General features: G+C 36.9%; 3 protein-coding genes across 4 annotated transcripts in view; all 3 read right to left on the reverse strand.

Annotated features, from left to right (window-relative positions):
* Positions 1-5,412, reverse strand: part of LOC143546517 (putative protein phosphatase 2C 27) — a 5,761-nt gene extending 349 nt beyond the window's left edge. The window contains exons 1-4 of the mRNA XM_077038175.1: positions 5,244-5,412; positions 2,743-2,934; positions 2,412-2,623; positions 1-250 (exon numbers count right to left, since the gene is read on the reverse strand). The exon at positions 1-250 is cut by the window's left edge and continues 349 nt beyond it. Of these exons, the coding sequence (XP_076894290.1) occupies positions 1-250; positions 2,412-2,623; positions 2,743-2,934; positions 5,244-5,372 (783 nt within the window). The 5' untranslated portion in view covers positions 5,373-5,412. The remainder of the gene's footprint in view (positions 251-2,411; positions 2,624-2,742; positions 2,935-5,243) is intronic.
* Positions 5,413-48,116: 42,704 nt separating this feature from the next.
* LOC143546510 (uncharacterized) lies at positions 48,117-49,976 on the reverse strand. 2 transcript variants are annotated; one of them, XR_013137599.1, is made up of 6 exons: positions 49,861-49,976; positions 49,373-49,431; positions 49,234-49,291; positions 48,657-48,721; positions 48,270-48,551; positions 48,207-48,221 (listed from the first exon to the last, which is right to left on the reverse strand). XR_013137599.1 is itself a non-coding variant. In XM_077038171.1 (5 exons), the coding sequence occupies exons 1-5, from the start codon at positions 49,919-49,921 to the stop codon at positions 48,354-48,356; spliced, it is 441 nt and encodes a 146-aa protein (XP_076894286.1). In that variant the 5' UTR covers positions 49,922-49,976; the 3' UTR covers positions 48,117-48,353. The 2 variants fall into 2 exon arrangements, 1 of the variants encoding a protein (XP_076894286.1); XM_077038171.1 differs by having other exon boundaries at positions 48,117-48,551.
* Positions 49,977-66,109: 16,133 nt separating this feature from the next.
* Positions 66,110-68,178, reverse strand: LOC143546528 (uncharacterized). The gene is made up of 2 exons (XM_077038183.1): positions 67,819-68,178; positions 66,110-66,253 (listed from the first exon to the last, which is right to left on the reverse strand). Exons 1-2 carry the CDS (start codon positions 68,176-68,178, stop codon positions 66,110-66,112), a joined length of 504 nt encoding a protein of 167 aa, XP_076894298.1.
* Positions 68,179-72,089: the final 3,911 nt, after the last annotated feature.

A 72,089-nucleotide genomic window follows, 5' to 3' on the forward strand; every position in this document is an offset into this window, starting at 1 on the left:
CTCCGGTTCGGAAATTAATGGACCGGTGTGGTCGTCGGTGTCTTTGAGCCCTTTGATGTGCCAGTTGCCTATGGCTCGTGTGACCGCTAGTTGACCGTTTAAATAGCCGTCTTCTACGAATCCGCCTAAGGATTCGATGCGGAGTCTTTCTTTGTCGTAACATGGTCTATGGTCTTTTGACATCTCGAAAGCTAGCCCATGTCGGGAAAGAACCGCTCGACAGTCCCCGGCATTTGCCACGAGTAAAGATCTGTTTCATATAAATAAAAGCTTAAACCTCAAAAGTTCAAATTTTGAAATAATAATTAGCATGTTTAATAAACAAGTTGTGTTAGGTTTGACCTATTTAACTAAACAGGTCTGTCAAGGTTGACATGTTTAACCCATTTAATTAAGTAGGTTGACCCGCTAACCCATTTTTTACAACCCAATTATCGCGTTTACAACTTTATTACTACCATCCAACCCGTTTTGACACGTTTAGATGCGGTCAACCCACCAACTTGTTTAATTAGCAATGTTGACCTATTAGCATGCTTAACCAATTTTTACAACCCACCAACATGTACAACTAGTTTACTACCCGTCGACGTGTTAGACATGTTTAGATAAATGGGTTAAGCACGTAATGCTCGGTTTACACAACTCTAAGTGTGCAGGGTTAAGGTTGATGTTTTCGACACCAAAAAAAAAATATGGGTCGCATTCATTTCGAACAATTTAACCCATAACCCATCAACCCAACATAATTGACACGCCTACATGTTACCATGCCATAATAATAGCGTGGCAGAAATTAAGTTTGACCAAATTGACTTTTTCTAACATTTCATTCAGAAAACTGGTTAGTCATTTACCTCGTAACAAGGTTCAATATTACCTTGAATTAAACTTAAAATAAATTCAACCATTTTTCTTGTGACAAAGTTAGTATCAAAAAGTAAAAAGACGGCTTTTTATGCAGCTTTCTATACCCAAAACTATTTAGGGGAAAGTTAGCGTACAAACTAAAAAAGCGTGCTAACTGTGCAAATCAAGAGTGTAATTATATATACGGGTAGTGTAATTATGTAATTACATCATAGTGTAATTACAAAATATGTTGTAATTACACTACACTATAATAATTACACTTATGTTATATATATTGAAGAAACGTGGATCGGCTCACTGGTAGACGATCAACTTTCCTCGGGTATGAGTATGCTATTTCACCGATGGTTCTCCGGAGTATGAATTCTTCCACCTACAAAACGAGCAGCACCGTGAACTTACCCCTCAGAAAGGGACAGAGGGGTCCTCTTTGGGGTAACCCTCCGGTGTGAGGATAAGAGATTGTAGAAGATAATAATAATCTGAGAGTGAGTAAGGAATTGGAATGTATTTTCTTGCTTACCTCCCCTTGTGGAGGTGGTGTGGTATTTATAGCGCTAGGGTTTCCAATGATTGGGCTCAGATCCCATTAGGGCCTTTTTGGCCTCCTCCTATTGCTTCGCGCCACGTGTCCTTAGGACACCTGGTGCTTTTTCATTGATTATTCTCTGACCAAGGTATTTCACCTGACCCATGTGCAATCACGTGGTAGCACATGGGTTTTGTTGAGTTGTCCACCTTTCATTGGCAGCTGTCAACATCAGCATATTCTTTATTCCTTAAAGGATACCTTCTGGAAGGTTGTTTGATGAGCACAATTAGGGTTGTCCTTATCCTAATCAGGATAAGGACGAGGTTGATTATGTGCATGTGTGATATGCGCCTATCCTGAGGATGCGCGAGGTCTTCTCGTTATTCTCACGCGCAGATGTGATATGCGCAAGCATATGTAATATGCGTGAGCATATGTGATATGCGCCACGCGCAGATGCGCCACACGCAGATGTGATATGCGTGAGCATATATGATGCGTGAGCATGTGATATGCGCCACGTGCAGATGTGATATACGTGAGCATATATGGTGCGTGAGCATGTGATACGCGTGAGCATATGTGATGCGTGAGCATATGTGATATGCGTGAGCATATGTGATGCGTGAGCAAATGTGATATGCGTGAGCATATGTGATATGCGCCATGCGCATAGGTTTTGGCTTTGTGCCTTCATGATATCTTGATTTCAAGCCTCTTGTCTATATCTTGTGGGTTGACCCGCCCCGCTCGATGTTAAGGCGGGTGCATACCTCTTCATATATAATTATACTACTTGATTCGCACACTTTAATTACACTACGCTATAATAATTATTACACGACTTGATTCGCACAGTTAGCACGTTAATTTAATTTGTATTTGATCCAAACCCAACTGTTTATTTACCAAATTTTCATCTATTACAAAGCATCTTGAAATATTGATCAACAATAATTCATGGAAAAAATAAAAAGAAAATAACAAGTAAAATGACTAAACTAACCTCCCAAATATCATAGCAGTAAGGGCCGTTGTACCGGAGGAAAGACCAGATTCAACATCACATGATCGTGCAAACGCGGCATCTGTCTCCATAAACGACCTCGTCACCACTGTCTCAAGTTCCATTGGAAAATTCGCATCATCAACAATAATTCTCGGCAAATTGTCACGAACAAACTTTGATGCGCCCTTTCCTCCATGCCCATCAAACACCTATTTTCCTCAAAAGTGGAAACGTATTACAACATTAAAACATAATAAAAAACAGGGGAAGTAAGCGTTCCCTGTTTTTAAATTATCGAAATCAAGTAAGAAATCAAGTAAGAACGTACCCCGTAAAATGAGACAGGTTCTTCACCAAGATATTTATTATTGAAAGTTCTCGCTAGGTCGGGAATGCATATGTGAGTGTCCTCCATGTAGGGTCGGTGTCCGATATCGGACCACTCTCCCGAACGAAGCGTTGGGGTGAAATTATTATATTTCTCTTCAGAAACAACCGTGTCTTTACAAACGCTTTCCATCTGATGAAAATGTAATAATATTAATGGTTTGGTTCAGATTTTTGTGACGCCCTGCTTGCGGTGCGCACATATAATGTATATATGTGTGAACCCTTGGGTGGGCAAAAGTAAAATTGCACTAATTTTGACGTTATTTTACTAATCACGTGAAAATAACGTTAAAAGTGGCGGAAGGTTAATCAGGCATCATGTGGTGGCGTTGATAGCCGAAAGACAAGGGCACATGCACCAATCAGCCGGTGTCCCGATGATTGAGTGTTATATGTCTTATGTCCAAGGCTTGATTCAAAACTACTATCGAGCCGGGGGTCTCACCGGAAGCAGCCTCTCTATCCCTATGGGATAGAGGTAAGGCTGTCTACATCTTACCCTCCTCAGACCCTACCATAGCATTGCTATTGGTGGGATATACTGAGTACGATGATGATGATGATGATGATGATGATGTTGTTCAGATTTTTGTGTCAAAAAATATATTTTTATGGAGATTATAGGGTACAGAGTTGGCATAAAATGGACATAACTTTTCATCTATTTGGAATTATGGGTCCAGTTAGGCCCGTAAACGAACATGAACATGCTCTGTTCATGTTTGTTCAGCTCATTTACATATCAGTCTAGTTTTAATAACTTTTTAGATCCAAAATATTGTTCTTTATGTTAATTTTAACTGACTTTTAGCTCAGTTACGTTTGTTAATTTATTTCCAGTTATGGTCTTCAGTTACGTTCGTGAAATGTTCATTTATATTGTTAACGAAGGAACATAAACGAACACGAATATGCTCATTTTCTTAACAAACGAGCACAAACACGAATATTTTCTTAACGAACGAGCACGACCAATGTTTGTTAAATTAAAGTAAAACAGACGAACATGATCATGCTTCGTTCGTGTTTGGCGGTTCCTTTACAACCCTAGGTCTGGTAAATTATGGACTATTAAATCAGAAGCCATGATTTTCATTTTCAAAAGTTTCCCCTAATTTTCTTGATTTTAACTGAATCCATTTCTTAAAAAAAATCATTTTCAAAAGTTTCCGCTAATTTTCTTGATTTTGACTGAATCCGTTTCTTAAAAAATTAAAAAAAATTAAAAAATTAAAAAACACACACACACACACAAATGCCGATTTACTAATTCGAGTGGTGATTTAGCTGTTTAATCTGACTTTATTCATATCAATTTCAGTTCAACTTCTAAGATTTTGTCCAGTTATTTTCTCTCTAGATAAAACTACAAGAAACCGAAAAGCGAAAACCAAAAACAGTGTTTATGCACTTCAAGAATTATGCTACATGATCTACAGTCTTTCCTAAGGTTCTAATTATTGCAATTCTTAGTGCTACAACCATTAAACCACCAAGCACACTTCAATCCAATATCCCAAATTGAACCAAACATAGACTAAAATTTTCATGGGAATTTGTAATTCTTTTTCCAAATTAGCCCAATCCTATCAAAACCAATCATCTGAAATTTTGACATAATTTGGTCAAAAAAAGGAATTTTCTAAAAGTTTCATCCAATCAAATCAGCTTATGCTTTCTTCAATTTTTTTTTTTGAACGACCGACAAAAATATATTAAAGTAAACGAGTTAGCAAGAAGCTAAATTTCTACAATATTTCTAAAATCAAGATTCAAACTTCCAATTTCCAAATCAAACCTATATCAAGTTTCAATTTTTTCAAGAAAAAAATCAAACCTACAACCTAGTTTCAAGATCAGCATAAACTATAATAAAAAGATTAACAAAACCCCAAAATTAAACAAAACCCAGCTCAAATAATCATAATACAAAAGAAAACAAACCCATGAACAAAAATCACAACTTTTTAACAATATTCACTTACTTCAAAATTGTTAATAATCTTAGACTAACCAATTTCCTGTTAATTTGTAATTATTTTTCCAAATTAAACCAATTATATTCATAACAACCACTAGAAATTTTGACATAATTTGGTCCAAAAAGTGAATTTTTCTAAAAAAAAAATTCTTCCAATCTAATCTACTTAAATCTTTCTATAATAATCATAAAATCAATATTCATACTCCCAAACCAAACCCAGATCAAGATTCATTTTTTTTTTTAAAAAAAAAAAAAAAAAAGAACACCACTTTTAAGATCAGCAAAATCTAATCTATCATTCTATCCTCTAAAGATTAACAAAAACCCAAAAGTAAACAAGACCCAGCTCAAATAATCAATAATACACCCCCCCCCCCCCCCCCCAAAAAAAAAAAAAAAAAAAAAAAAACCACTTACAAAAATCACAACTTTATAACAAAATATTAAACACTTACCGGAAAAGAATTGGAAACAGTGATCTGATTAGCCCCAAATTGAGCAGTATTATTATTATTATTATGATCTGTTGAAATCGCCAAATCATTTATCTCTTCACAACCATTTTCCACATCTTGCACACACATATTTTCTCTCTCACACTGAAAACACACACAACAAAAATGGAATCAGAAAATGGGAAATTGGATTAATTGAGAATTAGATGTTGTGAGAGAGATATTATTATGGGTTTAATGAGAGAATCAAAGAAACATGAATTGATTTGATGAAAAGGTGAAGATTCGAAGAATATTATTATTGTTATGGATTATTATGCTTTCTTTGATGGCGGTGATGGGTTGCCAATTTTATTTATATATATATATATATAGTGTGAATGTTATTATTATTATTTTTTTATTTTTTTTTTTGGTTTGATTTTTTGATGACGTATGGGTATTTTTTGTGTGTTTCTGTTTTTATTAAGATTGTGAAATTTCCAGATTATTCTTGGAAAATATCAGGGAAAAGAGTCTCCAAAAGGATGGTATAACTTAAAACTGGTTTAGGTTGAAACTGGTTCGGTTTAGTCAATAAAAGTCAAAATTAGTGTGGAATCGGTTTCGGTTCGGATTGAAACCGGTTTCTTGACTAGGTTACTAACGGTTTCGGTTCCGGTTTTGATCAGTTTCGGTTCGGGTCTCAACCGGTCTAACAGTTCAAGTACAGTTTATATAGTTGAATCGCAGTCAAAATATGGTTTTTGGGGATGGAATGGTTTCGGTTTGGTTAATCACTTTCAAACCAGTTCGGTTTTCGGGTCGGTTCAGTTAACCGGTTTATTTGCCCACCTCTAGTCTCGAAATCATTAACATGTCATATGGGTCTTACGTTAAAGAAGAAAAATGGTCGGACGGGATCATATGACAGACGAAAACTAGTCACACGGGTCGTATGATGCATTTGGCGGACATGAATTGAATGACGTCGCAACAAATAAAGTCATATTTACATTTAGGTTTGTGTTTTTGTAGTGATACCACTCTTTAAATGGATTTCTGATAATGAAAACAGAGTCTGTTGGCCAATTACAAAAGCATGTCCAAAACAAGGAATTTCAAACGCCAACAAATACTCTTTTTCTGTTGCATCAAATTAGTTCCTAACACTCACATAGGGCTGTTTAAAAAGCTTGCGGCTTGAAGCTCGCTTGAAACTCGTTCGAAAAAAGCTCGGAGAAAGCTCGATCGAAATCGGTTCGATTGTAATCGAGTCAAGCTGTCGAGGCTGAACTAGCCCCGGCTCGACTCGAGTTCGCTCGATAGGCTCAAACTATTTTATTTTAATTTATTATATATATATATATATATATACACACATGCATTTAATTATCTAACCCAATTATTTAACACCTGGACTTTCTTTCTTAGCCCAATACAATTAAATAAAACAACCACAAATCCACAACCCTATCGCCAATTCACCATCGTTACATGCGATCTGCTCCTTCAAACTTCAACCCTAATCTCACATTCTCACGCTGCTCTGTAACATCGAACAGCCCACAACCGCTCTGTCACCACTCAATTAGCATAAACACACTGCTCTGCTTATTCCCAATTAGCGCTGCATGCTGCTCTGCTTATTCCGCCACTCCGTCACCGCTCACCAATACGCCGCTCTGCTTATTCCACCGCCATGCCGTTAATATTATCGGTAAACTCGAGCCAAATATTTAGTTTAACTTGAAGATTGCATATAATTGTTAATATTATTGGTAAACTCAAGCCAAATTGAGCCGAGCCGGCCGATTTAAAACCGAGCTGAGCTTGAGCTCACATTTTTAGCTCGATTGAATATCGAGCTCGAGCTAGCCTTGGCTCGGGCTCGGCTCGGCTCGTGAACATGCCTACACCCACATGTATTCCTTTCTCCTTTAACGGCACTCTTCAAACAGTGGTTTTAATGTTATTTAAGATGATGTATGTGTGTGCATATATTAATAACTAGGTTAGAGCCCGTGTTCCACACGGAGTGAAAAATATAATAAAAATAAAAAATTATTATATATAATACGTAAATTCAATTGTTTCATATAATAATTTTTATTTATGACTTTTTTTATTAAGTTTTTGATATATTATGCACTATAATTTTAAGTTGAAAACCAAATCTTGATGTTTGATTTATTTCAAATAAAACATTCATACCGATATTGTTATATTAAATATTGCGTGTATAAAAATTATATTTATAACAAAATGTTGTCACAGATTTAAAAACTAAATTTACAAATACTAAGGTTTTGTTGTAAAAGAAAATATATTATATTCTAAAATAAAGATAAAAACGATGAACAATCTTAAATGGTTGTGTTAAAGAGATATGAAAAGACAATGTAATATTATGAATTATGAAAATGTTAGCAATTAAATATAATTTTGGTTTTACACTTGAAAAGAAATCACATTTATATATGTTAAGTCAAGAAACCAAACACAATTACCATTTTAGTGGAGTTGGTAAGCACATTTAGGTTGAAACGTGAGGTCTTAGGTTCGAAACCCGTATCACACAATAATATATTTTTCAAAATTTTATAAAGCCTACAGGTCATGGGTCATAATATAATAGGAAATAGTGACATGACATCTACTTGAAATCCTATGTTGAGTGCATAATCAAATGTCATGTGAACAACTTGTGTTGTTTTAATAGTATAGTTAGATTGCGTGAGTGGAGTGGGCCTACCGCCATCTATTCGGTGGTGTTCGGATTTTCAGATTTTCGAATGAGCACAAATGGGCTTCTTCAACGTTGAGTCTAGATTATATTTGTCCTCATTTTTTTCAAAGTTATGGATGGTGCGTGTTGAAGGTGCTCTAATGTATACTTGTGACCAGAGGTGCACAAACCGGTTTAAAACTCAAAACCGGTTTGGGTTAAAACCGGTTCGGTTTGGTCAATAAAAGTCAAAACCGGTTTATGGTCGGTTTCGATTCGGGTTGAAACCGGTTTCTTACCATGGTACGATCGGTTTTGGTTCGGGTTTTGATAGGTTTCGGTTCGGTTTTTTACCGTTTTTTGCCTGGTTTTGGCAGGTTTCAGTTCGGTTAACCGGTTTTGGTGAAGAAAATCACAAACCGGTTCCAAACCTATGGTTTCAATCGGTTCCAAACCGGTTTCTACATAATCGGTTTCAAACCGGTTCGGTTTCGGTTTAGTTTTCGGTTCAAGTCGATTAATCGGTTTATTTGCCCACCTCTACTTGCGACCCTTTCCAATTTTATTTGTGTTACCAAAAGGCAACAAGCTACTAGTTCAAATATTCCATAAGCTACTAGTTCAAACTACTTTCAATTAATGAGTCATACTTTAATTTGTAAATAATAAATAAATAAGGTGTATTTGAAATAGCCTTTTTAAACTGATATTAGAAAAGGTTTCTTTTATAGAAAAAGATTTATTTAGACAAATATTCCATATTGCTTACCTATATAATGGTTTTGGTCCTTAGCATTACATTTAAACCACTAGTTTGACAAATACAACACATTTGGTCTCTACAGTAATACTGTGTTAAAAGTTATTTTTGTTGGAAGTAATTTCAGACTCTAAGTCACAATACAATAAACTTGAAGGACCATTAATGACAAGTCGTTAGTAGTTGGTTATGTTTTTTGTATTAGCTCAATTTATATTTCTCATTAAACTCAAAGCCATTAGAATAAAGCAGCAGACAAACAGGCAACAAGGTACGCCGCGATCCCCTTTTATAATTATGTTTCCTAATTGTATTGTAATTAAAATAGATAATATATTTGCTAGCAAGTTAGGCTAGTCTATATAAATCGAGTTATGATTAGACATTATAGAGTGTGAGATACAACCGAGTTAGGGTTCATCTAGAGGCACACATGTGAGATGCAACCAAGTTAGGGTTCATCTATAGACACACAAGATGCAACCAAGTTAGGGTTCATTAAGAGTCAAACTGAGTTAGAGTTTGAGAGTTATAATCAGCATTTTATATTCTGATTAATTTGAGATAAACGAGAGTCAGTCGTTTAGTTCATGTTTCTTTATCGATCGGGACTTTAATCTTAAGGGTGCTTGGGATTGCTTATTTTCCCCTCCTTTTAACTTTTTAACTTTTGTAAAAAGGAGAAAATGTGTTTGAATAAGTGAAAAAGACTTTAGGTTTTAACTTTTCATTTAGTGTAAAAAAAACTGATTTTGAGAAGTCAGGAATTTGTGACTTTTGGGTTAAAAATGCATATGTACCCACATAAGCTAATCCAAACACTTTTTAAAAAAAACTCCTTTTCAAAAGTCATAAGTTATAAGAGTCCTTTTAACCAAAAGTCCTTTGACTAAATAAGCAATCCCAAACACACCCTAAATCTTTTAAATGATGTAAATACCCTTAGGCTAAAGGATATTAAAAATGCATATATCTTTGGGAATTGGAGAAAGATCAAAAGGGTATGGGAGACTGATCTGGCCAGTTTATTGCTCGAATTTTAATCATTGTTTAGGTTCAATCTTCACCATTGTCATCATTAATTGTAATTTCTCCAGTGATCGATGGGTAAACGTGTTTCGCTAACGATTAATTGGTTAAACTCACTCATATCATTATAATTTCATCAAGTAGATGATTGGTTTATCATTTTCTTCTACGAGATCCTACTCTCGTCGGTCAAAATCAAGAAGAAAAATCAAAAGGTTTCTTGAGAATCTTGAAGAATTCCAGAAGGTTCGTCTAATGCATTGATTTGTTGGTTGGCTTGTTGGTTCGATTAGTTTCTCACCTGTGATTTTGATGGTAAATGGGACTTCATGATTTTGTAGTTTCTTACGATAATAGGGGGTGTTTGGGATTCCTTATTTACATGCAAAAGGACTTTTCCTCGAAAGTTAATAACTCATAAATCCTAACTTATTAACTTATAACTCACAATCCTGACTTATCAAACATCTTATTAACTTTTTAAAAATGTTAAATAAGTTATAAAGTAGTCTACATAAGCAAACACCCTCCGGGATGCTTTGTTAGATGGGCTTTCTAATCCTTTTCTTTTTTCTAAAACATAAATATAATTCGTTATACTTAAAAATGTGAAATATATTTAATGTAAAATAGATTTTTATTCCTATTTCAATTCTAAAGGATTTTATTAGCCAAACGACCCAAAGGGTAATCAAGTAAGTATATAAAGTTTTATGCACAAATTGAAATAACTCGTATGATAATTTAAAATGAGGGATATAGACATGACATATTTGAGACGGATATTGGCTATATTAGTATCATACCATATAACACCTTGTCTCATACTTGATTTATACTCGTTGGATACCCTAAGTACTCATTATTTGTCCGACATCCGATACAATTGTTTTGTCAAAACTTATCCATTGGGATTCTTGTTGGTAAGTTAGAAACTTAAAAACTAAAGTATGGATCAGTAAACCAACAAGTTAAAAACGCCATACATGCAACAGATGTTAGTCACTCGATTAACGTAGTAGTTACAAGTCCACCTGTATGTTGTTAAATGATTAAGTTAAGATAAAGTGAAAACAAAGAATTGATATCATGATTTTGTGAAATATAGATTTGTGCATGAGACATTATATGAGTTAAATATTTATGTTAGCTAACGAATAAAGACATTCGTATGTACAATATTTAAAGAAGTTGGAAGGTTGGACACGGACACACTTCAACTCTGATATAATTTAATCGGGAGAAATATCCTTGGCATATATGAATATTTATAAAAGATCAGAAGATAATGACGTTTATATATTATAGTGGACACCATAATTCTTGATTTCTTACATACAGAGAATAGAAGAACTTACCTTTTAGCAAAAAAAATTCTGTGAGATATCTTTTTAATAAAATAATTTGACGTGCATACTCTTTTTTGTATATACACTTTATGATTTCAAATGAAAACCAAAATTTAAAAGGCAAAAATGTAGGAAACCAATCAAATTTGAATAATGCGGTAGCGGCGCAGCTTGTTGCCCGCTTGCCTTCTGTTTCGATGTAATCCAATAAACAATTAATACGGCAATTATTGTTTTTAGATTTTTTTAGTTTAAAAAAAATCTATGTCATCAGACCATAAAATAATCTTAAAAAAGTAACACCAAATGATCCATCTTTATTGCTAAAAACCTAAAAAGTAACCGAAATTTAATTTGAAAGCTTAGAGCTCTCCCAAGTAATATTAAACGACTAAGCTACATACCATCTCAATTTCTAAATTTGCACTTTTATTTATTATAAGATCTGAAACCTTAAATCTTTTATATATATATATATATATATATGCTTTTTTTAAAACGTCGACTTTTGATTTAGGTTACCGCATTATTCAAATTTTAAGAACCCTGATGCCCCGCTCTGGCCAGATTATGACATTATGCTATCTTAATCGGGCCCATGCTGGCTTCATAGTTTGGCTTGGGCGTTCCCTCGGAAAACCATACCGCCGATTGCCACTTGACAGTCGTTGTGCTGCCACAAGAGTAGAAGTCTCTAGGGTAACACACAGTGGGGTGAAAACCCGAATAGGCTTAGACTTTGAACTGACAACCTTTGCAAAAGGCCTAACTCAAATCTTTCATTGTCATTTGTCAATATTCATCCAAAAATGACACAGGTAGAATTCGAACTTAAGTCTCCACTGAATAATCCAAACCTTTTATAACAAGGCCACAAATTAAGGATATATATGGTTTTTAAATCAGTGTACTATATTTTAATAATAATAATAATCGTATACCTAATTAACATTTATTGTGTTATTCATTCTGTTTTTTTTTTATTTCTAATTATAACTTATTATTAAACAATCCTAACTGAGAGCTCATTCCCAACTAAACTTATGTAATTAACAAATATATCTAAAATCTCCATCTCAAGCATCACGTGTCATAACTCATAACCCCTCTCGTAAACAAATGCGACACGTGTTAACCATACCAACAAGAAGGTTAAGTTAAGACAAAATAGTTTGTAGTGGCATAACCCCTCTTACAATCATTACTCAATAATTATTTTATAAATTAATATATTTTCAGTTTTTTAATAAAAATAAAAGAAATGGTATTAGAACACAATAAAATCAAGAAAATTTAAAAATAAATCTTAAATAAATACATATATACTACTCGTCTGCATTTACATCTTCGCCTTTTCTTCAAATTCGTTTTCATCTAACGACGCATCCTTGTCTTCATCTTCGTCCTCCCACCCCTAACTAGGGACGAGAGGGTTCCAGTACCGAAATGTTCAGTGCGGTACCGGCACCGGTACGGCAACGGTATGGTACCGTATTGAAGACAAAATTCGGAAAATACCGGTACCGAAAACTTCAAACTTGGTACCTATTCTGTAACATTCCAAAACTTTCAGACCAATTTTGCAAACTAGAAAGATGAAGGACCAAAAAGAGTAAACTGAATCTGGCCACCATTGCGCTACGCGACGAGCTAAGAATTACAAACCCATCGCGATACGCGACAGACTCTCACAAACCCAATAAATTTGGGAGCATCGCGTTACGCGACGGCCACACCCATTGGGTCATCGTGATACGCTATGACCCTGTTAAGTAATCAGTGACACGTGTCGAACCACATGTCCACACATGGCATAAAGAAACATGCCACGTGTGAATTCCTGGAGAAATAAAGGCGTCGCACCACGTGATGGTATAAACTTTAAGCCGTCCTTGTACGGGACGGATTCCAGAATCTGCTTATAAAATGGGGAGCACGGCTCTTTGCAAACTCATTCCCAAAACACCTGCAAACTCATTCCCAAAACACCCTATAAACACATACATAAACTCGAACGTTGTGCTGATGAACCGAGTCCCAAAGTTCCGACGGTTTAATCCCTAACACACGACGTAGAGAAAAAGTGTTGTCTAATCAACCTTAGCCGTTAAACTCCTAGTACCCGCAATAAGGTAGGGGTTCCGCTTTAAGTTGTTTTATTGTGGCTTAAACCCTAGTAAGGGTATAGCTTAAACCTTGAATAAATATAAGCATACATAGCTTTTCACACATAAAGGTTATAGTCAAAATAATGTTTCTTTGTAATTAAGAAACATAATGTTTTATAGACAAGGGATATAGTCAAATTGTCGTTTCTTCTTGAAGAAAAACCTAACATAAACGTTTCTTCATGAAGAAGAAATGTAGCACATAATTGGTAAATAAACATAAATACTAAAGGTCAAGAATGTTTTATCCAAACAAATGATTTATCAAGGTTAAAGCTATGCAAAACAGACTAAAGGTCTGAAGCTAGATCTTGGATCTAGATGTTTATACAATGTGGTTCTCATACCATTGGTACGAGGTAACTCACAAGCATAGATTAGTGAACATCATAACAAAGGTGAATATGTTCAAACTTTTTATAACCCTTTCGAGTCATTAACAACTTGCATTGGACCAAGTATCCCTAAAACTTTATAAGCAAAAGTAATTGCTGGCCCTCAGGCTATCGTATATAATTGTCTGGATCTTTACATATGTGGGCAGTCGGTGGGCACACCGCACCATGCTTGGTCGTTCCTCCGCTATGACGGGCCGGGTCCAAGTTATACCCGCGTGGGGAATGGTCTTGTGTATATTGGTAGTTTCTAATAGGGGGTGCATGGATCGGTTTGGGCAGGTTTTAAGCCAAACCCGTAACCATAACTGATATGTTGATTAATGAATAACCATAACAATAACCGGCCCGTTATGGCTATTCCAGCTAACCGGTTTTGAAGGTTATAGCGAGTCGATTATGGGTCAATTAACCGTAACCAAAACAATGCACGTGTGTTTAAATTTTGGTACCAAATATTACAAAAAAATGACATAACTTAATCCAAAAATATATATAATCCATATTATTAACTAGTATTGTGACCCTCGCGTTGCGGCGAGGTAAACCATGAAAAAATAAGGAGCATATTGATAGAAAACAAAGCAATACAGTTTTAGAGACATAATGCCCCAAGCGTTAGATTAATCAACATTCAAACATATTTTGACACAAACGTTACATGCTATGTTCGTATATAAGTATTTTTTTTTTAACATTACTCTCTGTTTATCATTTTACAAAAGGTTGTACCGTGTTGCAGCGAAGTCGTTAAACTATGCCAAAAGCAACCTTGAAAACGTCAAATCGTACATACGCTAATACGCGTTAAGCACGGTAACTCGTGCATGACGTGTAAAAAAAATCTGCATTGTATTGCAATTGTTTATAAAAGTAAAACTATTATCTAGTTGGTTAGTAATCTAAAGAAATATTTAATTTTAACATAAAACAAAAACCTCTCTTTCTCTCTCTCTTTCTCTCGATCGACGGCGAATCTACTCTTTGATTCACAAATTTAAAAGGATGATAATACAAAAATGGCTAATGAACCAATGCCAAATAAAGACGTGCTAGCGTCTTAGAGTAAATGCATGGAGTCATGGACCCACAACAAAATATGGCATCAGCACAATTTAACAACCACTTGACAATTAATATATATATATATAATATCAAATATTCAAAATAAAGTGTATTATAAAATTCAACAATAAAATTTAAGTTAACTTGATAGCAAACATTTTAACCAAAAACATGAAAATGATATAAAGCGACAATATGTTTGGTGGGAGTTATTGTTGGTTAAATAAATGGGTCGGTTTGGTTATGACGGGTTTGAAATTATCTTGAACCAAAACAAACCCGCATTTGGCGGTTTTTAAAAATTTGTTAAACCGACCCACCGGTTATGTCGGTTATCGGTTAAAATCGGTTAGGTTATGTCGGTTATACTTCGGTTACCGGTTATGGCGGTTAAGTTGCTCACCTTAGTTTCTAAGTACTCGAACTCCGAGTTAAGCTTGAGTTTATAATAGTAATTCAAAATTTCAGAACTTGGTATCATAGCCATCGATCTTAGCGAATTAGGTATTTAAACGTACATGAGCTTTGATCAGGCATAAGTTAGGTTGGTTTGCTTTTTAATATTATATTATATATGACAGATTTGGTCCTTGGGCTTTATCTTAAATGCAATAATGGATCGGAATACATGAAATTTAACTTATAAATAATTACATCACACACTAATAAAATAACATGCACAAATACTAAATAAATACTCCACTTTATTAATGAACAAATATCCGAATTACAAAACTAATCAGGTAAACTGATTCAAATATAAATACGAATTTTTTATGAATGTCACATTAAGAATTCTCAAAAGCAAGAAATCAAAGAAAACCAAATCTCGGAAGAAAAGCGAAATGGTAGCATTGACTCGTTAGTTAACGGAAATGATGATATACTTAGACTTGGAAATAGAATCTTTGTACCAATTATAAGAGATTTGCTTGAGAAAATAATGAACGAAGCTCACAAGTCAAAGTATATGATGAACCTGGTAGTGATAAGATTTACCAAAATCTTAAGCCAACTACTTGTGGAATGGAATGAAAAGAGACATAGCCAAATAGTTGCTAAGTGTTTGACTTGTTTCCAAGTTAAAGCCGAACACCAAAAGCCGTCAAGGTTATTGCAACAACCAGAGCTTCCACTTGGAAATGGGAAATGATAACCATGGATTTCATCACGAAGCTTCCAAAGACTTCACATCAGAATGATACTATATGGGTTATCATTGGCAGATTAACAAAGTCTGCACATTTCCTACCCATCAAGAAAACATTCTCTATGGATAGATTGGAACAAATATACGTGTATAATATCATAAAATTACATGGTGTTCCATTATCTATAATATCTGATCGAGACAATAGATTTACGTGTCATTTTAAAAAAAATTTCCAAAATGCTTTAGGTACGCAATTGAATCTTAGCACTGCTTATCATCCACAAACTGATGGGTAGAGCGAATGAACAATTCAAAACTTAGAGGATATGCTCCGAGCATGACCTAGGAGGCAGTTGGGATGACCATCTCCTTCCAATGAAATTTTCGTACAATAACACTTATCGCACAAGTATTTAGGTCTCACCGATTTGAAGCATTATACGGACGTAAGTGTAAAACGCCCTGATGCTGGTCTGAAATGGAAGATAATAAAATGTTTGGACCAAAAATAGTTAAGATAATGACAAATAAAGTATTACAAATTCATGAGTGACTCAAAGCCCCTAGAGATAGACAGAAAAGATATGCAGACGTTCGACGTAAGCCATAAGAATTTCAAATAAGCGATAAAGCATTGTTGAAAGTATCGTTTTGGAAAGGTGTTGTATGATTCAGAAAGAAAGTAAAACTAAGTCCTCGTTTGGTTGGACCATTTAAAATTATAGAATGAATCGGTACAGTAGCCTATTGATGTATAGAAAAATATACATCTTTTAGGCATCACATAATCTTCAAAATATCATTATTTATTATAATATTTAGCATAAATAGTTATATTATTTTCAACTTTTAGGTTTATTCCGGCCTCAAAAAAAGAAAACGAGTGGATACACGAAGAAAAATAAAGAAAAATGAAGAAATTGTTTATCAGATGGCAAAGCACGGCCCCATGCCTCACTGATCATGCCCCCATGGTCACCTTTCCAGAAAAAGACAAAATCTGATGAATAAAACATAGGGCCGTACTTGACCAAACACGCCCTCATGGTCACCTTTCAAGTAAAGACAAAATCTGGTGAACAAAACATGGGGACGTGTCTCACCTAGCACGCCCATGTGGTCACCTTTCTCACATAAGACAAAAATAAGAAATATGCGCTCAAAACACTCCCCCGTGCCCCACCAAACACGTCCCTGTGCTCAGACCTCGCATGCACTATCTGACACGCATTAATTACACATAAACAGCTAAACACGGGGCTGTGCCTGGCCTCCTAGACAGCTTATAAATAGTTTGCATGTCTTATTTCTTGGGGTGTGCTTGGAATGGGTTTTGGATGGGATTATCACTTAAAAACACTCATTTTATACTCAAATTGAAGATCAATAAAGGAGTTTTAAGGCTTGAAAGCATCCATCATCTTAGAAGGAAGATACATCACTAATTTGGCTAGATTGTTCTAGTTTAATCATGTATTTAACATCTTCATCTTCTTTGATGTTTGTCATCATGCTCACTATGAGCTAAACTTTTATTTACCATTTAAATCTATGATGATACTTAACTCAATTTGATGATTGTATTGAATAAGTGATTTAGTTTTGGTGAAGTAATGATTATTTTGCAATTATATATATTTTGATAAAACATGTTTTGTCACCTTAAACTACTAATTCAAGATTTATGATTAATATCTTTAAAACAAAATTTTATACTCATTTATGATTTACTCATGTTCTTGGAGAGTGGAGACTAGAAATGGTAAAAAGAAAATCTTGATATTTTATCCAAAACATGTTTTCTTGTATTGGACTTTGAAAAGATAAAATACATGTTATAATTAATTTATCTAGTGTTAGTAATTCTAAAATAAGACTGTAAAGCACGATTGATTAGGTTGTCATGCTAGTTAAAGAAGTCATATGTTAAAGGAATGTGTATTATAATCTACTTAAATCAACTAAAGAGGATTATGTGAATAAACTATGGCTCCCTAAAAGTTGTTAGGATTAGTGTTTGTGAAAACGAAGTTAATCCTAATCTTATACTTCACTAACAAAATACCTCAATCAATTTCGATGATTGAGGGAGTTTTAATGGTCAATTTGATCCCGACCCGTTTAAGGGCATAAAAGTAAAATCTTAAGATTATTTGATTTCTCTATCTTCTGGTCAAAACTAGCTTACATGTCAGAAGACGTTTTGTTTGCCATGAAATTTTGAGTGTACTGGCCAGAACCCAATTCCCGACTCAAAGTTCGGATTCTGAGCAGTACCAGCTCGCTTAAATATTAAAAACCTCATATCTTAAGTTTCACATGTCCTTTTAATCCGACTCCAGTTATGTTATTCTCAGTTTTAATTCTACTTTATTGTCTCCAAGTTTTAGATTCATTCGTGTCAGCTCAGTCAACATGTTAAAGTTCAAGTTTCAGTTTTGCATTCTTCTTATCATTAAACTCATCTAATTAGCAACGTGAGTAATCATTCCCCTTTTTTACTGTTTTAAAAATGTTTTGGAACTTTATGCGTACTTATTATATTTTCATATTATATACTATTCATAACTAGCAAATCATGATTATTGCGTTGTTGATCAATTAAATCTTTACATTCTTATTTTCTACTTGTCTAGTTGATTTACTCTACCTCATTCGGAGAGGTCCATCATAATCTCATTCTAGCATGATACCGTCATAGTAGCCAAAGCCTGATTCGTTAGGCAATGACCAACTGACACCAATTACTTCCTCATTGTTTAATTGTTGATACTTACAATATTGGTTTGCAATTTTTTTCTCATATATTATATTTAGTGTTAAATTTGGTGATTACTTACTCAACCTTGTGTTGACAAATATATATATTTTGTATGTATATTGCAAGTTATCTTATGGTTTGAAGTGAAGGTTGAAGGTCACTTAGGACGGACTTTAGGCTATTTAAATAAAGAGACAATTTGTTTGGATATTTTGGTTATTTGTTTTATGATTTATTTGTATTTGGTAAAACGATGTGTACTTGGTCTGAAATTTAATAAATAATTTAGATATTGTCATAATAATTTTGTATGATAGTGTCTTGTGAGATTTGAGCAATCAGCTCGTGCCCCGACATTTTCGCCTTAGATTGGGGCGTGACAAGCAATCAGTATGCACACCGCACTACGCTTGATCGTTCCTCCGCCATGACAGGATGGGCCTAACTTATACCCGCGTGGGGAATGGACTTGGGTATATTGGTAGTTTCTAAGTACTCAAACGATGCAGTGTTTGCTGAGCAGTTTTGATGTGAGCTTGAGTTTATAATAGTAATTTGGAATTTCAGAACTTGATTATTTCCCTTGCCATGATGGGTCGGGTCACAAGATACTCGTTGGGAATAATTAAGTATATAAAATGTTTTATTGTCAACGTGTTCACTAGTATATGTTGCTGACATACTTTATAAACTGTTTTACAAATCACGAGGAGTAGAGATAGAGGATGGCGATGTTTGTAATTAGATGATTTGATGGCTCATATGATGTTTTAATAATGTAAAACGATATAAATTGATGTGTTTCTAAACACTTTTGTATCATCAACGCGTGTTTAATTTCCGAATTCTAAATATAATATAATATTATTTTATTAAATCAAAAACTTCCGCTACACCTATACTCTAAAATATTTACAAAACAGGTACCAATGTTGGTCACACACTTAGACCCATGAAGCCGGGTGTGACCGATTCGATACAAATGATACCAAATCGGCACCGATTTTGATACCAGTACTGGTAGCGAATCGATCAGTGCCCGTTTTGCTCATTCCTACCCCTAGCCATCCCTAACAATCTCTCTTCTACATGTCTGTGCCACACCATTTTGTCCATAGCCATACAATACCCTCACCGGGTGTAAATGTGCCTCTGCGTGAGGTATCTACCATGTATCATGCACGCTATTCATAAATGCTTAATTTTTGTACTATTGGATTAAATATATTATGCAATATAAGTATAAATATTAATTAGTATAATATTATCTTTAAGAGACTCACAAACCTCATGGGTTTCTTGGAGCCACGCTATGAGAGTTTAACGTGGATGCAACCAGATAAATATCGTACCACTACATGTTGCACTCAGTGACGGATCCAGAAATTTTTTTCAGGTGGTGCACAACTTTTAGATGATTCAATTTCATAGAGTCGGGTATAGAAAATTCCGGGTCGGTTTGAGGTTCGGGTCGATTCGATGGTTCGGACAAAGTTCATTACATAATAAAAATACGATAAAATAATAAATTACGGGTCGGTTTGAGATTCGGGTCGGCCATAAACCATATTTACACAATCAACCTTACCTAAAAAAAACATACACCACCAACAATAACACTCGCCTTTCTAACTATTTTAACACCCAACACCAACAACCATGATTTGAAACATATTATTGACCACAAACCATTAAAACTAAATTTAACAAATAACCTAACAATTAAGTAGTTAACAATCAAGAACAATTAACATTTAACAAATGAATGTAAATTTACCTTCAAAGTGGGAGGATTCGAGCAATCGAGCTTCGAGGAAGAGTTGAAGGCAGGAGGATAGGAAGTCAGGAAGGCAGGAGGTCGGAGAACGGCTGAACGGCCGACGGGGACGAGGGGTCAGGGGAGATAACAGGCGTCGTTACTTTTTGTTAGTGTCTGTGTGTTTTATTTTTTTAAATAATAAAAAACCCTAAATGGGTTGTCCAATTCCTCAATGCACCAAAGTTAAGCCTCAATGCACCAAAGTTTTGAACGAGAGCAGTCATCCAATTCCTATGAGCATATAGTTCAAGTACAATGAAATATGGTTGTTAGCATCAGTGATATTGTATAATAATCAAGTTCAAAACCTCTAGATTATGTTGAAATATGATTCACCCTTGACATAAATGTCAAAAACTTACCATTTACCCATCAGAGACATTAACGGTTGGTGCAAATATTAGTTAAATGGGTTGTGCAACAGTTAATTAAAAAAAGTGCAAAAAATTATTTGGAAATTCGGAATCGAACCTGTGACCTTCAGGTTACAAAATCAACTCCTTACCAGCTAGACTAGAGTTTCAAATGTTTATAAGGTGGTTCCTTCCTAATTTATAAGGTAGCTCCTCTAATATTTTTCATATACAAATACACTATTATTTCGAAACTCGGGTGGTTCCGGGAACCACCCATTTATGCTATAAATCCGCCCCTGGTTGCACTAAGAGTCGAGAGATATAGGCTTAAAACAACGAAGATTTAACTGCATTTATAATAAATAACTTTTACAATTACTCATAAATCATAATGATAGTGTTATATTGGAACATGATTAGTGATTATTGAAACATGATTGCTATTTATTGATTCGATCCTTATTAGTTATTACTAGTTATTGAACATGATTAGTTCTTATAGAATAGAGTATGAAAATCAGTGATAATGGCAACCTTTTAATTCATTAACTTAAGAAAACAAAAAAGTGTACGAAAAATAAAGTGAAAAACGCTAGAAGGAGGGCTTGAACCTCCGACCTTGTACTTAACAGCCACACGCTCTAACCAACTGAGCTATTCCAGCTTTAGTTACTGTTTCTGTTTTACCTTATTTAAATCCATAAAAACAAAGTTTTTCTATTTTTCTTTTTTTAAATTAATAACATGCCAAAAGTGTTTTTTTTTACTGAATGTTTTAAAACATAATATACATATATTTTTAAATATGACGTGACATAAAATTTAATATGTACTCGTGGAAATAGAATTTTAATACATATAAAAAATCAACTTTTATATAAAAAACATACACAGCAAATAACTTTTAGTGACCGACACAAATGCCATAAAAAGTTCCAAATAAAACACTGACTTTCAAGAGACCAGGATTGGAGATACATTTGCAACGCCATCACATATTGATAATTTTGGGGGTGCGTGTGGACTCCACACTTAAAATCACACATTTTTCTCATATTCCTCTTTTCTTTTGCCTATATTTTTGTACTAGGTTAAATACCTATGTATACACGGGTTGAGTAAACTATATTAACAAAAGAACAAAACAATGTGAAATACTTATACTAATTTGGTATTAGATGAATGAATATGAAAATATATTACAACGTTGAATAAAATAAAAAAATTCATAAAATAAATTTTTCATAAAATAAAAAGAAAAAGAAAATGAAAATTAGATGGTAAATTTTCATTAATCTCTAAAAATTTCTTCATATACAACATTTTTATTTACTCTCTTCATCGAATGTTAGAAGATTGACTCAATTTCCAGTTTTAATCTAGAAAGTATGACATAAATCTCTAAAATCTGTCCTTGTATATAATGTTTAAAATTTATTTAATCAAACTTTTCTTACTAATAACACACGATTATTACTAAAAACATAAATTATTTAGTATTAACATTAATTTGATATAGGGATTTATATTTTTAAGAATAATAGTGTTTAAAAAAAGATTGTTACAAGTCAAAAAAATACTTAAATAAACAATACACAAATTTAAAATAAAAACATTATATTATAATAAAGCAATATAAATTGAAAATGTTTAAAATAAAGATAAGCAACACACCTGATTTTAACAGTTTAAAACAATATTAATACTCAAAAATTGAAAAGATACTTTAAAACATAAAAAACATTATCTTAAATATAAAAAACAACTTCACTTTTTCAAAGCAACAAAGCATCCCAAAAAACATGAAACCATTATATGTTTGGGATAGTAGTGACCGTCAGATATTTTGGCTTCACTCTTTCAAAACAACACAACATCCCAAACAAACATTAAACCATTATAGGTTTTGGATAGTAGCGGACGTCAGATATTTTGGTCACATTCACATGTATTTTTCCTGAAAGGTATTTATCTAGATTTGATGCACATGAACATGTAGCATCGCATGACCGATAATGAAAATTACCGTTGTTGGATGGATGTCTACATTTAAACATTTGTTTTTAATGTGAAATAAACCAAGTTTAATAAAAAAAAACATAGGATAGTAAAATTACATATTAGTTTCTAAGCTTTTGAGCATGTTATTATTAATTTTTTTTATGGAATACAATAGAAGTTATAATTATAGTAAAAAAAAGACTATATCTTGTATAAGTCATTAAATCGTAAAATCAAAGGAATGTTATATTAAAATTTTAAAACAAATATTGTAAAAGGACCTCATTAAAAAACAATTCTTTTAGTTAAAATTAAATATTACGGAAAAAATAATGTTAGTAAACTCATAAACAAATGTGTTAAAATCATGAAAATTAATATTAATATTTTATTTAAAACAATAACTATTAACAAAGATAGTTTAAGAAAACAATAATAATCTTTAATTTCAAATTGAGAACTTGTAAAGAAAAAAAAGACAAATTTGAAAAAAAAAAGGAAAATAATTAAGGTGGTTAAATGATATTAATTAAGGTGGTTAAATTATGTTTTGTTAAGTGTCACAAAGATGGGCTAAATAGGTGCCACTTAGCATATAACAACATTTTTGTTTATTATAATAGTAGATATATGTGTATGTGTGATTAGAGTTAACTAACCTTGAATTGTATGCATAGGTACAAAGATTAATTTTTCGGTTGAAGATCGAATTTATCAATAATAGTAGAGTTAATGACGGAACTTGAAATTTTAAATTTGAAAGCAAAAAATATTATAAATTAATATTAAGTTCTTGGAGCATTACATCTCTTTCTACCTAAAATTTAACTAAAACTCATATTTTTTGTTTAAAAATTATCTCTCAGTTTAAAAAATATCTCTCATTTTAAAAAATATTTCACATTTCACATCTCATCTATCATTTTTATCTTTATCTTATTTGTAAATATTTATTTTCTTATATTTCTCGTTTTTATACACTTACAGTAATTTGATTGAGGACGTATATGAATAGTATCTTGTCATACATGAAAACTGATTTGTCAAATTATAAGGGTGGAGCAGAGAAGTGGTGTATGGGATGTAACAAGTTTTTAGTAGATTTTCCTAAAATTTAAAATTTAAAGATATAGTGGATAGAGTGTCAATGCTTGTACACATAAGAAAACAACTTTTTCTCACCAAATAAAAGAATATAAAGCCCCCTAAAAAATAACCAGTTGGTTTAGTTTGGGCTATTAAAAATAATATATTACCACTTCTGAGCCAAAAAAAATTATTAGAAATGTAAGATATATTTAGAAGTTCTAGCCCCAAAAACGTGAAGGGCTGGAAGCGCACCTCGCCCCTAAAGAGTAAAGAGTTCCGTCTATGAGTGGAGTTAGCACATTGAATTATTTCATGCATATTAGCACGTGAGGTCTGGTCGAAAACAGGAGCTTGGTGCGTGTTAATACACACAACAAATTGCACAATCAAAGAATTATTTGAACAAACAATCGAGATGAGGTTTATTAAGGTGCAAGTATTTAGGTTTATTAAGGTGCAAAATAAATACTTGCACGTCAGTATTCTTGTCCTTTGTTGGATTATTTGGCAATAGGGGTGACAATCAAACCCATACTTAGTGGAAAAACTCGAAACATTCGGGATGGATATTCGGTTATGTCACAGGGTATGAGATTAATTTCAAAATTACACCGTGTATGAGACGAGTATGAAATTAGGTAATACTTGGCTCGATTACCCGAAAACATATAGTTGTTACCCGAAACATAAACCCTAAAACTTTTATTTATTTCTTTATTCCATAAACGTTAGATATAAACGACTTTTATTTTGAAAATTACAAAGAACAAAATACGCGACGACATTTTTAAAATTCCTCTAAATTGAGTAATTACGCTAAAACAAATGTGTTTTAGTGTAAAAATTATTACACTATAACAAAACAAACTAGCGTATATATAATTACATTATATAGCGTAATTACACTATTTATGAAAAATATGACCGTGTTTTTTCCCCTTAGATTCGCACGCTTTGTACAATCAATTTTTCTAGCATGCGATCCCAACCCTATGTGTGTGTGTTCTGGAGTAACTTTGTAGAATAGTAACCAATTTTTAAAATTTTTTAGGTCACTAAAGTCTAAAAGTGTTCTCATTAAGACATTCAACTTTCATATTTTATTAAATTAAATGTTTTAACATGTTTTTTAAGCATGTTTTATTTTAGTTTCAATGAAAAAATCTTTTTTATCTTTTTTTTTATGTTAATGTGGAGTGATGACATGGATTTTATTTTATATTTTTGTTATAATTAACGGGTCTTTTTATATTTTTAAATGTAACTGCATATATTGCAAATCTTGACTCCCATATATTCTCCTCCACTACTTCTTGATGCACAAAAAATCCAATGAGGCTCAATTTGAAATATTGTGACCCGATTGTCGATTTGGAAAAAATTTTCATTAGTGAAATCATAAGAATACTTTTGAAACTTGATTACTATTTTGTGATAACATAAAGTTTAGGAAAAAGGAAATAAAATATAGATAATTCTTAGTTTATAAAAATCTTAAAAGTAATCGTTTTGAATAAGTTATAAATAGTACAAAACACCTAATTCCAACACCTAATATGAAATACCTAATTTGGTACCTAACTATAACAACGATACAAGAGAATATAGCCATATTTCGAAATTTGCTTTAGTAATTTCTTAAATATATTAAGCCGCTCCTCTTAGCTAGATATGTTACATGGTTAGTATTATTGTCCTTTTTTTTTAACCTATTCCAAATTTATACGGTTCATCTTTGGATACATTGGAATCGAGTTTCTATGGAACTTTGCTGATATTGTAGATTTCTTGAACCCAACCACCCAAGTATGTATTGTGGTTGCAACCGTTCGTTCTGTCATTTTATAAAACAAGTAACATTCAAATAAAATAAACTAAAAATCTAAGATTTTGGTTAGTGAGACACGGTTGTTGGGTTAGCATGTAGGTGGCATTTCTTGATTCCTAAAATACATCTCACGTTTTCTTTGTGACTTCATTTTATAATTTAATATTCATGTGTTTATTATAAATACATTTGAATAATAGTTTATTATAATATAAGCTTAATTAAATACAAATCAATCAATCAAACCCAGTAAAAAAATCTCACTAACAACAAAACTATTAGCAAAGTTTAGGGAGTGTGAGACGTAGACAAACCGTACATTTATCCCAAGGAATAAAGATGTTGCTTTCATAAAGACCTTCAGCTCGAAAACTATATGTATAACATTATATAAACGAGCCATCAAAGGGCAACACTAAACCTCTAGACGGCATATAAAACAGTAGATAAATAAATAAATAAATAAAAAGGTAATAATAATACAGTAGTTATAATACTAATTTATAAATAAAATACTAGTTAAAAAATAAAATATTACAATAATATATCCATTTAGCACTTAAACTATACATTGCTCATAGAATAAAAGCCCCTAAGATACGTTTCTAGCAAAAAAACTATACATTGCTTCTAGAAGTCTGTAATCTTAATCCTATGTCTCCACGAATCCCTATCAACCATGTCTTTTGTGAGGTGCAGGTCTATCAAATAATGCCTGATCCTCTTATCCTATGTCATTTTGGGTCGGCCTCTACCCCTCATCCCTTATATAGTAATGCTTTATACTAATCTAACAGGAGCCGTCGTTGTCACACCCCGACCAAAGACGGCGAAACATACCGACACATAAGGTAATGATCGGACAGTATCTCAAATGATACTAATTAAAGCGACAATAAATTCATTAACATTAAAACAAGTACACAATTACAATAACCAAATCAAATACAACATACATTTGTATTTTTGACTAAATAACCTAAGACCAAACTAACTATCTTCGATCTTGATAACACCACATACTTGGAAATGTAGCATGTATAAAAAATAGATTTTGTCAACACGAATGTTGGTGAGAATACATAAGTTTAGTTTTATATATATATAGATCGATAAAATCACAATTCATATGTACTGATGAGCATTGCAAATCTTATGAATATGTAAACAATTAAATAGATGTAGACTGATGTGCTTGAAGTAGTTATATAAAAACACGCTAATCTAGACACTAAGTAATAAATTCTAGACTCTTAAACTTAACTAAACTACTAACCGGCAAGTGAACCGGTCGACTCTAGTACAGCTAAGTAAGTCCGGATATCGAACCCACGAGACTCTTTAAATTACGTTTACTAGCTAATTAGACTCGACTACAAAACACGACTTATTATTTATATTTGTTTAAGGGGGTTTTTTATTTAAAATACTAAATTAATACTATAATTAAAACTAATTAAGAAAACAAGTAAATTAAACGAAAACAAAGTTTGTTATGAAAATAAGATGATGATGAGAAAACTACCTAGGCTAGACTCCCCTAAATTTCGGTAATGAATTGACTTGGGAAAATATTTAGTTATGGACTGGGATCGTAAAATAGACACTTAAAAGAAAAACCAAATAGGACCCCTGACCATTCTCAAGAGAAAACCTATGGATTTCTAACAAGTTTTAACGCACACCAGTATTAAAAATCAAGTTCGCTTACGGTCACCCAATTTGTTTACAATTTAGTTCCTTTATATGAAATCCTACCTTACAGCGCGGAAATCAAAGGCAATTTACTATGATTAATTGATTTGATAAACAATAATAAATAATCAACCCTAGACGGACTCCTTATGAAGAACTAAATCTAGCTAGATTAAATAGTAAAGACTTATCAATAACCTAGCACTTTACAGATTTTAGGTTAGCAGCTCACTTAGGTTTACTTAACAATATTATTCCTATGATCTTATCGTGAAATCAAATCATAAAATAATCAAGAACACAGAGTAATTGACCTAATAGCAATCCTATCAGATGACAAATAATATTCAAGGAAAACTATGGAATAAAACTCATCAAACAATCCTAAGCAATCATATGATCAATTAATTATAAGCAAATATTTTACTAAATCATAAAAACCATAACTTAAATAATCCCAAATCAAATCAAAACGTCAAGATAAGTTTATCATAAGCCTAAGCAGTCTATAACGTTTAGCCTAGCATCTTAAAATTAAACGAAACAAACAAACAAGAATTCATGGTGTAAAATAAACGAAAACGAAAGAAACAAAAGATAAAACCCGTGTTCTTCGTCTTTAACCAATACGCGCAACACCAGCTGATTCTTCGACTCCAAAGTTGCTGAAAACTCTTCTCGGTTGCCTCGGGATTCACCAAATTCGGATGTGGGGTTAAGGTATGATTAATGGTGAGTTTAGGGGTCTTTTTATAGGCAACAGGGGTCCAAAAATAGGTTAAGTCGGTTAAGCATGGAAGTTTCGGGAATCTAGGCTACCCCTCACCACGCCGCGCTGCGCGGCGGGCCTTTCCTTCCCCGTCGCGCGGCGCACCGGCCCTGGGGGGGGGGGGGTCTGGTTCAATCTGCTGGTCCGGTTCATTTCCTGGTTCGGTCCGGTTCTCCAGTTTGGCTTGTTTTTACTCGTTTTTCGCCCTTTTTTCACCGGAATTATAACCCGAAACCTAAAACATAAAACTAAGTTAGTAATATAGAAATCTTTCAAGAAATCGACCAAAACTAATAAAATATTATATAAAATATACACGGGATTTACGTATAATAAACGTTATATCAAATATCCCCACACTTAACCTTTTTTTTTCGTCCCTAAAAAAGTCTTATTGCAACGGGATCAGAATCGGATAAATACAGTCTTAAAAACATATAAGGTTATCTTAAAGCTCAGATAAACGTAAAAACCGCGATTGCTGATATTGTTGCCACTTAAACCCAGCCACCAGCCTATCAAGCCCCCACACACATTTAGCATTTAAGTTCATGTGATATTAAAAACCTATGAGTCTCACACCTTTGGAGTTAAGATCCACCTACCCCATCTCAAGCACAGTAAAGACAATTAAAAATAATCGAGTTGAAGCAAACTGGTTCAATATATCACCGTAAGATAACAACCCCTTAATAGTAAGAAGAAAATACACTTAGATGGAATTATGGATGATAGGTCAAGTGAGGTCATACGAGCATGCCCTAAATATTATTGGACTTTGTCCTATATATAACCTAAGAAAATATTTATTGACTAGAAACTTTCGAGCCCCAATAGTGTATCCTCAGAGTCGCCATCCCCTTGGTAACACCTAAACTCTCAGTCTCGTCTACTATGTGTACTTTGGCCTCTTTTTCTATTTTTGAGAATGCTTCTTTGGCATTTTTCATTTCATAACTTTTCTCACTTTTTCTTTTCTTATTTATTTATTTTATTTTATTATTTATTTATTTATTATTATTATTTTTTTTATTGTGTACTTAGGCATCTTTTACCTAAAAATATATAACTAACAGACTAAAGCTCGTATAAAATTGGACATTTGCGGGCGCCACCACTCTTTATTTATTTTCATAAAACGGAGTGGCGTGCTAATTTTAAAGTGCATTCAATTCTCACCACAAAATCTATAATTAATTAGGTTTATTAAGAATATGCAATAGAAACCCTTCAAGACTAGTTGGGCCTACTGACACATCCCAAGTTAAGTACGCATTCTTTAATATTATCTCATATTATTAGCAGTTTGAAAAACCGATTTCCGATAAATATCCTCATCTCCCATTTATACGCAAAAAGAACAAAATCAATGGACATTTTTTTCAAAACTTTTATTATTATTATTATTTTTTATATATAAAAACAAGTTAAAAACATGTGTTCCTATCCCCACACTTAAAATTTGCATTGTCCTCAATGTAGAGACGGAAACACGACTCAAAAATCTAAAAACAAAACAAGACCTAAAAAAACAAAAAAATAAAGAAGAATAAAACAATGCAAAGCTAAAAATTAAAGACTAAAAACGAAGTAAAAAGGAAAAGACTTAGCTGGTAGTTTGGAAGTGACATATGACGCTAAAATCTTCATCCATCTATGCCCTCCAACTCCGAACGTGCTCCATAACCGGTATCTCCTTTCTCTCGTACATGAACGGAAGCGGCAATAATACAAACAATATCTAAAAATTCATCTTATCAATCTCGATAGATATAATCATTCAAAGTATGGAACCGGACCAACCAACCAAAAACAACATATAATATAAATAATAGCAGCAAATAGATAAACAAAAGTATACGGCTCCTGCTGCTCCATCCCCACACTTGAATTTTTCAATATATTTCAAGGGAATCTTCTATCTCACACTTTCTTCCTTCAAAACTTAAAAACAAATAAAAACTATAAAAAAGTACGTTAGTGACTTCAAGGAAAAAGAAAAATAAAATAGAAATAAAAATAAGAAAGAATATACAAACTCTACACTTGAGTATTCACTCAAGAATCATGTGTGACAATTCAGTACGACGGATCGAGAGGAGTTTCCTCCCTCTCGATTGATTCTTTCGGTCCTCCAAGATAGCGCTTTAAACGATGACCATGCACCTTCCAGGACATTCCATTATCCGGATTCTCTAACTCCACCACTCCATGCGGATAGACTTTTTTTACCAAATACGGTCCCGACCACTTCGATTTCAACTTTCCTGCAAACAACTTCAAACAAGAATTAAATAACAGTACCTTATCTCCTTTTTTGAACTCTTTTCCGCCTTTTAAACGTCGATCGTGCAACGCCTTCGTCTTTTCTTTGATGTTCAACGATCGAGAATACGCCGCATCCCGAAGCTCTTCCAACTCATGATCTGAAAATACCTTTTCCTTGCGGCCGCGGTAAGGTCAACATTCACCGTCTTCAAAGCCCAATAAGCACGATGCTCTAATTCCACCGGAAGATGACAAGACTTACCGTAAACAAGGATAAATGGTGTAGTACCCAACGGAGTCTTGTATGCGGTCCGGAATGCCCACAACGCATCATCTAACTTCTCCGACCAATCTTTCCGACTAACCCCAACCGTCTTCTCCAAAATCCTCTTCAGCCCTCGATTTGCATTCTCGACTTAACCCTTCGTTTGAGGGTGATAGGCGGTAGAGGTACGATGAGTAACCCCATAACGAGCCAATACTTTCTCCATGACGGAATTACAAAAATGGGTGCCCCAATCACTAATAATAGCTCTCGGAGTACCGAAACGAGTAAACAACTTCTTAAGAAACCTCACAACAACTCGTGCATCGTTCGTGGCCAACGCTTAGGCTTCCACCCACTTCCACACATAATCAATCGCCACCAAAATATACTTATTACCATTCGACGTGGGAAACAGTCCCATGAAGTCGATGCCCCAAACATCAAAGATTTCAAGAATTTGAATGGGATTTTGAGGCATCTCAGTCTTGGATGAAATATTAACTGTTCTTTGGCACGCATCACAAAGCTTCACAAACTCTTCAGCATTTTTAACAATTGTCGGCCAATAAAACCCACTATCAAGCACCTTCTGCGCGATAGCATGTGCACCATGATGACCTCCAGTCAACCCCTCGTGAACATGCTTTAGAATATCCCAACTTTTCTCTTTCGTCACACATCTCCTCAGAATCCGATCACCACCAATCTTGAACAAGAACGGGTCATCCCACACATACCTTTTCACATCCCGAAAGAACTTCTTCTTTTGTTGCGTAGTCATACCCTCCAAAATAAAACCATTAGCCAAATAATTAGCAAAATCAGTGAACCATGGCATACCTTGCTTCACAGCCGCAACAAAATCGATCGACTCGTGAGGGAATGTATCTCCAATCTCCTACTCACGCAACTCTTCTCTCCTCGGGTCCTCAAGACGGGATAAATGATCGGCCGCTACTTTCTCCGCACCCCTCTTATCTTTAATCTCGATGTCAAACTCGGAAAGTAGAATAATCCACCGTATGAGACGAGGCTTCGCGTCTTTCTTCTGAAATAGAAAACGCAAGGCTGCATGATCGGTAAAAATGGTGGTCTTTGAAAGCACGAGATAGGAGCGGAACTTGTCAAATGCGAAAACAAAGGCTAAAAGCTCGTTCTCGGTGGTGGTGTAATTCTCTTGAGCATCATTCAACGTCTTACTAGCATAATAAATAGGGTGAAAATGTTTATCTTGCCTTTGCCCCAAAACCGCTCCGACCGCATAATCACTAGCATCGCACATGAGCTCGAACGGCAAACTCCAATCGGGTGAACAAAGAATAGGAGCACTTACGAGCTTCTCTTTCAAATACGTGAACACATTCACACACTCATCATCAAACACAAACGGCACATATTTCTCGAGAAGTCGGGTCATCGGGCGAGTAATTTTGGAGAAATCTTTGATAAATCGCTGATAGAACCCCGCATGGCCCAAGAAACTCCTAATCGCCTTCACATTCGTCGGTGGAGGAGTATACTTATAGTATCAATCTTCTCACGATCCACCTCAATACCGTCTCTCGAGATCTTATGTCCCAACACAATCCCTTCAGTCACCATAAAATGGCATTTTTCCCAATTTAGCATTAATTTCGTCTTAATACACCTCTTCAACATCTTCTCAAGATTAGCCAAACACTGATCGAAAGAATTACCATAAACCGAAAAATCGTCCATAAACACCTCCATGGACGTCTCTATCATATCCTGAAAGATGGCCACCATACAACGCTGAAAAGTAGCCGGAGCGTTATAGTCCAAACGGCATGGGTCGGGTACGCAAACGTACTATAGGGACATGTAAAAGTCGTCTTATCTTGGTCTTCCGGTGCAATGAGAATTTGAAAATAACCCGAAAAACCGTCAAGGAAACAATAAAACTGCTGACCTGCCAAACGCTCCAACATCTGATCAATAAACGGCAACGGGAAATGGTCCTTCCGGGTGGCATCGTTCAACCGCCGATAGTCAATACATACTCTCCAACCGGTAACTGTACGCGAAGGGATAAGCTCATTCTTCTCATTCATCACAACGGTCATACATCCCTTCTTTGGAACAACTTGGGTCAGGCTCACCCATGGAGAATCGGAAATCGGGTAGATCATCCCGGCGTCCATCAACTTTAACACCTCCTTCTTCATAACTTCTTGCATATTCGGATTAAGGCGTCTTTGTGGTTGCACCACCAGTTTGTACTCATCCTCCATTAAAATCCGGTGTGTGCAATAAGAGGGGCTAACGCCTTGAATATCGGAAAGTCGCCATGCAATCGCCCCCTTATGTAGCTTCAACACATCTATCAATTTTGTCTTTTGATCTTCTGTCAGCTTGGATGACACAATAACGGGCAAGTTTGAGCCCTCATCAAGATACGCATACTCCAAGTGTGACGGGAGTACTTTTAACTCCAACGGAGCGGGTTTCTCCTCGGGACCCGCCTCACTCTCGCAACTAATCTCATTCACCTCGATCTTCTCGGGCAACCCCGAAATCTCAGCTAACTCATTACAAACCGAGTCGTTCTCACACAACTCATCCTCACCCAAATCATCACAATCGACCAAGCCATTACTTCCCACGAGATCCGCACCACAAATGTAATCGAAACAGCTATCAATACCTGCAATAAATGAGTTAATAAAATAAATCGAGTGGAACGGACCACTGAAATCATCTTGATCACTCGGATGCTTCATCGACCTCGCGACATCATAAGTAACATTCTCATCACCAACCCGAAGCGTGATCTTCCCATCATACACATCGATAGGTGCCTTCGTGGTTTGTAAAAACGGACGACCAAGAATAATGGGAACCTTCTCGTCGGCCTCCATATCGAGCACCACAAAATCAATCGGGAACACAAACTTATCCACCTTCACTAACAAATTCTCGATAATACCTCGTGGATATTTAACCGAACGATCGGCCAATGTTAAAGACATGCGAGTCGGTGTAAGCTCGCCTAACTCCAACTTCTCGTATAAAGAATACAGCATCAAATTAATACTTGTGCCCAAATCCACCAATGCATGGCTCATCGCATCACTACCAAACAAAACTGGAATCGTAAACACACTCGGATCCAACAATTTCTCGGGTACGCGGTTCAACACTACCGCCGAACAATCTCCCATGAGTGGAATCGATGATACCTCCCCCAGCCTATCTTTCCTCTTCAACAGGTCCTTCAAAAACTTCGCGTATTTCGGCATATGTTGTAGGGCTTCAATGAATGGGAGGTTAATTTTCAACTGTCGGAACATATCAAGAAAGTGCCCATACTCCCGCGTATATTTCTGGTGTTTCGCGTGAGCGGGATATGGGATACGAGCATGGTCAATCAAAGGCGATGGCTGGACTTCAACCGGCTTCTTCTCTACTGTCGGTGCAACTGGTACGGTGTTCTACACTTTACCCGGTACTTCCATCTCGATTTCGTCATCCATCACCTCTTCATCTTCCACTTCAACTTCATTCCTTCGCACCTCGGGACCCAAAACCCTACCGCTACGAGTAGTAATCGCCTTTATTCGAGTGGCCGGATTCTGCTGAGTAGATCCTGAAGACTGTCCCAGAGGTCTTTCATTCAATTTTCGAGCAAGATCGCCAATGCTTCGCTGCATGTCGAGCATAGCTGATTGTTGATTTTTCAAAAGCAGGTCATGATCGGCAAGGGTCTTTTGAGTGGCTTGATCTCTATTAACCATATGCTGCATTATCTCGTCCAACTTCTTACTCAGATTCGGCACATTATTCGAACTTTGACCATTATAACCTTCATTGTTATATTGTCCCTGGTTTCGGTTGGAGGGAGCTTGGAAACCAGGTGGCCCACCAGCCGGACGCCAATTCGAGTTACTTTGTCCTTGATTCTGGTACTGACTCTTTTAGCCGTTCCAGTTCTGAATATTGTTGTTGTAAGCATTAGGGAACCTGTTCTAACTAGCCACGAAATCAACATCTTGATTATTCATCAACGGACAATCCAGCGTACCATGACCACCTCTACACACCTCACATTTATCCACCTTAGTCTTTAAATCTTTTATCTCTCAGGTGAGATTCTCCAAAGCAGCAGCCATACCAGTGTCCAGATTAACCTGATACACTCCTCGAGCAGATGAGGGTGTACTGGTGACGGGTTTGGAATTCCCGCTTCGTGGCTTCTTCGCGTACTCGGATTGCGCGAAACTTTCAAACATCTCGTTACATTCGGTCACGTTCTTCCTGTCCATCAGATTGCCCCCAGCAGCTGTGCCAAACCTCGCTTGAGCCTCATAAGTAAGCCCATTGTAAAACTTCTCAACGAGAGCCCAAGGTGTGAGCCCATGTTGTGAACAACGGGAAAGCAGATTCTGAAAACGCTCCTAAGCTTGGTAATACGCCTCATCCGGTTCCATGTGGAAGGAGTGGATCTGATAACGGAGGCGAGAGGCCTTAGCAGGTGAAAAATACTTCTTGAGAAATGCGTCGCGAAGAGCCTCCCATGTGGTGAATGTTCCAGCAGGTTGCGAATCGAGCCAAGTGGCGGCATGTTCTGAAAGTGTAAACGGGAACAGGTGAAGGAAGATCGCATCCCGGGTAGCACCTTGCAGGTTGAACGTTTTAAACACACGGGTCAGACGGTTGATGTGTGCCGGTGCATCTTCATCTTCACGGCCATGGAACTAGTGATGATTGGTGATGTTGTTCATGACATAGGATGGGATCTGCCACGAGTTAGGATTGTTAATGTCGGGGGTGACAATGGGTGAGTGATCTCCATGGAAGCCTTCAAAAGCTTGCTGGTACACGGTGCGGTTATTCTCGGCCATCGGAACGGGTCTATGACTTGGTGGTGGTGAATTTGCGGGTGATAATTTTGGTGAAGTATCGATGGTAATTGGTTGGTTTTTAGACGATGATGAACTTGAACTCGCCTCGGACTTTAACTGAGTGGATTCAAAGCAGTCCAAGGGTGGTCCTTGCGAACGCAGATGTGGCATATACCTACAAAAACACATAAGACCGAGTAAGTAGTTTCTAATATAGTGACTCTAAAACTGACAATAAATAAACAAACAATAAAAAAAAAAAACTAGACTTAATTTAGACTCCTACGACTCAAACAAAACGAAACAAATAGCACGTATGTAGCAAAAAGGTCCAATCAACGCTAATAACGCAATTGCCAAAAGTCCTCGGCAACGGCGCCAAAAACTTGATGTGCTTGAAGTAGTTATATAAAAACACGCTAATCTAGACACTAAGTAATAAATTCTAGACTCTTAAACTTAACTAAACTACTAACCGGCAAGTGAACCGGTCGACTCTAGTACAGCTAAGTAAGTCCGGATATCGAACCCACGAGACTCTTTAAATTACGTTTACTAGCTAATTAGACTCGACTACAAAACACGACTTATTATTTATATTTGTTTAAGGGGGTTTTTTATTTAAAATACTAAATTAATACTATAATCAAAACTAATTAAGAAAACAAGTAAATTAAACGAAAACAAAGTTTGTTATGAAAATAAGATGATGATGAGAAAACTACCTAGGCTAGACTCCCCTAAATTTCGGTAATGAATTGACTTGGGAAAATATTTAGTTATGGACTGGGATCGTAAAATAGACACTTAAAAGAAAAACCAAATAGGACCCCTGACCATTCTCAAGAGAAAACCTATGGATTTCTAACAAGTTTTAACGCACACCAGTATTAAAAATCAAGTTCGCTTACGGTCACCCAATTTGTTTACAATTTAGTTCCTTTATATGAAATCCTACCTTACAGTGCGGAAATCAAAGGCAATTTACTATGATTAATTGATTTGATAAACAATAATAAATAATCAACCCTAGACGGACTCCTTATGAAGAACTAAATCTAGCAAGATTAAATAGTAAAGACTTATCAATAACCTAGCACTTTACAGATTTTAGGTTAGCAGCTCACTTAGGTTTACTTAACAATATTATTCCTATGATCTTATCGTGAAATCAAATCATAAAATAATCAAGAACACAGAGTAATTGACCTAATAGCAATCCTATCAGATGACAAATAATAATCAAGGAAAACTATGGAATAAAACTCATCAAACAATCCTAAGCAATCATATGATCAATTAATTATAAGCAAATATTTTACTAAATCATAAAAACCATAACTTAAATAATCCCAAATCAAATCAAAACGTCAAGATAAGTTTATCATAAGCCTAGGCAGTCTATAACGTTTAGCCTAACATCTTAAAATTAAACGAAACAAACAAACAAGAATTCATGGTGTAAAATAAACGAAAACGAAAGAAACAAAAGATAAAACCCGTGTTCTTCGTCTTTAACCAATACGCGCAACACCAGCTGATTCTTCTACTCCAAAGTTGCTGAAAACTCTTCTCGGTTTCCTCGGGATTCACCAAATTCGGATGTGGGGTTAAGGTATGATTAATGGTGAGTTTAGGGGTCTTTTTATAGGCAACAGGGGTCCAAAAATAGGTTAAGTCGGTTAAGCATGGAAGTTTCGGGAATCTGGGCTACCGCAGCGCGGCGGGCCTTTCCTTCCCTGTCGCGCGGCGCACCGGCCCTAGGGGGGGGGGTCTGGTTCAATATGCTGGTCCGGTTCACTTCCTGGTTCGGTCCGGTTCTCCGGTTCGGCTTGTTTTTGCTCGTTTTTCGCCCTCTTTCAACCGGAATTATAACCCGAAACCTAAAACATAAAACTAAGTTAGTAGTATACAAATCTTTCAAGAAACCGACCAAAACTAATAAAATATTATATAAAATATACACGGGATTTACGTATAATAAACGTTATATCATAGACCCGTTCCTATGGATACAAAATCAACGAACTTGGGTAAATGTATGATCATACTAGATGAGAATAGATGAGGATAAGATACCAAACCACTAAACAATAAAATAAACACTTAAGCACATAGAGCATAGTTATAGATCATACAATAATCATACATAAACGTAAATTGAATTGTGTTTTCAATAAATGTGGTAATAAAACTCGAATATTACATACGGTATACATGCTACCCCCAAAATATAAGAAAGATGAAAAACGGGTATGTAAACTCACCATGAATTTGATGGGTGAAAGATTAAGATCTTGGTTAAGTATGTGAATATCTTAACGTGAAAACCCTAAATATAAGTAATAAGAGTAGTTTTAGTTTGGTTTTGCGTTTGCATTTGACGAATAATTAACTAAGTATTATAATGATATGATGATATAATAACTAGTACTTGAAAAAGGTAAAGAAAAATGATAACAGAATTGGGCAGCTTGCTGACCCAGAATAGATAAATTATTAAAAAGTTATGAAACAACTCCCAAAAATTTAAAAAATCTCCAATAAACTAAATCATTGTGTTAGCAACAACTTTAATTTAGAAAATTTGGTCAGATTCGGAACCAAAATTGGCTAAGAAAAACCATTCTTCTAAAAGGGCACATTGATTTTAAAATAATGATTGTGAAGCCATACGAAAGAACAAAAATACAAACAAATGGTATTTAGAACCGTAACTCAATAAAGTTAATGATAGGCTTTGGCCTTGCATCGTTACAGTTTGTTATTACCAAGTTATTGCTCAACCTTTGTCGAACAATTCTGCTATCAAATTTGGAAGTTTTTAAATCACAATGTTCTTGATACTTTATAATGGATTTCGATAAAGAAAATATATGAACCACTTGTGGTATGATAAATACAATATATTTGGTCATGTATTATCAAAATTCTTATAGTTCATGAACTAAAATAAATTAAACGAAACAAAAACTTCAAAAATGTAAAAACTTGTGAAGGTGTGACCACTGAAGAGCAACTTCCAACCTTTAGTTCTTTATATCCTCCACAACACACACCATAGTGTACGAATTATGTGGAATTCTTGACATGATTATATGATGGTTTTAAAACTATTATAAACAAAAAGAAAAACAAAGAGAGAACAAAGAAAATACAATGAAAATAAAGAACATAAATTAAAAACCTTCCTTGAAGGAATGTTTTAGGGAGATAAGAAGAGATGAATGAGCAAAAGAAATAAGATGAAAATGAAGGGTAGTTATAGTTATGGTTAGAAGGGGGTTAAGCAGGTAAGTCTTGGAGAGAAAGTTGTGTTTAGAATATGCTAGAAAGATGCTTTTCTATTCATAAAAGATGTCACGTAAAATACTTAGGATAAAAAAAATTAATTTAAGATGATCATAATTATTTATGTTACATGTTAAAATATTTTTCTAGACATACTCGGTTCAACGTGTCAAATTAACGATTACACGTGTAAACAATGAAATGAATATAAATTCGAGTATTTGCACATATGAAAATAATTTTAATAACTTGAAATGAATAATTTATGATTCAATGATGATGATGACGACGATGAATGAGAACTTTATTAAGTTTGATCATGCGATTACACAAAGAACAAGTTTTCGCTGAAAGCTTAGAAATTGACAATTTTAACCCCTGGACTTTGATTAAGGTATAAAATACGTAAAATAAGGTTAACGATCAAGTTAAGAAATTAAAAGAAGACCCAAAAATTTAAACGGGCCGAGTTTTCGGGTTTGAAAAATTAACAACTGTTACAGTCGGTGTCTTCTACGGATTTTGGTGGAGTAAATGACGATGAGGACGTCCAGATCACCATTGAAGGGCAAGTGGTTCCGTAGGTAACGAAGTTCAAGTATCTAGGATCGTTTGTCCAGAGCGATGGGGAGCTAGACAGTGATGTGGCCCATAGAGTTCAGATAGGAGATTCCCAACTAAACTAAAGGGAAAGTTTTATAGGTTCGCAGTTTGGCCTGCAATGTTATATGGAACAGATTGTCGGGCCATTAAGAAGGCACAAGAGTGGAAGATGGAGGTAGCAGAGATGAGAATGTTACGCTGGATGTGTGGACACACAAAGTTAGACCGAATAAGAAATGGTGTGTTTCGAGAAAGATTAGGGGTGGCTAACATATCAGACATAATAAGAGAGTGGAGATTGAGATGGTTTGGACATGTGAAGAGAAGACAGGCAACGAATCCAATTAGATCTGTAGAAAACATTACTATAGAGGGGAGGAGGGGTAGAGGCCGACCTAAATTGACTTGGGATGAGAGGATTAGACATGATTGTTAGATCTAAACCTCTCTTAGGACATGGTTGAGGATATGAATTCTTAGATACGTAGAATTAAGGCTATTGACTTTTAGGGAGAAAGTAATACCCTAGGGGTTTCTCTCTACCTTATTTTTGGTCACACGACATTATGTTATTTTCTTTTCATATATACTGGGTAGTCTTTTTTGTATTTTATTCTTGGTATTTCAATATTATTATTATTATTATTATTATTATTACTACTACTACTACTACTACTACTACTACTACTACTACTACTACTACTAAGTGCTATTATTAATTATATCACTGTTAAACGTTGATCGCCTTGTATATTTCCCTATACATGTGTTTTTTTAGAGCTGAGGGTCTCTCTGGAAGCCACCTCTCTATTTTATTGGATAGGGGTACGGTGTGCCTACATCCCACCTTCCCCAGACCCTACTTATAGCTTTGCTATTGGTGGGAATGCCACTGGGTATGATTGATTGATTGACAGTCAGTGGCTTCTCTTCACATGTCCAAACCATCTCAATCTCCCTCTTTTATTTTATCTGATATGCTCGTCACCCCTATTCTCTCCAAAAAAAAAATCATTTCTTATTCGGTCCAAAATTGTGTGTCCACACATCTACGTTAGCACTTTCATCTGTGCTACTTCATCTTGTGCTCATGTGTCTTCTTAATAGTCCATCAATCTATACTCTATGATAAAATGCTACAACTTTTGTCACTTCCATGTTAAACCTCACCCTTTTTAAACTTACCTTAAATAAATTCATAATAATATTTAACACAACCAATGAAAACAAAAAGGCATATAATAAAAAATTGTTACCATTTATGCATTAAAAAAAATACTAACTTAATATTTACTTCCTATTTATTTGCAAATATTTGAACTTTATAATTATCTCTTGTTTCATAAAAAAACGTTATTCAATATATATCTATTTATGAGTTTCTTTTTTAATGTAAATCGTTTTTCTATTAATAATATTGTATTGCGCTTAATTATGAAAGGCTATATATTTTTATGAATTATCCGTGTAGTACACGGGTCTCAAACTAGTATACCATATAACATTGCAGGCCTAACTACAACTCTGAGTCAGAAAGTTTGGGTTTTTGGAAGGTTTGGTCCTTGGAGTTGGGTTTTGATCAGTTTGAGGTGCAAAATTCAATAAATACAAATAAATAACATCATGACAACATAAACATCATAAATACTCCATAAATACACCACTTAATTACCAAAAGAAGATCCGAATTACAAGGCGAATCGGGTAAATGAATTCAAATTCAAATACTAATTTACGAATATCACATAAAAACCCTCAAAAACTAAATCCATCCACATTAGCTAGAAAGCCCCGCCCCACCCACCTACCCAACCTATCTAAGAAAGCCTCATCGCCCTCCTCCCCTAGCTTAAAAAAGCCTCACTCCACCCCACCCCACCCCACCTCCACCATAGCTAAAAAGGGCCTACCCTCCCCACCCCCAATCCTCCACCGGCTAAAAGCTTACTCTCACCATAGAAAAACAAACCTTAAAGCTAAACTGAACCTGAAAGTTAAACCATTTTTTTTTCAAGAACGAAGGGTGCTAGATAAACATTTTTTTTTATTTTTTTTTTTGGAGATTTATAATTTTTTTGATTTCTTCGTAGGTTTTTTTTTCTTACAAAAATAATGTGATGGCTGGTGCGAATGTTATACAATTAGAAAATGATTATATATAATAAATTAAAAATATATAAAAATAGATGGTCCAAATATCTTTTGTACATAAGCATCCCTAGAAGTTGGGCATCTGGAGTCCATATTGGATAGCTACCTTTTTGTAACCAATACCAATAAAAAAACGTATCGTGATTGTCTCATATGTCGTCTCATATAATCAACGTAGAATAAAATGAAACAATTAATTTAAACAAATTAAGATTAGGTAAGCGCATTTACGACCCAACTGTAAAAACATGACACCAAATTAACATGAAATTAACATATCTAAGTTTATATTATACAAATTAAGTCAGTTTCGGTTCCTACCCGAACGGGATGGATTGATTGGTTGACTCACCTATTTTATAATCTTTTAGTCGGGTTTTTATGTCTAAATTTAGACTGTCTATATCACAAAACTTAAAAGTAAAGAAATAGAAACGGGCGTCGAGATTTCAGTTTCATGATGCAATAAACATTGTGTTTTGGAAGAATATTTATATTTGTAGATTGTAAAATCTATTTTAAATTTTCGAGTTCAATAAGTTATGCTTGTATCAACCCGTATATAAGTTTTAGCGGACCCATACTCAAATTAAGATAGGGGTCAGCAGGATATTTAAAGTTTTAATTTTACATTTATTTCTTCCATTTTAAGCAAATTCGATTTTCTTTCTTTAATGAAATGATACAAAATTGTTTTGTGGCTTTCTTGATATTTAAGAGCTGACACATGTTGGGGACTTTAACATAGCTTTCTTTGGATAGTGGTGGTCCTAATGATAGTGGTGGTCCTAATGATATTTAAGAGCTGACACATGTTGGGGACTTTAACATAGCTTTCTTTGGATAGTGGTGGTCCTAATGATATAAAAGATGGAGATTCAAAAGCAAACTTATGTTGCAAAAGGAATCATATTTGTCGACTACAATAAACCTAATATATTGCTTGGAGTCCAAGATACTGAATTTTATTATCGATTTAAGAAAAGGATTCGCGAGGTTGAGTATAACTACATGAAATTTAATGAATACGTACGATTCTATCATATATATTGTCTTTTTAATTCTGTCAAAAATCTATTTTACGGTATAGACGCTTGGTTCAAGTGAAGAAAAAGGCAGAAAAGATTAAATTGATAATGTTTTCTAGAGTTATCCATTTTCCTAAAAAGACAAATAAGCAACTTTCGCTATTTCAAAGATTTGCTAAGCTTTTTGTGGATCGATGTCACTAACAGCGTCAGAAGGATCAAAAACTGCTAATTCTTATAGTGCTATTGAATCGGCCCTACGATATTATGAATATATCATATCATTAATCATGCTTGTCGTGAGTACAATATATTTTGAGTGACACTATAAAAGCCTTTTATATGCCATAAAAAAACTTCTGGTATATGAGTAACAATGTATATTATCGTATAATGGCATCGTATATTATTAAGATGATTCTGGAAGACCAGAAAAAAAAATAAAGATAAAAGTGCAGGACTTGAATTTTCTTTTTTACTTTTTAACATAAGTTGAATTGCAATAATATTTTTTATTGCATTTGAAACTGATAATTGTCCAAATAGTCTGGACCGTTGAACTGTTGAAGGGAAAGAGTAGCCCATTATATAAGTTAACAGCCCCCAGTTTACTTGGATAGTGGTGGCCCACAAGTTGAATGGGCCTTAAGAAATTAAGCACTTTTTATTTGAGATTTCAACATTTATTAAAAATTAGTAATCATTTTTACATATATTATACTAGTTTTTGAACCCGTATATTACAAGGGATTTGTCAAATGATAAAAATAAATAAGGTCCGTTAATTCAGTCGTGATTCTCAAAACAAACAGGGTTAACGAAAAGTACTAAAATATCATGATTTTGGAAACGTCAGGTGTTGATTTGCAATAAATTTAAAAAAACAGTTGCGTAGTTTGTCAAACCTTTGTATGAAAATGACAATTAATTCAATAAGGAAGAAAATCCATACTATGTTATAACCCGCTTGACAAAATGGTTTTGACCCACGCCCTAAAGATAGTTAGAAAGAATGAGATGAGATATTAGGAATGAGGATTGACACCTAAAGATAGTTAGAATGAATGAGATGAGATATTAGGAATGAGGATTGACACCTAGTTCAACATTTTTTTTATTAGTATAGTAAGATAAGATAAAATAAGGTAATAAGATGGAACTAGATTTATGATAATTTTATATAACTTCTCTAAACATTCAAGCATTCACAATATAGAGCTTTTTACAATGTTTTATATTAAAACAATGTATATGAGACATCTTTTCAATATAATTAGTAGGAGGCTCCGTGCGCGACGATTCCTTAACCATACTCCTGTTATTACAATTTAACATTCAAAGTGAAGTGAATGACCTATTTACATAAATCTATTGGTTTTTATGCCATAACTAGTTATTACAAAAGTCTGTTTATTTAGCTATTGCATGTTTACTATTTCATAGTTGCAAAATATATATCTGGCACACCTAATGATCAATCACAAAAGAATTTTTCTCGTGCCTCTTGGATAGGGATAAGCTCGCTGTCGAACCGGTACCAACCGTGATTGATCCTGAAATCCCAAAAACTTAGTACCGGCGTCGAAAATGCTCGGTTCGGGGTAACGTAGCAAAATTCGGTAAATGGTGATACCGATACCTGCCGGTATAGATCCTAAAAATCCCAATCCCGATCCCAATTGTCCCAAAACTTTGTACCCGTACGGGTACCGAACTGCTTGTTTCGGTAAGTTACCTGCTACCATTTGCTCATCCCTATTCTTGGATGTGCTAACTGTTATGCCCCTTGCCTTTAAAAGCACGCAAACATTCGCTTATTGCTTTTGACTTCATTATCTGCATACCAGTTTTTTTTATGTTAAAATGTACTTTTTTCGTTATTATTGTTACCATATCAAATGCTGCCTTTATGCGTTGGTTGCCTTTGGAGGTGGTGTTATTGGTGGTAGTGCGAAGTTTGGTGTTGTGCTGCTAAGATCAAAGGTTGTTTCCGAACGTAGGGTCTCAAGGATTGAATCAATAACAAGAACACGGACAAAATAACGAACACACAATATAAAATAAAACTCGCTTTTATTATAATAAGGAAAATATAACTCAAAAACATAATACAAATAACTCTGATAGAATAAACTCTACTTGGTTATAATTTATATATAGAGAAACCCAACTTGGCAAGCAAGAAAACTAAATAACCCTAGTTATCAAATAACAGGCCTCCACCCCTTCTTATATAATTGGCATTTGGGCTGCCTCTCACCGGGCTCATTCAGGAATTACTCCGGGCCTTCATTCACCCCCTAATTTCTGGGTCATGATTAGGAAGGTCTTTAACTCCAAGCACTTTGCGCATCTCCTTGAACTTGATCCGTGCGAGTTCTGTCGTGAATATGCCGGCTTTTTAAACTTTACCACTAACGTGTTCAACTTTGATATCGTCATCTTCAGCACAATCCCGAATAAAATGAAACCGACATTTAATGTGTATCGTCCGACTATGAAAAACGGGATTCTTCACGAGCACTATAGCAGATATGTTGTCAACCTTCAACACAATCTTCTGTAATGACTGTCGAGTAATCTCTCCCAATAATTCTCGAAGCCATACGAGTTAACTTGCCGCTGCGGAGGCTGCCATGTTCTCGGCCTCGCACTAAGATAAGCCAACAGCGGTTTGTTTTTGTATACACCATGCAACGGGTGAATATCCGTAATAGAAAACATAACCCGTTTTCACACCCCAACCTACGGTGGAAATGCCTGGGCATGAGCTGATTGTTCACAGCTCAAAGGTACCATCATAAAATAAAAGTGACAATAACTATTAAGTTAATTATTTCATAAATAGTGCACACAATATTCAAGACATGACAAAATAGTTCAGACAAATAAACATAATCCCAAACAAAAACTTAAATAATAATTGTCTTCATTAAAACACTAAGGTCTTTTTAGGTGTTCAAACCTCAATCTTCAAGTCAACTGATAACCAGCATATGCGTGGAAAATACATAGAGTTTGTCAACATATAGTTGAGTGAGATTATCACCAGTTTTGCAATGACATAATATAATATGATAAATAAGCAAAACGTAATAAATTGCAGTAATGAAATCAAACTATGAGCAAATAAGGTGTTAGTTGACCATTGCCAATCGAATCGGGCGTTGGGTACCGTGACAGTCGTATGATCATACTATAAATGAGAATATGGTGGACCTCTCTGAATGCGTTAAAGTAAACAAATAAGCATGTAACAAGTACATTTAATCAATCACACATAATTACACGTTTGCTAGTTTGAGATATATAGATAATACGAAATACGAATAATACGCATATGTCCCCAAAAACTTGTGAAAATTCAGTAAAATAGGGAAATGACAAAACTCACCTTAAATAATAGGCAAGTGAATAAAAATAAGAATGAAATAAGCAAATCGTCCGTTAATGCATCAAATGAGATAACCCAACTAAACCTGAAACTTTGAGATAAGAAAATATGAGAAAAACCGAAATCATTGACGCTGGAATAATTCAAAACGGATGTTTAGAACTCCGGTTATGTTAAATTAAAGATTTAAGTGAGTAAGTACTGACCAGAATCCGAACAGCGAGTCGGAAGTCGGAACATCGTAGGCCCGGCCCAATGTAGTGGAGGCATAATCAGGCGTGGTGCAGTGTGCCCACCGTCTAACCACATATGAAAGGATCCCAACAAACATATACGATAGCCTGAGGGCCAGCGATTACCTTTGTTTATAAAGTTTTAGGGATACATAATCTCATGTAAACATTTCTAACACTCAATTTATAAAGTTTTCTTGTGAAGAGTTTAGACGTATTCACCTTTGTTCTTTGATCAGTATGTCTCACTGATTTATGCTCCTGGTTACCTCGGACCTATAGTACGATGATAATATTTTATAAATACTAGATCAACGATCTAGCTTCAGACCTTTAGTCTGTTTGTATAACCTTTACCATGATATTCATTTCTCTATAAAACATAAGGATCTTTAGTCCTTCTTTTGTTCATCATTTATACACTACGTTTCTTACGTATATATCGAGTTTCTTCTTTCATAAGAAACATTTATAAAATCTTCATATAAAGTAAAGAATGATATTTTATCTATAACCTTGTCTTATGAAATCTATATTTCACTTATTGTATAATCACGGTATGGGCTATATCTCCAACTAGGGTCTAAGCCATATATTAATAAAATAATTGGGCAGAATCCCTACCTTGTATAGCTTGTCTATATGAAATGCCTAGACTTGATGCGGGCAGCACTTCTACTTATCGGTGGGTAATCAAGGGAATAAACGAGTAACACTTCCTTTCCTTGCACGTATTACGAGAAATGAACGCCGGAACATCGGGATCGATGCACGAATATCGAGACAAGTATGTGTATAATAGTGAAGTGTGTTTGGGATGCCTCAAAGCAGAGCCCGACCTCCCTATTTATAGGGCTAAGTTTCTTACCCATCGCGTACCGCGTTGGGGTTTAAGGGGGATCCATCGCGTATCACGATGGATCTTTCCACCGCCTTTGATTATTATATTCCATCGTGTAACGCGATAGACTTTGGGTTGGTCATCGCGTATCACGACGCCGTCCATTAGGCTTGATGAATTGACATATAGGCTTGCCACGTATCGACACGCCACCCATTAGGCTTGATGTATTTCACATCCCTTTTTTTTTCTTAACATCTCTACCCTCCCTCTTCCTTACTATTTCCGGAAATAGCCAAACACGCTCAAGATCCGAGATTTCGGTTACACCAAAGTGATTTCCGCTAGCTTGGTGTGAGATCAATCTAAGAGCATTATTGTTAGATCCATTCTATGGACCTACACAAGGCTTAAATAAGTTGGTTGATTCCTAAAGTCTAGCAATTAGAGTTCGATTAGCTTAGCTATAGTTTATCCTACTAATACCCATCATCGCGTTGTGGTGATCGGTAGATCTTTTTGTAATCAAGTTATTAGCATATATTTCTTTGCTATCATAAAGGGTTTTAAGAGCTATCCGATTCTTTCTTGAGACTCATTCTGATTCATTTGATCAATTGACATATTTCCAAATAAGCGTTATAGCTCATTACAAAATCAACCAATGTTTTACGTCTAAATGTCTAATATATGTAATATAGCAGTGTTTAACTGAGGCATGAACAAAACATCGTAACTGTTAGATTTGTAGATGTGATATGAATTAGTGAAATCAAGTTAAATTGATATGATTGAAAAAAAAAGAAGAAAAAAAGACAATACTCAAAGAGGATTTTACTTTTTGTTGTTTTTCAATATTGTATATTTCTACTTGAAACATTTGTACTTGAAATATTTGTGCTGAGACTAGACCTAACTGTTAAAAATTAAATCTGGTACAAAGGAAATAGAATAGTGATTTTGTTATGATTTGTATCACTATGCAGTTTATTCATACATACTACAAAATTAATTAACACATAATAAAAAAAAAAAAAACTATAATGTACATGAAAGATTATGGAGTATAACCTAAACGTATTTAAGATGTTAAACCTTTTTATGATCACCTAGCTATCAGGTCCGAGTTTAAGATGTTAAAACCTTTTTACGATAACCTAGCTATCGGGTCCGAGTTCAAATTTCACATCACTATACGCTTTAATCGATCTAATTCTTATTGTTGATTCAGTTATGTATCGGTGGTTTTCTCTTGGCCGGCGAATAATCCATTCCGGTTATGTCTATGACATCTGGATACCTCTCTGAGACTACTTCTGTCTTCTCATGTTTGGAAGACACCAATGTTGTTGAAAATGTTTCCTCCTTTTCAACTAGCTCACGAGCAAACTTTAGGGCGGTTTTCGGGTCTTTCTCGTAGTTGATCTGTATATGAGAAATAACATTATTAATTAATCCAGAATTCTTTTTATTACTTCAATTACTTTTCTTTATATTTAGCTCATATCAAGAAAACATATATAGACTAACCTTGTCATTGGTGGTGGTAAAACTTGAAGATGCCATTTTTGCCTTAAGTTTTCTATTAATTATTCCTGCAAATTAAAAAAAATAACAAATTGCTTAATGACAGAGAACATTTAGTTTTATTATCTAATTATTTCTAACTATTACGGATTGAGTGTTCTTGGGTTGGTGGCCTAGTGGGAGAGACAAAGTCTCTTATGACACCCAAATTAAGTCCCGGGTTCGAGTCCCAGGATGTAAAAAGAAATTTGCTTTTTAAAAAAACTATTATGGATCGAGTGTTTAATTTGGAGAAAGATCTGTCAAGTATTATATATCATTTGATATGATTAGGGTTTGAACAATTAGATCGAAGTCGGATGAGACAGTTCTACAATGAAAAGCTTCTTTTGTTTTATATGATTAATAGTATGATCATTTGAACTAATCTACCTCATCTAACTACATAAACTAACTTAATTTCTACGGTTTTAATGGTGCCTAGGTAGGTGATGTATTGGGCCATAGTAATCCTCATGAATCTTTGGTAACTGGTGGTTATGAGATATATTAATCTTCTCTTCTTTATGATGGTTGGTACCTGATGAAAACTTGGTTGCCATGGCCGAACCATCGTCGTCTTGATTGCTTGATGAACTCTGAAATAACCGTAACCGAATGTTCAGAAGTGAAGGTAAAAAAAGATGTAGATTAATAACATAAAATCATAATGTATTAACCTTGGTTATGAGTTTTTGATGGTTGCTAGTTGGTATACTCAGTTTTTCCAGTCTTATACCTTCAAAGCATCAACAAATAATATATAATTTGTAAATGTTGTCTCCTCATGAGATTTGCATGCAGACATATAATTACCACATATATAAGTATAAACACATACTCATCACATCAAATACAAAACTAATTTTAACTAGAGGTACGACGTATAGGCATTGTTCGTATTGTTCTTGCAGTTTTTACTTAAAATTCGTGCTAGTATTGACATCTTAGGCAATAATAAAATTTACGTACTATAAAAGTCATGTTTTTTAAAACATTACCCGTTTCCATCATTAGTTTTCTATTTTATTTAAACCCAGGACGCTAACTACATAAAAAGGATAAAAAAGTGATCGAAGAAAATTAACCATAACATGAGCTTCATTTGTGCTTTATAACAAATGTATATACACATAATTATTCAAGTGGGTGCAGGAATTAAACATACCTTGAGCTTCATAAATGAAAATGGAGAAAACTAAGAGACTGAATATCAAAGAAGATTTCATTTTGTCGTTGAAATTAATATTATAATTTCCTTAAGTAAATGAAAGAGGAGAGGCTTAGATTGAAGTTGGATAAGTATTTGAAGGCTATATATATACACATATATGTGAGGCTTGGGACCCACATAATGTGGATGACCAATAAGGTTAATGTAATGTTTTATACTATTTTCTTAAATGGCCATCAAAGTTGTGAGTTCTAGTCATTATTCTTGCTATTTTAAGAATAGTTGTTTTTTAATAATCATCTTTAGCATTAAGGCTAATGAAACATTAACATATATATTATTCGTTGTTCAAAATTTGAAGGTTTTTAGCTCAAGAAAGAGGGTTAGCTAATCTTGGTTGTTTTAATTAAAAGTGATGCATATATCAACTATTATCAAAACTATAAATAAATTAGTAAATTCAAGCATGCATTAATCCTGTTATTTTATTTGTTTTATTAATATTCAATAATCTAATAAATAACTAAATGTTTCACTTAACTACATATCAATCTAGATATTACATTTTATCAAACATGAAGAGATATGCAACTTGAGTTCGATTGAAAAGGTCATTGCTGAGGAAGGGGGACAGAAGTGTCCTCACATAAATGTAGGGTTTCTATTTTCTTGAAACTGATCTTTCTTTATCAGCATGACAAATGCTTGGAAGGGCCATCTAATTTCCTTATTTAATTATCCTTGTAGGGTATGATAACCCTTAAAAAGGTGATTTTTCAAATATCCCTGCTAGGTTTATTTTACTTTATCAAGTTTACATGAATTATACTTTACAAGAAAAAAAAAGTTCCTGATTTCATAAATATTTTGCTCAACTTAAGGTGTCCATATAATCTATAGAGGATTCAGGACTCGATCCCTTGACCTCATATTGGTTACACCGATGTGTATAATTGTTTGTAACTTATGCATGTGAAATTGAACTTGACGTGAATCTGTTTCACTTTTCCTAAGATTTTTATTTGTCGCTAGTTTTGTTTTTCAACTATAGTAAATATTGGGCAACCTTGTATCTGTCCAGTTGATGTGCTAACTTTGATCCTTTATGATTGACCATTTTCATGCAAGTTAACCATCTTCTTGATTAAAGTTGTCTTGTTTTATTGTGTACTCAATTCCCTCCCGTTTTAGATGATGAATCAAATCAAAGCTCTTGGCTCTAAAGTATGTATTGTCATGTGATAAGAATCTGTCCATATATCAGCCAAAATATAATAGGAAATATTTTTGTATCAACCAAATACATCATAAGCTTATACTTAAGTTATGTAAAAATTTTCTGTATCAACCAAGATTTGTTAATTAACAGTTTGAACTTTATTTAATTGCATTTTTTCCTTCAAACTTTAAAAAATATTATTTTCTCGATCAATAACTTATTTCTATAAGTTATCCTCTAACACTTATATTTGTTATATTTCTTTCAACAATTTCTTAATTAATACACCTAATTTTTTATTATAAAAAATATTTTATGTTGATTTGAGACATAGGTTAACTTGTCAAAGATTAAAGGGTTTAGTGTCATATGACGGTCTGCTATATCACATGCATCTGTCTATAGTGGCCAAGATCATCCTAATTATTGACTTATACACATTAAAGTTTTGAGGGGACAACTACACGAGGTAGGAAGTGTCGTTTTAATTATAATTCCTGTCTAATTTCATGGAACAATGAAATTAATATCAACGTGAATTACATGTGGCAAATTCATGTTCACATATATGCAAATTGCTTCTTATCATTGCCGAAGCAGGGTTGGACCCCTCATGAGATCACATATATATGTGCCAATATGGTTGTTATATGTGTTAATTTCATGTTCATATATATGCATAGTCGTTCGAGAGTAAAACTGTCAATTGTTTTTTGAACGGCAAAAATTTTATTAAAAGAATCATGATTGGTATAAGAAACTAGACAGAGGGATACTTGATTCAAAAAAGTGACCTTTAAAAATAGTAAAAACTTCCCAAGTATTCTGAGTACACCCAACGCTCCAGTCAACTGCCTAGGATCTGTCTAATGAATGTTGCAACTTTATTTTCCATGTTAATGTAACATGCATAGGTAAGTTAACGAGGACTGGAACTGACATAATTAAAACCATAAAGTTCCCAAATAAAAAATTCAGATAGAAGTGATTGAAGTTTACTAAATACTCGTGGCCCACATGCACGTGATTGACCATTAAAAACAACTCAACAAGAAAAGTAAATTGAAGAGGTAGGTCTCAGCAGAGCCCAGTTGGACCCGCAAGACTCACCTCAAAGAGGGACGTCTGCGCAGTTGAACCCGCAAGACTCACCTTCAACAGGGACGTCTGCGCAAAGGCTAAACTCGCAAGACTCACCTTGAAGAGACGTCTGCACAGAAACCAACTGGATCCGCATGACCCACCATGCTCAGAGACGTGACGTTCTTACGCGCAGTACGCAAGCTGTTCCCGCAGGAAAAGCCTCCCAATGGTCGACGTACTCCGCCTGTTCCCGCAGCAACGGATACTAGCCATCAGGGAAGGCTACCCGCGCAGCAAGGCTACACGCACAAGGCACTTAAATCTTAAATAATTCAGTAATGTCACCTGAAGAAGGAGTGAGCAAGCCGGGAACACTCCCGCACAAAGCCGGGAACACTCCCGCACAAATGAGCCAGTCCGTACGATACTGGAGGATCTTTTGTACTGTACATGACGAGGTATGGACAAAAGATCTGACCAAAGATACGACAGCTCACTGACAACAGTATGACGAGCAGCACGCTCTTGTACTGTATGTCACTATCAGCCGCTGCCTACTCACCAACCTGTCGGAGGACGTGCATAGCCTGCAGTTGGTGGAACAGGAATAGTACACAGCCGGCCTGGTCACTATCAGCCGCTGCCTACCCACCAACCACCAGCATGGCACGTGCGTAGCCCACAGTTGGCAGAACAGGAATACTGTTCAGCCGGCTGTACCTGCTTGGAAACCTACCTTCGGCTATAAATACTCCAACACCTTGGAATGGTATGGACACATTACATTACCTTATCACATCTTATATTTTCTAGCAATCTCTTAATATACACTTATATTCAAGAGCAATCTAGTCTGATTCTCACGCCGGAGGGTGGTCACAAGGAGGTACCCCCCCCTCTAAGTGACGAGCTCACGGTGTCTGTTTTGCAGGTCACCAGAAGAACCATCTTTGCCGGACATAACCCCTCGTGGGAAACATCTATTTAACCCCCAGATTATCCGTAATCTGCCCGGGGTCAATTAGTGTTTCTTCATTGGCGCCATCCGTGCATAAAAGCTAGAACTAATTCATTCAGTTTTTTCAAACTTCTGGAAAGATGGTTAAGGTTACTCCGTTGCCAAAGCCAGCGGGTGACCAAGAAATCCCGGTAATTACAACCCCAGCTACTGGGAGGAACACCGGCGAGCACACAAATTTTACGAACACTACCCCGGTTACTCAAGCCGGGGCAAGTGCAGTAAATTTTGCGAACACTACCCCGGTTACCCGAGCCGGGGCAAGTGCAGTAAACAATCCTTCACTGGGATTCACCAATACCCAGTTGGAGAGACAACAGACGAGGCTCGCCCGAACACTCGATCAAGTTAAAGCGTGGGCCGAAGCACGTCAGAAGGAATTCCAAGCTGAGTTGGATGAACGCTTGCGTTCACTCCAACAGGCTGACGAATTCGGAAGCACTCAACAGCTCAACATGAGCAATGAGTGCGAGTACTTGGACGATAATTCGGAGGAATCCGACACCGACGCAAACCCTCGCCATAGGGCGAAAAGGAAGCGTAAGGAAACGGACTTCCAACCGAGAAGGAATTTTGGAGAAACCTTCAAACCAAAAAACGCGGGTGGAAACCCACGTGACTTCTCTAAAACCTTCAGACCAACCGCTGCAAATGCGGGAACCTCCAAGTTTGCAAGGGACATTGCGGAAGCAATCGCCCCAAGAAGTGCCAAACAGATGTCCAACATCGGCACTTATGATGGTATATCCGACCCAGACGATCATTTGAACAGATTCATAGCGGGGGCAACCGTCAGCAACTGGACGGAACCCACGTGGTGTTATATGTTCCAGATGACGCTGGTTGGAGCAGCCAGAGCGTGGTTCAACCGTCTACCGGTCCACCACATCTACGATTGGGCAGACTTCCAACAGAAGTTTAGCCAACACTTCAGCCAACAAAGAAAGTATACCGAAGAGCAATGGACAATCCTCAATTGCATTCGAGAGGAAGATGAATCTTTGCTAGACTTCATCACTCGCTTCAACTCAAAGAAGCTAAGTCTGGGTAGTATTTGCGAAGATCTTGTTCGCGCTGCTTTCATCCAGGGCACAAAAGACCCAGAGCTCATCCGCACCTTAACGGGTAAAGATGGCATGCCATCCACATGGGATGCCATCATGACAGCAGCTAAACGCTTCGCGGAAACGGAAAAGCAACTGGGTAGAGATCTTCCCCAGAGCACAAACCTCTACACCCAGAAAACAAGAGAAAACAATGTCCTTACCGCCCGACTAAACAAAAAGAGGAAGCTAGGCATTTGGCAGTCAAGGGTAAACTTTGACACCTCATCCGGCTCGCACCCTCGGTTAGGCGGAAAGGATAACATGCCGTCGTCAAACCGGAACTCCAGATGGACGCCACTCACCAAAAGCGTCACCGAGATATTCGACACCGAGAGACTCCCATGGCCAAAGGCTCCAATAATCCGAGAGCGTCACAACGCTGATCAGAGCATATTCTGTGACTTCCACAGGACAAGAGGCCACAACACCGAGGAATGCGTAGACTTGAAGGACATCGTCGAAGCATTTTTCAGAGATGGGACGCTCACGCACCTCGTGGCGTAATGAACGCTGAGCAGGCTAATGCGTGTAGAACCCCAGTTGGGGAAAACACGAATAAAACTGCAGCTTCAATGTCGGAGACTACATACTGCGTAAACAACGAGATTCCGAACCAAGTGCGTATCGGCTCGAAAGGCTCGATGACACTCCCAAGAACATGGAAGGGAGCTCAATTACACAGTCTGCATGTAGATCAATTCCAAACTTGTAAAAGAAAAGGCCCAGAGCCACTTCTAATGGAAATGATTCTCCTTATCACATTGACGCTGATGGTCTTACATTTATACTTAATGAACTTTCCACACTGATATGCCGGTCTTTACCGCATACATAAGTGGGAAAACAAGTCGTTGCATGTGGAAGGCGGCAAAACCCGCATAAACACAGAACGACAAATTTCTAAAGAAAATATAAGGAAAGCCTTCACGCAGGTCAGTCATAGGTAAAGTTTGATCATCCTACTAAATGAAAGTGCCGGTCCTAACCGCACAAATCATAATAGAGGACACCGAACTAACCTATTGACAACGGCACGTCGAACGATTAATTTATTCAAAACACTGATCCCGGTTTTCACCGCATAAATAAGTGTGAAGAAATCGTTGCGTGTGGAAAGCGGCAAAACCCGCATAAACACAAAAAACGACAAACCTTCACGCAGGTCAGTCATAGGTGAAGTTCGGTCATCCCACTAAATGAAAGTGCCGGGCCTAACAGCACAAATCATGATAGAGGAAACTGAACTTTAACCTATTGACAACCGCGCGTCGAACGGTTAACTTATTCAGAACACTTAGAAAATATCTTCAAGGAAAAAATGAGGAAAACCTCCACGCAGGTCAGATATAGGTAAAGTTTAGCCATCCTACTAAGTGCAAGTGACGGTCTTACCCGCACAATCACGAAAGAGGAAGCAAAACTTTAACCTATTATCTGCCACGTTGATAGGTTAACTTATTCAAAGTACTTAAGAAATTGCTAAGTTAAACTAAAGTATGCACAAGCGAATCATATATTGTTTATGCGGCAAAACAAGTGCCAAATTAAACTATAATATGCATGAGCAAGTCGTATAACGTTTATAAAGCAAGAGTGACGGTCCTACCCGCACAAAGGATTTACATTCCATAAAAATTCAAGTATTACAAGAATGGCCGGGTATCTACCCGCCTACAAGAGTGTAAATCTATACAAAAACATAAACCTATCCTACAGTGGAAAGGGATCTAAAGGTTCAAGCTTCAGGACCACTTCCTCCAAACCCACTTGTACCCGCACCATCACTTGGCTGTGGCGGTTCAAGGAAGGTCTTGAGAATGGTTAACCCATCATCAGCAGCAGCAACTTCGTTCACCTTCTCCACCACTGGATGCGGGAAGGCAGCATACTGGTTCACTGCTTGGTCATAAGCAGCTTCAGTATCCACATCATATAAAGGGAAGTTTGAAGGCGGGATGCCCTTCTCAACGAACCCTAGACCAAGCAGGAAGCCAGCCTTTTCCCCATCCTCATGAGAAGCGTTGAGGGCTGCGCTCATGGCATCGTCATATGATGTGTCCGTGAAGACCCGATGCACAACCTACAAAACAAAAATACAAGTATCAAAACCTTTTCTAAGTATAAAGAAAAGCGTGAAGATATTATGAAGCTAAGCTTACCTGCGACAACGCTTCTCGTAGAAGCCATTCCTTGGTAACCAGAGCCTCCTGGAGGGCAGCTTGAGCTTGGTTACGAGCGCGTTCGGCTTCACTTTTGTTAAGGTTGGCAAGCAACACTTCCTTAGCAGCAGCCTCTTCAACGCCCTTTAGCTTACGCTCAGTATGGTCAAGCATACCCATCTGGTCCAAGATTTCTTGAAGCTTCTTGGCGTCTTCCATGGCCAAGGCGTCATGAGCCTGCTGGAGCCTCTCTAATTTGGCTTTGAGCTCCTCATTCTCGGTGCGTAGAGGCTCAGCAACAGCTTCAGCCCTGGTGGCCCACTCAGTTGCGTTCCGAGCGGTTTCCTTAGCTAACCGAAGCTGTTCGTTAACAGCTTGGGCAGCCTTCGAACGGGCCTCGAGACGGGCCTGAACTCCAACCTCAAGGTCCTTGAAGGCCTTCTCCTTCTCCGCAGCAACGGCGGAGAGCCTCCTGTTCTCTTCCCGGACAGCCCGCGCCTGAGCTACTTCTTGGATACAAGCTGCTTTTAACTTGTTGTTTTCACGACAAAGCAGCTTGACGCGCGGCTGCATCCGGGCAAGGAGAATTCGAAGCTCGTTTGTCAGCCTACCCTCCTGATAGCTTGACATAGCTTCTCCCAGTGCACCACTGGGGGCGGCGTGGCGCGCCCACTCGACGCAGTCCACAGCCGTCCGAAGGGTGGTTCCCCGGCGGATGTTCCACCGTGGAACAAACACCTCATTCGAATCCGACGCTGCAAAAACAAAAAGCAGTTAGGAAAAGATGATAAAAAAAAAAACATAACAGGCCAAAATAACCCTACGCACCTGTAGGGTCGACGACAGGCCTGTAGCCGCCAAACCCATCACCCGAACCTAACGGATATCCATCAAAGAGGTCAGGCAGATGGGAAGGAGGCAGAGATTGGCTAGACGCCCCAACCCCAAACATACCTGCTGAACCGGCCGGGGGCGAGGTGGTCGCCAGTGCCGGAGGCGCGGTTGAAGCCGCCGTCGTAGGAACCAACAGAGGTGAACTCACCGGAGGTGAACTCACAACCGTGGTCGCCGCTGCGGAAGAGCCCGCAGAAAAACTCACCGCCGGCTCAGTGAAGGAATCGGTGAATATGGCACTGACAGCCGGCGGAGACGACGTCACAGTTGGAACAGTTGCCTCAACCGAGTGAGCAACTGAACCAACACGTGAAGCAGGCGCAGCCGCTTGGGTCATCGCCTCGGGTAGGTTGACCAAACCTACCGTCATGGGTCCAGAAGTGCTCTTCCCCGCTCCACCCTGGAATGCGGTTGCATCCACGACTGCATGAAGACAACATATTTAAATATAATGGCGGAAAGATATGAAGTTAAAGTTAAAGTTTACACTTACGAGTCCTCTTGAGCTTGAAGGTGCGAATAGGCGGGGACGAACCCGATGGAGCCGGCCTCTTCACGCCGGTCACCGTCGTTGTACTAGGCTGCCCGGAGGTGACAGCTGTCTCAACCTCCGGAATAGTGGTCTCATCACCACCAGGGTTCCCCGCCACCTCTTCACTCTCGGTCTCCGACTCTGACCGATTCCCCTGATCGGCAGTGGAGGCAACCTTCGCCTTGCCCTTCCCGCCGGCAGCTTTCTTCCTCGCCAAGAAAGGACCATCTGCGGATTCCTCATCAGAAGATGACAAAATTAGAGGAATTCCCGCAGAGGTTTGAGCATTGAGAGGGCGAGGGTCAAAAAGTTCTTTACATGGCCGCCTGGCGCTCAGGATCTCGTGGCCTGGCGGGTAAACCTCCACGAAACGATCCGCCGTTTGCTCAAGGATGGGCAACTCGTTCTCATCTAGAGCACGAGTACCCATCCGAGCGGGACCATCACTCTCCCGCGGCTGCAGGAGAGACTGCAAGTCGTTTCCCTCTGAAAACAAAAAGAAAAAACGGTTAGAACAAAAACCCTAAATTAACGGATAATATGAAGCATACCGTAAGGGACAGAGTTCAAACCGTATTCGAGGTCGATGGGAATCTGTGACGCCTCCTTCCACACCCGGCTCATCCCGAGCATCACCATCCCGGACTCCGCAACGCGGTAAACCGGAGACTGGATCCGGGAAACCTTGGAGAACCATTCCGCCTCCTGGTAGTTGGAGGCGTGAAGGTTCGGGAGAGCTCTCCCGTTCTTGAACGTCATCGCTATAGGGACGACGCGAGCGGAGATATAAAAGAACTCCCGCTTCCAAGATCGAAGACTGCGCTCGGTAGCGCAGATCTTCAAACCCTTGATCCGTTTGACCAAGGTATACCACCCCTGGATGCACCTCCAGGAATAGAAAGTCATCAGGCGGTCAACATGGGGCTCCACACCCAGAATGAGACACACCCACTCGAAATGGCAGATCTTGGCGATCGCCATTGGGTGTACCTCAGTCAGATGCACACCGTGTCTCTCCAGAACACGGTATACAAACTTCGTCAATGGGAACCTGAGATTCCATAGACGAAGAATGCAGCGTACACCCCTATCTTGCCCTTGGGGGCATCGTACACCGTCTGATGAGGTGTAGGAAACTCAGGCTCGAAAGGCTCGAGCATGAACTTCCTGACGACGTACTGATAAAGGTCGACCGGAAGAGCACACTGGCACTCGCCAGCAGTACTCTTGTCATCCTTGTCCGACGTGGACGACGGATTCTCGAGGTATACATCGGACTCCTCGACAGTAACCTCAGGATCATGAGAAAACATGTTTGGGATGTAAACAAGAACGATTTCAGGAGAATGCTCGACAGAAAAGTTAGAGTATTCGCCGGAAATCGTTTAGAAGAAGAAGAGAGGTGAAACTGTGAGTTAAGATGCAACCTCTCCTCCCTTTATATACTCATCGCAATGAATGCGATGAATTTAATGCGGAAGAGAGAGGAAAACGCTGGTGCAATGAAACTATGACACGTGGAAAAAGCAAGCTGGCAACAGCTGTTGACAGGACGCGTGCCGTAAACTTAGCGGCACGCGCCCGAAAACTCGCGCCCACGCGCCTGAAAAAGCGTCTGGAATGACCATATACTGTCACGTCGTCATAACTTCCTGCATGTCCTGACACTGTCAGAAGAAACCGTCGGACGACGTTTCAACAGTTTGGACTGTTCTTATCCTTTCACCAACTCTTCGAATTTCAAAAAGATTCAAAAAGATTCAAAAGTAAGTGGGACTATACCCCTTACCTTGGCAACCAAGTAACTATAATACAGGTGCGAGTACAGTGTTAAGGCAAAACCCTTCACATACTTAGCACCTGCAGGGAATTGAAGCCAAGAATACATCGGCGACCAAGTAACTATAAGACAGGTGCGAGTACAGTGTTAAGGCAAAACCCTTCACATACTTAGCACCCGCAGGGAATTGAAACCAGGAATACCTTGGAAGTAAAGTAACTATAAGACGAGTGCGGGTACAGTGTCAAGGCGAAACCCTTCACATACCTAGCACTCCGCAGGGAATTGAAACCAAGAAGGATCTTCTGGGCTATGCTTGCGGAAACGGGAATAACATCCCCGCATAGCGGGAACGTCGAGAACTAGATTGTTTGAAGCTCCAAGATGGAATTGGTTGTTTTAATATAATTGATCACTATGTTCAAAACTACCAAAACCTCATGGAGAATCTATACAAGTGGAACTCAACGCTCCTGACTTGCGAGGAGGTTACAGACCTACCCTCATCATACCCAAAGATCAAGCAGAAAAGTCGGGAATTTCTGCACGTGACATTAGGACTTCCGCGGGAAGAATCCCCATGGAAAACCTTAAAACTAAACCCTTTTCAAAACCCTTTGCTTAAGTCCAAAAGTTCACCTCACTTATTAACAATTCATGAGAAGAACATTGGACTGGGGGGACTTGAAGAGGTAGGTCCCACCAGAGCCCAGTTGGACCCGCAAGACTCACCTCAAAGAGGGACGTCTGCGCAGTTGAACCCGCAAGACTCACCTTCAACAGGGACGTCTGCGCAAAGGCTAAACTCGCAAGACTTACCTTGAAGAGACGTCTGCACAGAAACCAACTGGATCCGCAGGACCCACCATGCTCAGAGACGTGACGTCCTTACGCGCAGTACGCAAGCTGTTCCCGCAGGAAAAGCCTCCCAATGGTCGACCTACTCCGCCTGTTCCCGCAGCAACGGATACTAGCCATCAGGGAAGGCTACCCGCGCAGCAAGGCTACACGCACAAGGCACTTAACTCTTAAATAATTCAGTAATGTCACCTGAAGAAGGAGTGAGCAAGCCGGGAACACTCCCGCACAATGCCGGGAACACTCCCGCACAAATGAGCCAGTCCGTACGATACTGGAGGATCTTTTGTACTGTACCTGACGAGGTATAGACAAAAGATCTGACCAAAGATACGACAGCTCACTGACAACAGTATGACGAGCAGCACGCTCTTGTACTGTATGTCACTATCAGCCGCTGCCTACTCACCAACCTGTCGGAGGACGTGCATAGCCTGCAGTTGGTGGAACAGGAATAGTACACAGCCGGCCTGGTCACTATCAGCCGCTGCCTACCCACCAACCACCAGCATGGCACGTGCGTAGCCCACAGTTGGCAGAACAGGAATACTGTTCAGCCGGCTGTACCTGCTTGGAAACCTACCTTCGGTTATAAATACTCCAACACCTTGGAATGGTATGGACACATTACATTACCTTATCACATCTTATCTTTTCTAGCAATCTCTTAATATACACTTATATTCAAGGGCAATCTAGTCTGATTCTCACGCTGGAGGGTGGTCACAAGGAGGTACCCCCCCTTCTAAGTGACGAGCTCACGGTGTCTGTTTTGCAGGTCACCAGAAGAACCATTTTTGCCGGACATAACCCCTCGTGGGAAACATCTATTTAACCCCCAGATTATCCGTAATCTGCCCGGGGTCAATTAGTGTTTCTTCATAAATGCAGACATCGTTGTTAGCTGACGTGGATGTTATTTTGTCATGTAGGTGCTTAAAGTCGTAGCCAATACACATGGAAATGCACATCGTCGACAATAGTGTCCCACATGGTGGTGAGAGGATGGCGTGGCACTTGACATGTCACATCTGGTTTTGAGAGTTTTGTGAACAAGTAGACAATTCAATAACGACCGGTGTTGGAAAATGTCTAGCCGTTTGGCTGACAACGAGTTAATTCATTATTTGGAGAGTTCAATGATTAAGAAAAAAACTTTTAAAAAACACTTTTTATAGGAGAGGAGGTTAACATGTTTAAGCAGTGAAAACATCTTGAATAAAAGTATAGAGTAAGGCTGCACACATCAGATTGTGAGGCGAATCGGCCCCTTAGAGCCCTGTGCATACGCAGAAGGCTAGTGCACCGGGTATGCCCCTAATTTAATGAAAGTTAAACAAGTTAATTAAAGTTTGAGTTAAACAAGTTTGTGTTTTAAGCAGATTGACACGATTAAAAAGTATGACTAAACAAGTTCCACTCACTTGAGTTGTTTGTAACATAAATAACATATGATGGATCACATTATTCTATTGTGTTGCCACTTTAAATTGTTAAACACGATTAACATAAATGATTAAAGATGAAATTAAATATTTATGTTTAGATCGTACTTTTTAATCGTACTTGCCTCACTGTTCCTTGTCCATTAGCTAGTTTAATCATCCAAAATTTTTGCGTGTGGTTTTGATCGTGTCAATAGGTTTAAGTTTCGTAATTTAAATTAAATATTTATGTTTAGATATATTAATAAACTAGCTTTAGATCATGTATATTACACAAGATCATCCAAATAATAAATATATATAAATAATCTTAAGTAATAAATACATAATGCATGTAAAAAAATGTATTATATCTATATTTATTATTACTAAAATTACAAGACTATTACTCAAATACCAACTAAGCCTTTTATATTAAATTATTGGAACCCGTCAAATCTTGAAAATACCATAATGTTCTTAATTAATGTGTTAAATATGACCACAGCCTATAATACTATAAAATAATTTATTTTTTTTAATAAAAACATTAAAAGGTAGCTTAATTTACTCTACTAATTAAGAATGAAAGATATCCCAACTTTGTAACATTAAAACAACAATAAAAACATATGGTTTATAATCTAATAACATAAAAAGTGAAAACCCAAACTTTATTAACAGAAAACATTTATTTTGGATTTTTTATTGCCAATTAATAAAAGTTAATAAGTAGAGAGTTACGAGTCAGAGATGACACAACCAGATTTATAGAGGTTCAAGTGAATTTTATCTAAGTCACTTTACGTCCTCTCCCCGATCCTTAATCGAGAGTTTTCTTTACTAGTCGTCTCCTTAAATGGTAGGGATCACCAATACGGACGTTTCACTCTTCAAAGGAAGTGATCACCTTCTTCGCCAAACACACCAAGTATTTAGCTTTACAATTTCTTCTAACCTCACTATATCAAGATAGTGAATCTTTACCTAACAACTAAATCAACTCTATATCAAGATACAGTTCTCACCCCAATATAAGACAACACTATATCAAGATAGTGTGTTTCCCTCTTAAATAACCAATTAATGATTATTCTTCACTTGTTAAAACACTTGAACAACCTCTAGTATTGACCCCTCAAAATACAAGTAAGATGGTTGGATGATAGCTTAGAAAAGCTCTTCTTTTTGCTCTACACTTGTAATCTCCTCTCTAAATAATTGAAGCTTTATAAGACTTGAATAATGGACGAAATTAGCCTAGAAGTGTGTGTTTAAATAATTTAGATCAAATAGGTGAAGACTTAGTTTGAATAATTCTTCTATATATAGTCAAGTATATGAGAGATGAGGCTTTTGGACTAATGACCCGACGATGGCTTCAATGGTCACTCCCATCGACAGTGGACTCCCAGTCCACTTCACGTTGGGTTTACCAATATTAACATTGTGTGTAGTCATTGTCTTGATGTTTTGGCTTCATATGTTGGCCAACACATATGAGAGCATGTCCAGATCACTTCTCGCTTCTTCATATAACACAACCCAAGTATTTCACTCAAAAGGTTAAACATAGTTTATAATCTTCATCCATAGCTTCAACCCATTCCTTACTTAAGTTTGACTTGCCCTTTTGGTAGATTTGGTTGTTCAATGCATGATGGTAATGGAAGACTTACCAAAACTGTAATAAGTCTTTTCAATATTCGAAATTTAAATATTTGATATATTTAAAAATTTATGTTTAAGTATATAATTTTATAAACTTATCCTAAGCTTATAAAAACTAACAACACACCTTAACTAAGTTGTTAATTAGTTTTCAATGAATTAGTCTAGTGGTTTCTTCGTCTTTATGTTGTTATAGAAATCTTGACTTTAAACTTGTAGACATGCATAAGCTTGATAATCTTGATTTTAGATGAGTGTAGTCTTGGTTAAGTATTTTTGTGTTGCGTAAGTGTGACTAAGGTGATCACTCAAGTGTTAAGGAATATGTGTGCGATATATAGTTATCAATGATGAAGTAGAACTATTTATGTCACATTGTCTTAATTAAGTCATTATCAAAATAATAAGTTGATTAGAGTTTAAACCATTGTTTTCCCAACAATCTTTCTTTTTTGATAATGACAAAACTCAATTGAAGACATTTTATTAGGTGACATAAATTAGTTAAAGTTAACTACATGATGACAATGTTAATGATATCCCACACCTTGATCATTGGTTATCATCAAAAGTCATAGGTCTTCAAAAGTTTGTTTATAGATCTTCAAAGTCTTTAAGTCTTTTGCTTGTTGATCTTCAATGATCTTCAAACTTTGGCATGATGGCTTGTAAATGTTGAACAATACAATCTTCAATCTTCAAGTTTGGATATTGTAAAAGTTTTTCAACATGTTGGTCTTTAATAATCTTCATCTTCAATTTCTCTCCCCTTTTTGTTACTGTCAAAAAGATACCTCCCCCCTTGAAAGAAGAGTGTTTGAAACAAGTCTCCCTCTTAAACGAAAAACCATTTTGGATAAACTCCCCCTTAAACCATGCTTAGTCCTTGCAAACGAATGTTAATGGTAAAAGCAAAACATATATCTAAAACAAGCAATCACAACAAAATAATCATGCCACAACACAAATGCATATACAAACTAGCAAACAAACAAACACATAAAACTGATACATAAACCTAACCAGCCTACACAAACCAGAAACTACAAGTTTTACAACAAGGTTTTAAATCCTAACCGGCCTACACAAACCGGAAAGTTACGAGTGTTTTAAAATAAGTTTTAGGTTCAAACATAAAGGCATACATAGCCAAAACTCCACCAAGATCTGATCAAGCAACCTTCCACGAGTTGAGTTTTAATCTTCCATATTCACATCCTAAGTGCTTGAGTGACTGGAGGAAGCAGATCCACATACGGTTGGAATAGCCTTCGTGAACTTATTCACAAGTCTTTTGAGAAGCTTTGTATTTTCCTCAACCCCGCTCCTCCAAATCAAGAAATTTAAATCTTCCAACATTGTCTACATTTAGATGATAGCTTTCATGCTTAACATAATATGTTTGGGTATCTTAATTTTTGAACATGAAGTTGTGAGAGCGGTTAAAGAACTCTAAACGTTTGTATTTGGGATCGTGTACTGCTCAAGGCCTTTCTTCCACCCCTTTACCTAAAATTGTCGATGTGGATGCTGACTTTACCTTTCCCATTTCCGAAGCTGTTCAAGAATCTGGTACTTCTGCCGCTACCAAAGCTGATCCTAAAGGCAAAAAACCGTAGCTCAAGAGACCCCTGTTGCTCCTTCCTCGGGTGAGCCCTTACCTAGTGATATCTTTGCTCCTAAATGGATGTTGGTTGTTGGCTCTTCTGTTAATACTCCCCAGCTTGCCCATGAGTTCCTGACTCAGGTTGTGCCGCCTGTCGATTATGCTCATGTGCAGTCTTTGGAACCTGACGGCCTTGTTGGTGAGTTTGGTACCTACCTTTACTGAACTTTAAAGTTATGGGCCTCCATCCGTCAAGATTTTGTGGATACTAACCTCCTTTATCATGAGGGTCAAACCGAGATTCTGGTTTAAAGAATCTCTAGAAGGCCATGGTAAAAGGATCCTTGAGATGAGAAAAAAGATTACATTGGCTGAGGATAAAAGTTTGGAGGTGCTCGGGTTGGAGGCTGCTTTGAAATCTTCCAAGAAACAGGTGTCTGATTTGACTGCTGAACTTGCTACTTCCCGGGAGAAAGTTATGGAGCTTGACGCTGTTCATTCCTCCCTTTTAGAGGCTCAAGCAAAAATTTCCGAGGTTAGCTTTTTCTCTCTTTTTTCTTGTTATTTTTCTTATTGTTTCCCCTGATTGATTACCTTGTTTTCTCTAGCTTGAGAGGACCCCTTCCCTTATAAGGATCCATGAATTAGAAACTTCCTTGGATCGTGAGCGGGCTGAACGTGAGTCTCTTGTGAAGCAGATGGAGGCGGTCAAGGAAAACTTTCCCAAGAAATCGATCGGTTGAAGAGTGAGTGTACCCGTTTACAGGGGGCTATGACCAAGCTTAAGGAGGAGAAGGGGTGGATTGTTTCCATAGGTTTTCGTCAAGTTTACGAGAGGGCCTCGAGGTGCAGGGAAACTCTAGAAGTTAAGGACACCTTGAATTGAGTGATTTTTACGTCCAGTTTCCAACATGGAATTCGGGCTGTCTACGAGCACTGCTCTCAGGGGACCTCCTTGCAGGAGGTTCCCTTTTTTCCAGCCACTGCTGAGGCTGAAGCTCAGGAAGCCTTTGTGGCTTTCTTTGCTCATGTGCCACCTATACTAGTGCAAATATCTTCCAATCCATAAGTGTCCGTTAAAGAGATCCAGGCCCTGTCTTCCATCGTGGATCCTCCTTCTCCACTATCCTGATATGTTATCGTCATGGTTTGGTTATTTCTTTTGCTACTTATCGGTTTGAACAATTTAGACATATTATGCTATTTGCCCCAATGTGGGTTGTGACTTGCATTTGGACATGTTCCCTTGAATGTTTCTCATGAATGTATGGTAATTCCTTTTAGTATTTTTAATTGCTTTTGATAGTCATAGTTCATGAAGATTTTAGGTGATGTTTGGTAAACCATTGATCCTACCAGCGAGGCCTTCCTTTTGTTCTTTGTGACAAAAGAGGATTTAGATGGGTTTTTACGAGACTAGACTCGTGTGTTGAACTCATTTGTATTTATGTAAACTTGCTTTTACAAGGTAGACTCGTCTCTCGTTATTTGTTTTCACATATCTTTATTACTTTATTTCGGGAATACAAGTGTTGTTAAATGCTTTTCTAAAAAAACCCTTATTGTTCCTTCGGGTACAAAAACTTTTACCATGCATTTTCCTTGAAATCATGTTTACATCCAAATTTTACAAAAAAGAAAGTTACGTCTTTCTGTCATGATTTACCTCTCGGGGAGGTTCTTTATTCATCTAGCGCATGTAAGTGGTTCAAAGATGGGCTTCCCCTGCCCTGATTTATGCATAGTACTTTCTCAGTTGCATTAACTTCCATGTCCTTGGTATCTCTTCTTATGAAAGGTCAGCCAGTTTGAAAGCACCCTTTCCCCCCAGCCAATGTGACCTGGTAAGGTCCTTCCCATTTGGGCCCTAGCTTCCCCTAGTCTTCCTTCCGACTTGCCTCATTTTCTCTTAGGACCAAATCTCCATCCTTAAATTTGATTTCCTGGACTCGGGAGTTGTAGTATCTTTCCACTTTTTCCTTATGTTCCATTTCTCTCCTTGCTGCCGCTTCTCTTTTTTCTTCGGCCAAGTCCAAGTTAAAACATAAATCCTTTTCATTATCTTCTCCCATTTTGAAAGTTCGGCTCGTGGGAGATCCGATCTCTACTGGTATCATTGCTTCTGTCCCATACATTAAGCTAAACAGTGTTTCCCCATTGCTAGTCTTGGGCATAGTCTGTGGGTCCATATGACATTGGGCACTTCCCCCACCCATGAACCTCTTTGTCTACCCAGTCTTCCTTTGATCCCTTCTACTATGCTTCGGTTAGCCCGTTCTGCTTGGCCATTGGCCTGAGGATAGGCTACCGAAGTAAAGACTTGTTTTATCTTCAACTGATCACACCAATCACGGAAAGGATTATTGGAAAATTGCATCCCATTATCACTTACAATAGCGTGTGGTAACCCAAATCGGCATACGATATTTTCCCGCACGAACCTCTTTATCTACTGCCCCGTTATGGTTGTGAGTGGTTTTGCCTCTGCCCATTTAGTGAAATAATCGATCGCCTGCACCAAGAAACTGGCCTTTCATGCCCCCTCAGGGAAAGGGCCCACTATATCTATCCCCTATTTTTGAAAAGGCCATGAAGAATTTACCGGGATCAAATTTGTCTTAGGCTTTCGTCCCACTGGAGCATGCACCTGGCAGTGATCACGCTTTTGTATTTCTTTTACAGCACTCAAGAACATGGCTGGCCAATAGTATCCGGCTCTCATGGCCCGGGCTGCCACCATTTTTGCTCCCATTTGCATTCCGCAAATTCCCTCATGTATTTCCCGGATTACATATTCTGCTTCCTTTAATTCAATACATCTAAGATAAGGTCCTAAATAGGACCTTCTGTATAGATCTTCATCGATGACTTCATATTGTAGAGCCTGAATCTTCAATTTTCTTGATTCCTCCTTATCATCTGGGATTATCCCTTCCTGAAGGTACCTCAGTAAGGGGGTCATCTAGTTGTCTTCTAAGACCTTTGTACTGGCAACTGTGACCTCTGCTATCGACGGATGCCGAAGAACTTCCACTTTTACTTCCTTAGCCAAGTGATCAAAAGCCACGACGGCCAATTTACTTAGAGCATTTTCCTTTTTGTTAAGGCTCCTTGGGATGTGTATCACTTCTGACCCCTCAAATCTTCGCAATTGCTTTTGCGTCTTTCTTAGGTATTCCACCATCTTGTGGTCCTTAGCCTCATAGCTTCCTCTGACTTGATTTGCCACCAACAAAGAATCAACATGAGCCTTAACCCGTTTAGCCTTCACCTTTTGTGCCATCCTAAGGCCGGCTAACAATGCTTCATATTCAGCATCATTATTGGTAATGGGGAAGTCTAATCGTACTGCATAAGTTAGCTCAATATCATTAGGACTAACTAAAATAAGCCCTGCCCTACTTCCTTCCTAATTGAAGGCCCCGTCAGTGTATAAATACCATAGGGCTCCTTCTGAGGTGGCTTCTTGTATTTTATCTGCCTTAATGGCAATCATCTTTTCCGTTTCCCCTTCTTCCTCTCCTTCTTCTGTTGCGGTTTCTATTAGAAAAGCAGCCATCACCTGTCCCGTGAAAGTAGCCCGAGGCTTGTATTCAACTGTGTTATCCCCCAGCTCGATCGCCTACTTGGGCAGCCTTCCTGGTACTTCTGGTTTTGACAAAATCTGTTGCAAAGGTTGATTAGTTAGGACATGTATAATATGTTCTTGGAAATAACATCGTAACTTTATGGCCGTGTAGATGAGGGCCAAAACCAATTATTCCACCGCGAGGTATCTTTCTTCTAGCCCCTTTATCGTACAGCTGACGAAATAGATAGGTATCTGTGCTTCTCCTCTTTCAACCATCAGTACGGAACTGATAGTTTTAGACGTGTGGGAGAGGTATAGGACAAGCAGAAAAGTCCTTCACATAGGTGGGATTTTAGATTTTGGAAGGACTTTTCTGCTTCACTATCCCAACAGAACTTACTTTTCTTGGTGCTTCTTCTTAAAACTGCCATGAAAGGAAGAGTTCTTTCCGCTATCTTGGAAAGAAACCAATTAAGAGCTACCACTCTCCCATTTAACCTTTGTACTTCCTTAAGGCTCTTCAGGGGTTTCATTTGGAGTAGTGCCACCACTTTCTCCGGGGTGGCCTTGATTCCCTCTTTCATTACTAACATCCACAAAAATTTTCCTTCTTCGACCCCAAAATTGCACTTCCCCTGGTTTAGTTTCATGTTGGCACTTCTTAAAGTCTAGAACGTTTCTTTGATGTCATTCAACATCCCTTCTTCATTTTTGCTTTTGATGACCAAGTCATCAACATATATTTCAACATTCCTCTCTCTTTGTTCCTCGAAGAGCTCATCCATGAACCGTTGATACGTCGCCCCCCGCGTTCTTTAGCCGAAAAGTCATCTTTGTGTAACAATAAGTCCCCTCATCAGTGTAAATCGTTGTTTTTTCTTCATTTTTAGGATTCATCTGTACTTGATGGTACCCTTTGTATGCGTCCAAGAAACACCTTAGAGGAAACTGGACTAAAGACTCGATCTTCTTCTCTACTTCCGGTAGGGGGTAGGAGTCTTTGGGACATGCTTTGTTTAAGTCTTTAAAATCGATACACATTCACCAACTGTGATCTGACTTGGTTATCATCACCGGGTTTGATATCCATTAGGGATATCTCACCTCCCATACTATCCCAGCTTGTAACAGCTTCCTAGTTTCCTTCAAGATAGCTTGGCTTTTTTCAGGCACCAGGCTCCTCTTCTTCTGCACCTAGTCCCATGGTATTACCGTCATGGCTTCATGCTTCCATGCGAAGACATCAGTGTTTCTTAACAGCAACTCTTTCAATCCTACTTTCCCCTTGTCAGATAGTTGTGTCCCTATCTTCACTGTCTTCTCAGGATGCTCATCATTGAGGACCCATTCTTCTATTCCCTTCTGTTTTTTTTTGGCTTATCCCCTGTCCCGACACCGGCGACTATCTCGGCTGAAGAACGTATGGTGGCCACTCCCCTTGTGGTGGGGAAATTTATGCAACCGTCGGCGATGGAGGCTATTGCTCTAAGCGCCCTCATCCCAAGTCGACCGAGTTTGATGTTGTGACATTTGAGCCAAAACAAGGTACACCTCAGTACGTATTTACCGATTAAGCAAATAAACGCTTTTTGCATAACAAACGAACGATTAACCGAACGGGTCGGGTTATGACCCAGATACCTCGGGGGGCCATCTATAAGTGATATACGTTTAATACAAGCTAAAACATTAGAAATATGGCCTTATTTTGATAGCAAACAAGTTAAACGAAAATATGCTCGTTTAACTACCCACTATAGATTTAAACGCAAAAGATAGTTATAAACCAAGCATTGTATCATCTGTTAAGCCGAAAAAGACTTACCAAACGCTTATTTGAAATGTTTTAAGCGATCCATGAAAATATTTTTGATTTTTACAAACATATAGTATGCTTTTATAATTTTACTCAAAACTAGCCGAAAAACACTTGTTTTCGCGCTGTTTAACGCACCCGATAAGTTTTTCGCGCCAAAAACCGAACCCGAACTAAATTTGGACCGGGCTTTTCGTATTTGGGCTTGAGAAACCAGATTAATGGGCCAAAACAGCCCAAAGGGGAGGCCCATGGACTTCCGATCGGACAGCCCACCCCCACCCCCCCCCCCATTCTTTTATAAAACTTGTTTAGGAAGCTTGTTTATCCAATTTGGTTTATAAAAACTGAAGTCTAAGCAGTTGCAAGCTGAAATTCCAAAAAACCTTCAAACCCTAAGGTAAAGAGCTTAAATAAGTAGCTTTTGAACTTGTTTAAACTTGTTTAATACCATAAAAACATGTCTTGGTTACTAAAAATCATTCCTAACCGTGTAAAAATCCTAAAAATGGTCCATAAACATGTTTTGATCATACACATGGTAAGGAATCTGTTTTGATAGTTTTTTTTTGCCATAAACACGGATAAAAGGGTTGAAACGGCGTTTTTACGGTTCAAAAGTTCGTTTTTGTGCACTAGCCGAAACCCTAAGTTAAGGGCTGTTATGTTGATGAAAAATTTCTTGGTTTGTGATATAGGACTTGTACCTATCTTGCTTAGAAGCACAAGAACCTGAATACTTGATTAAAAAGTCGGAAACGAGCCAAACCCGCTAAGGTAATGCCGAAACACTCGCTTACGGGCTATTTTGGTTAAGGTTGTGATGTGCATATTTTTAGGCCTTGTAATTTTTCAGGGACATCAGGGATCATATTAATGAGTCCCTGTTCAAATTTGGTAATTTTTCGACCATCCGAGAATATTTGGCGAATTTAATACCGAATTGGGACGTTTATTTGGGAAAAATAGCTAAAATACTTCAAAAATTATGAAATTTTTCTGAGAACTCATATTTAATTTATTTTGATCACATATGAATTTTGGGATCATTTGGAGAAGTTTAAAGGTGTTTTGTTTATTTGCGTTCGTGTGAATTTTTACACCCGAATTTGAGCCGAAAAGAATATTGCACGAACTTTTTACATTCTGGAATTGATACAGGTTGATTTGGGACATGATTTGAGCATTCAAGAATTTTTGTGGAATTTTTGGAAATTGTTTGGGGTAAACGGACGATTTTCAGTCGAAATATAGCTAATAAAATGAATTTTTATAAATTAATAAATCAGTAAATAAATTCCAGAAATATTTTTATAAAAATCTACATATTTTAATTGATAAGTGGTTAAATTTTCATAATTTAATAATTAACGGGTAATTAATTATGCTAATTTAAAGATTAAAGAAATTCTGTTTTTATAACAACCGGCAAGTTCGCGACTAGTGAACCTGCGGGAAACTCAAAACACCAAGAGTGATCAAAAAT

Source organism: Bidens hawaiensis, unplaced genomic scaffold (genome assembly GCF_021521415.1).
Source record: "Bidens hawaiensis isolate Kalapana, Puna unplaced genomic scaffold, B.hawaiensis_p1.1 tig00014370_1, whole genome shotgun sequence".
NCBI lineage: Eukaryota > Viridiplantae > Streptophyta > Magnoliopsida > Asterales > Asteraceae > Bidens > Bidens hawaiensis.

What these genes read in the sequence shown, in the direction of transcription:
- LOC143546510 (XM_077038171.1), bottom strand. Translation starts at nt 49,921, where the DNA reads ATGAAATCTTCTTTGATATTCAGTCTCTTAGTTTTCTCCATTTTCATT. An exon ending in GGCAACCAAGTTTTCATCAG is followed by an intron (nt 48,722 to 49,233) that starts GTACCAACCATC and finishes TTTAATTTGCAG; the next exon opens with GAATAATTAATAGAAAACTT. An exon ending in TTACCACCACCAATGACAAG is followed by an intron (nt 48,552 to 48,656) that starts GTTAGTCTATAT and finishes TCTCATATACAG; the next exon opens with ATCAACTACGAGAAAGACCC.
- LOC143546528 (XM_077038183.1), bottom strand. Translation starts at nt 68,178, where the DNA reads ATGACCCCCTTACTGAGGTACCTTCAGGAAGGGATAATCCCAGATGAT. An exon ending in CTAAGACAAATTTGATCCCG is followed by an intron (nt 66,254 to 67,818) that starts GTAAATTCTTCA and finishes GCACTAGTATAG; the next exon opens with GTGGCACATGAGCAAAGAAA.